This window comes from Chenopodium album, chromosome 4 (genome assembly GCF_948465745.1).
Source record: "Chenopodium album chromosome 4, dcCheAlbu1.1, whole genome shotgun sequence".
In the NCBI taxonomy this organism is placed as follows: domain Eukaryota; kingdom Viridiplantae; phylum Streptophyta; class Magnoliopsida; order Caryophyllales; family Amaranthaceae; genus Chenopodium; species Chenopodium album.
Genome location: NC_137837.1, coordinates 73121647 through 73193735, shown reverse-complemented (window position 1 = coordinate 73193735; position 72089 = coordinate 73121647). Strand labels below are relative to the sequence as shown.

The following is a 72089-nucleotide window of genomic DNA, read 5'->3' as shown; positions in this document are numbered from 1 at the left end:
CCCTTAATCGATTAGCGATAGCTTACCATACGTGATACGTATCTCAATATTAATAAAGGGATGAGAAAATGCAGGAGGGTGATTAACTGATTAAAAGCACCTAATTATCATTAAACAAATATTGGGAGCGAGTAGGTGAGAAAAGTAGTCAAAACTCAAAAGGCCTAATTGAGATAGTGAGATGAGAGAGTATGCGCTAGTGTGTTAGTAAGGTACAGCCAACAATAAAAGTAAATAATGGGTTGGCCCAATTTGCTTATAAATTACCCATTTGGTTATTTTTTATTTTATTTTTTTGGCATAATTGCTAAAATTTACCATGAATTCAGGAAATGTTATTATGATTTTGTCAAAATCTTTTGCGATACTATAGGATTGCCATATTTCATTCTTACTACGGGGTACTTCGGTACTTGCAATATTTATGGAAATCTTTTATTTAAAAGAAAAAAAAAGAAAATTGATTTTAACACACTACTCGTATTAATCTATTTTGACACACCACTATTAAGAGAGTATAAAAAAAAATTGGAAAATGTTATACCTAGCCCTTAGGGCTACATATAAGCATAAAATTTAAACTTGAAAATCGTAAAAAGTTAAGAAAGAGTTGTACCCAGTTAATTCCCCAGATAATTGTTTATCTAGGGGTATAATTGTCTTTTCAAGTATCAGTGGAAGGGTACATGCGTGTTTTTATGTACTAATTATGGGGTATAAGTGTAATTTCCTTACCAAACAGTAAAAGCAAGTTGCAAACAGTAATTGAACAGCTCACCAAAAGTACTGAATAAATAACCACGTTTTTTCAATATATTTACATAATAACAAAAATTCGTTTATCTGGCAAATAAACTTGTATTTTCCCGTTAGAAATCATCAAAATATAAACACTAATTACACTGATTTACGCGTTTTTTTTTTGTCATAAATGCCTAATTTTATACAATTTTTAAGAATATATTTAATACTTATATATAGCCTTAAACATTAGCCTAAAAAAAATTTGCCTAAATTTTTGACAAATACTTTCAGATTTGAAATTTGTTGCATCTTTGGAAATCTGCCAACTGTCTTGAAAATGAGGGAAGGATGAGACTTTGGTCTTATGTTTGGCACAATTTTTGAGTAATTTTACATTAAACCAATACGCCTTTTTTTTTTTGGTGCAAAAGAAGGGAAATCCTTAACAAAAGAAAAACAGAAAGAAAATAATCTATGAAATAAGAATAAAAAACAAAAAACTATCCTATCATAGTAGGAACCATCCTAGCCCGCGACACCCCACTAAGATCCTCCAATAAAACGGCCAAAAGATCCTTAGGGATCGCCTCAATCAAGATCATCTGTTGCTCCAACCGGACTCCATAGTTAGCAAGCCAATCAGCCGCCATATTAGCTTCTGTATAACAATGACTCAACCTGACCTCCCAACCTTGACGACTTAATAGAGCTTTGCATTTGCGGATTATATGAATAAAAGGGGAGTTGGGGGTGTAGGATTTGTCAGCATACGAAGAACCACTTCAGAGTCAGCCTCAACTTAAACCAATACGCTAGCTCTTCGTCTATTAATTATGAGACTGTATTTTTTTGGATCTTGATCTATTTTTGTTTTTTTTTTTACTTATGCCTTATAATATACTTATACCTATATGATGCATGGTTAGAATTAATCTTTCGTATGATTAATGTTCAGATCAGCTGCACTACATTGTACATGAAAATTAGATTTAGATATAAAAATAATTTACATTAAAAAAAAAAAAGATCAAACAGCAAACAACTTTGTTATGTGAAACTATAATCTAGGAGACACTTAAAGCATGTTCACTTCAGTTTAATTTCAGTTCATTTCAGCTCCAATCAGTTCAATTTAATTCAGTTCATTTCATTTCATTTCATCTCCTAATCTCCTTCTTTCATAAAATACTCATTTCAGTTTAGTTCATTTCAGCTCCAATCAGTAATCAGTTCAACTCAGTTTAGTAAATGTGAACATGCCCTCTTATGCATTGAAGTAGAAAATATAGATTAAAAATAATACTACCTCCGTTAACATTTACTTGTAACTTTGGAATATTTTATGTCTCTAAAATAATACCCTAAAGTTGCAAGTAAATGTTAATGGAGGTAGTAATAATAATAAATCATTAATAATGGATGATATCACACATAAAATTGAAGGGAAATTTTTAAATGTTAAAATGATATGTAGAATAGTGTTGGGACTCCCTCCTTAATTATGGGGTTCCCAAGATTTAAAAAAAAAAAAAAAAAAAAAAAAAAAAAAGGAGATGAATTTTTAGTCAATTGGAAGTGAAGACCTTAGAACTCACAAATGGTACTACTTCGTGAACAAGGAAGTTCATGTATGATCATGAACTTAGTATGTACCTTGAACTTGTCATGTTTTCTAGATTAAGAGAATGTGACTAGATTCATTTTTCTCCACATTTGTGTGGAAGATTCTAGGATGTCTTTGGACATCTATAAATAGGAGAACCTTGGAGGAGCCTGACATGCAAGTCATTCCACAATAAGCATTGTGAAGAAAACCTCTAAGAGAGTAAGAGAGAGCCACAAAGAAAAGTGAGAAGCTTGAGATCATCTTCATTTACAAGTTAGTGAGTGTTCCACAATTGTACTTTGTGAGAAAAATATTGTTATCCATCCAATTTGGGTGAAGTCATATTGTAATCCTACTATTATATTATAGTGGAAGTTTTGGACTATTAGTCTCGCGGTTTTTACCATTATTGGGTTTTCCGTGTTACCAAAAATCTCTTGTGTTATTTTGTTTCTTTTATTATTTTGTGATTCCCATCTTGAATTTATTATTTTGTGATTCCCATCTTGAATACACAAAGAGGGAAATACTATTTTTCCCAACAGTGGTATCCGAGCTTGGTTCAACGGCCTTATTTATTTTCTTGTGTCTTTCGTGATGGAGAATATTGTCACTCATGAAGGAGACATGTTGAAACTCACGGCAGAGAATTTTTCTTATTGGAAACCCATGATGGAGAATCACTTATATTGCAAAGATTTGTATGAACCAATCACTTTCGAGAATAAGCCGGAAGGAAAAAGTGACAAAGAATGGGTGCTCTTGAATCGAAAAGCAGTTGCCATGATCCGTAAGTACATTGATCGTAGTTTATTTGAGCATGTTTCTTCTTACACTAATGCATATAAATTGTGGACAAAACTTGAGTCCATGATTCAAAAGAAGACGCCTCGTAATAAAGCTAATTTGGTAAGACGTTTGGTGAAAATGGAGTACAAAGATGGTCAAGGCATGATTGAACACTTGAATAACTTCAAGGGCTTGGTGAATCAATTAACCAAGATCGAAATGAAAATTGATGATGAGTTGCAAGCCTTGTTACTTTTAAGCTCCTTACCTGAGAGTTGGGACACTTTAGTTGTCACACTCAGTAACTCAGCCCCAGAAGGAAAGCTCACCATGGATGTCGTTGCTGACAGCCTTCTAAATGAAGAAGCAAGAAGAAAAGAACGTGGGACATCAACACAATATGAGGCTAACATTGTGGAGAATCGAGGAAGAAGTGTTTTTCGTGGGAAGAATACAAGTAAAGGACGTGATAAGTCAAGAGGAAGGTCCAAGTCACGCTCTAGAGTCACTTGTTATTACTGTGGAAGGTCGGGTGTCGTAATCTTAAAAGAGATCAAAAGAACGGTACTGTCAAGCAAGACCAAGCTGACTCAAAGAAGAAAGAAGAGAAGAGCACAAGCGCTGTCAATGATGAAGAAGATGTATTTTTAATTGGAGAAGATAATTCTCTCAATCTTGCTTATGATGATAGCTTGTGGATAGTTGATTCAGGTGCTTCTTTTCACATAACTCCACATAGGGGGTTATTCTCATCTTATCAAAATGGTGATTTTGGTGTCGTGAAAATGGGGAATCAAGTCACAAGTAAGATTGTTGGCTTAGGAGATATTTCATTGATGACCAACACTGGAAGTAAGCTTGTTTTGAAGGATGTAAGGCATGTTTCAGATATGCGCCTTAATCTTATCTCTACTGGGAAGCTTGATGATGCTGGTTTTACAAATCATTTTGGTGCTGGCAAGTGGAAGCTCACTAGTGGAAACATGGTCATTGCCCGAGGCAAAAAGGAAGGCTCATTATATTTCACACATGGAAGCATATGCAACGATGAAGTAAATGTTGTCCATGACAACTCAATCTTGGAGCTTTGGCACAAACGACTAGGACACATGAGCGAAAAAGGATTACAAATTCTTGCTCAAAAGAACCTCTTACCAGAAGTGAAAGGTAAAACACTTGATCCTTGCACTCATTGTTTAGCTGGCAAGCAACACAAGGTCTCATTTAATAGGACTAACCGACCACATAGAAAGAAACATATTCTTGATTTGGTACTGATGTATGTTCTATGACAGAGAAGTCTCTTGGAGGAGCATTATATTTTGTTACTTTTATTGATGATCATTCAAGAAAAGTGTGGGTGTCTTTGTTGAAATCTAAAGACCAGGTACTTCAAGCATTCAAGGAGTTTCAAGTCATGGTAGAATGACAAATGGGAGTGAACTTGAAGTGTGTTCGAGCTGACAATGGTGGTGAATATCGTGGTCCATTTGAAGAATATTGCAAGTTACATGGCATCCGACTTGAGAAAACACCTCCAAAAACACCTCAACTCAATGGTGTTGCAGAGAGAATGAATAGAACCATTGAAGAAAGAGTTCGGTGTATGTTATCTCATGCTAAGCTCCTAATTCATTTTGGGGAGAAGCTGTGAAGACCGCTGTTGATATCATAAATATTTCACCATCAAGTCCTTTGAATGGAGAAATTCCCGAAGAAGTCTGGTCGGGAAAGAAGACCTCTTATGGTCATTTGAAGGTATTTGGCTGTCGAGCATTTGTTCACATCCCAACTGATGAAAGAGCCAAACTTGACTAAAAAACGAAGGAGTGCATTTATCTCAGCTCACCAAAAGATGAGTTTGGCTATCGATTATGGGATCCAATTAGAAAGAAGATTGTGAGAAGTCGAGATGTTGTTTTCTTTGAGACCAGAATATTCAAGACTCTCAAACTTCAACAAAGTCACAGTCAAGGATTGTAATACGATCTGATTTAACACCTGTGGTGCCAAATGAAGCGGCAGAAGCGGAAGAGTTTGATCACACCCATGAAACTCATGATGAAGATGAAAATATTGAGCAACCAATAGATGAAGAATCTACATATAATCAACAACCTAGGTCAAATGAAGAAGTAATAGAAGAAACAGAAACTCCTTAAGTTCGACGTTCTACTAGAGAGAGACGTCCCTCTACCAGGTACTTTCGAGATGAGTATGTGACTCTCATTAATGAGGGGGAGCCTCGACATTATGAAGAAGCCATTACTAGTGATTACAAAGATGAATGGAAGAAAGATATGGAAGAAGAGATGGAGTCTTTGCATAGTAATAGTACATATGATCTAGTAGAATTGCCTGAGGGAAAACGAGCCTTGAAGTGCAAGTGGGTGTACAAACTCAATGAGGAAAACAATCCTAAGCCAAAATACAAAGCTCGAATCGTTGTAAAAGGGTGCAATCAAAAGAAAGGCATTGACTTTGATGAAATATTTTCCCCCGTAGTGAAGATGTCTTCAATTCGAGCCGTAATGGGTCTAGCCGCTAGCCTAGACTTGGAAATCGAACAACTCGATGTCAAAACTGCATTTCTACATGGAGATTTGGAAGAAGAAATATATATGGAGCAGCCTGAGGGATTTGTAGTTCCCGGAGAAGAGCATCTTGTGTGTCGTCTTAAGAAGAGTCTTTATGGTCTAAAACAAGCACCACGCCAATGGTATAAGAAATTCGATTCCTTCATGTCTCAACATGAATTCAAAAAGACTCTCTCCGATCATTGTGTCTTCATTAAGAGGTATGCTAGTGGTGATTTTATCATACTTTTACTATATGTTGATGATATGTTGATTGTTGGTCAAGATAAAAGGAAAATTACAGCTCTTAAGAAAGCTTTAAGTAAGTCTTATGCTATGAAAGACTCGGGGCCGACAAAGCAAATTCTTGGGGTAAAAATAACTCGAGATCGATCAAAGAAATTATTGTGGCTATCCCAAGAGAGATACATTGAGAAGATTCTTGAAAGATTCAACATGCACAAGGCAAAGCCGGTCAGTGTACCACTTGCTGGACATTTCAAACTAAGTAAGAAGCAATGTCCAAAAAGTGAGAAAGACAAAGATGAAATGAAGAGTATTCCATATTCTCCTGCAGTCGGTAGTCTCATGTATGCCATGACATGTACGCGACCCGACATTGCCCATGCTGTCGGAACTGTGAGTAGGTATTTGTCAAATCCCGGTAAGGAACATTGGGCTGCAGTAAAATGGATATTTCGATACCTTCGGGGAACAACCAAGAGGTGTTTATGTTTCGGAAAAGGAAAGCCTATGTTAGAAGGATTCACAGATGCAGATATGGCAGGAGATGTTGACACCAGAAAATCTACATCTGGATATCTTACTACATTTGCAGGGGGAGCTATATGTATCTTGGCAATCTAAGCTTCAAAAATGTGTAGCTTTGTCTACAACCGAGGCAGAATACATTGCCGCCACCGAAGCCTGCAAGGAGATGTTGTGGTTGAAGAATTTATTGCTCGAATTGGGCCAAAAGCAAGAAAAATATATTCTCTTTTGCGACAATCAAAGTGCCATTCACTTGGCTAAAAATGCAGCATTTCATTCCCGAACGAAGCACATTGATGTTCGATATCATTGGATTCGGGATGTTTTAGATGAAAGGATGTTACAACTTGATAAAGTCCACACCGATGATAATTGGTCAGACATGATGACTAAGGCGACACCAACCAAGAAATTCAATGATTGCTGCAATGGTGCTGGTGAGGTGGAATTCCCTAATTAAGTCGGGAAGGGGGAGATTGTTGGGACTCCCTCCTTAATTATGGGGTTCCCAAGATTAAAAAAAAAAAAAAAATTAAGAAGGGGAGATGAATTTTTAGTCAATTGGAAGTGAAGACCTTGGAACTCACAAATGGTACTACTTCGTGAACAAGGAAGTTCATGTATGATCATGAACTTAGTATGTACCTTGAACTTGTCATGTTTTCTAGATTAAGAGAATGTGACTAGATTCATTTTTCTCCACATTTGTGTGGAAGATTCTAGGATGTCTTTGGACATCTATAAATAGGAGAACCTTGGAGGAGCCTGACATGCAAGTCATTCCACAATAAGCATTGTGAAGAAAACCTCTAAGAGAGTAAGAGAGAGCCACAAAGAAAAGTGAGAAGCTTGAGATCATCTTCATTTACAAGTTAGTGAGTGTTCCACAATTGTACTTTGTGAGAAAAATATTGTTATCCATCCAATTTGGGTGAAGTCATATTGTAATCCTACTATTATATTATAGTGAAAGTTTTGGACTATTAGTCCCGTGGTTTTTACCATTATTGGGTTTTCCGCGTTACCAAAAATCTCTTGTGTTATTTTGTTTCTTTTATTATTTTGTGATTCCCATCTTGAATACACAAAGAGGGAAATACTATTTTTCCCAACAAATAGTTTGAGTGTTGATGATGTTAGCAATGTTTTGTTTTAGTAATATTTATTTATTTTTATTTTTTTTACTTTGTATGTTCTATTTAATTGCAATATTTGGTATTTCACGCTCAATGTAAAAAGCCAAAAATTAAACCATTAACATCTTTAATTATATTTTAATAAATATCACAAATATAATTTTTTTTAAAATTATAAATCGAGAAAAATCTAACGAGATCTCACACGACTATATTTTCCTAACATAAAAATCATAAAAGATGGTTAATGAAATGTGTACGAATAATGAAAATAATGAAAAAAAGTCCTAACATACAATATGATTCAATCAAAAGAAAATGTAGGTAGTATTACAATTGCTTACCGACAAACAGGTCTAGACTATATCTGGATTATCTGCCACAAGTGTTCAATTTATAAGTCCAAAAGTGGTTCACTGAAAACCATATGACAATCTCCTTTGCTTTATAAAGGGGGTTATACATCCCAATATCTACTCTTACTTTTATACTCGATTAATGTAGTGGTACAATACTTTCAATCACATCTCATAAACCCTAGCCTCCATTGTTATTTTTTGAAGGGGCGTCTATCGATTTTAACTGGTGGAAAGCCCCAATCCTTGTTTCCTTAATTTTTAGGTTTATAATAATGCTTCCTCTTTTTGGGAGGAAGTTTTCTCCCTCAAAATAAAGGGCCACGGGTTTTCGATCTCCTTCAAAAGATACAGGGTTTTTCGACCTCCTTCGAGACACAAGGTCTATCTCATCTTTTTGGGGGAGAAATTTCTTAGGTTGAATCCATGATATTAGATATAATAGATTATTATTAAATTATTTAGTTGGTGAGAAATTATGCGAGATCGCAAGGGTTCTCAAGTTTTTGAATACAACCAGATAAATCAGAAAGAAAACTTCTTCATGGCTACGTACAAAGGATCGTTATATTATTCTCTCCAACAAGGCAGTATAATCCAACGATATAAGCGAGAGATGTTGCATGGTACAAAATCTACTCGAAGATCGTAATTTTTATAAAAGAAATTTTTATTTAATTCAATATCTTATGTATTTGTTGAAGTCTAATCACGTTTGTATATGTTATATGACAATTTATTAGTGAATTACTTTACTACTTTAGTATTAAAAAAAAAATACTTTCAATCACATATGGTTTGTTTGTGGGCTCAACACATACTAACATTAATTAATTAATTAATATCACCTATTGTTAATTGGGTATATTAGTTGCTGGTCTTTTTTCTAATCAATGGTTAATCTGAAAACCTACACCCTCAATTATGAAGCCCCTATATAGGGTGTGTTTGACATTAGTGATTTGACTAGGTCAAACCACTATTTAACAAAAAATTTGAATGTTTGGCAATGTAGTAGTTGGGGTAGCTTTAAGTGGTAAAGGTAGTTTTTATTAAAAGTTAGAAATATTAAATTTTGAAGTTAGAGCCTTAGAGGTAGCTCTTACATAAGAAATTATTTTTTATTATATGTAACAGCTAGTCAATTTTTACTCTACCGAATACACTTATACTTAAATTATCTATTTTCACAGCTAACAGCTTGTTGACATCTAACAGCTACCTTCACAGCTATGTTTTGTTCGATACACCCATGAAGAACTAAAGAGTACATAATAATGTTGTAGCCCATCCCCATAAATGCTTAATTCGTGGCCCATTGGACCAATCACCACATATATTTTCTTCCTGGTCACATCATAGCATTCATAGAACAACAAAATTTGGTTGACAACCAAAGAATTTAATAAGATAAAATAAAAAATGACAAAAATTAGAAAAAACAACGTTGCGTATAATAATTGATCATTTAAATAATACTCCTCTATTCGTCATGTCCCTAATCGTGTTATAAAAATAGAAAGTTCAAAAGGAAAATGCTAGAAAATAACCAAAAAGAAATTTATTTTAAAAAAAGAATGTTGCTACAAAAAACTCTGCTCTCTTTCTTCTTATTCTCTCTGGTTCTTCTTGTTCAAAGTAAACACAACCATGAAGTCGAAGAGGAAGAAGAAGTCGTAACAAGATCGATGTTTCCCGATGATTTTATATTTGGGGTTGCCACTTCTGCATACCAAGTATAGCATCATCCTTTCTATTATTATCTCATCTTTTCTAACAAAAAATGAGAAAAAAAAAAATATTGACTTATTAGTTGTGTTTTTTTGTGTGTGATCAGATAGAAGGAGCTTATCTTGAAGATGGAAAGAGCCTCAATAATTGGGATGTTTTCACTCATCATCCTGGTATGTAATAAATTTCTATACCTTTTTATAAGTTTCTTTCGATTTTAATACTGAATACTATATGATATAGTATATAAACTATTTTGGATTTCAATCATCGATTTAGTCTTTTACTTCATCCGTTAAATATTAATTAGAACAAAAGAATATTTTGTGTCTCACAAATAATACCCTTTTGTTGCAATTAATAATTAACTGATGAAGTAGTAGTTTAGATGGTCCATCATAAATAGAAGGAAATGAATTTAAATACTTCATAATTATTCGAGGAAACTAAAAAGTTTTGTAATAACATGTGCATTATACACTCATCTCCTTTGACTGTTATACAAGAAGGATATTGGTGTGGTGGTTTGCGTAAGAATTTTAAATTTCACAAGGCAAAGAGTCAACAAGCTAGTAAGTTACGAATAGATAAATCCAGCTGTTTACTAGTGTACCATAGGACCATAACCATCAAGTAGTTTGCGTTGTGTGCCACACGTTAGAATGGAATGACAATGTATATCAACATTAATGTTGTTATAGCAACCAAATACTTGGGCAATCACCACACAATGTCATTTCTTTTTTATATAAACACATTGTCTGTTAACCACACTTTTTTTTTTTTTTTTTGTTAAGAGAACCATAAGGGCGAGTGATGGGAATTGATCTAGGATCACCTGAAATCGAAAGAGAAATTTTAACCACTTAACTTATCTCTCACTTTTAATCACACATTATAAACATGAAGCAATTTTCTTACACAAATGCACCGCGAACACATATAGATTGATAGATATCATTTTGATAATATACTTCTTATAATTTTTTTTAATGAATTAGGAAATGCAGTCTGTAGGCTAAAAGAGAGAAAAAAAAAACAACAATATTCTCCCTATGTTTTTTTTTAGTGTTCTATTGCGACTTGACACATATGCTGTTGCATAACTTTATCAATAATATCTTTAATTATCAACTAGTTTTGTACCCGGGACCCGTGCGATGCCCGGGTTGTTTATTGAATTTTAAGATAAATTCTTAATCTATATGTCAAATTTTAAAACATATCATTGATACAAAATTACTTAGGAATTGATGTGTTTTTGTGGTGATTTAAACTATATAGTAGGCATGTAATGACTAATAATAATATTGGTGAAAAACATTTCTTGACCCGTAACCTAAAATATTGACCCTGTCCGAAATGACTCTAGATTGTAAAGTATATTGTTTTAATTGATTAGAATACATTATAAATAATGGATGTGGTGCATTTTGAACTAATTCCTTCGCTCCAAAAAAATACTATGATACAAAAAATAAATTTATATGATAATTTATGATTGTAATAATTTTTTTTTTATAAAATTATAACTTAATTTGTACATATGAAATATTGATACTTTATGAAAATAAAACTCTAAATTAACAATTTTATCCTAAAATTCTATCCAAATTTGATTGAAAATAGAATTCTAAATTAATTTTTTTATCATACAAATTGAATTCTATTTAACTCTATCCTACGTGGCGCGACACTTGGCGAAAATTTGGAGCGCCAAGTGTCGCTATCTTGTCGCCTGGCTAAAAGTTTAGCTTTATATATTAGTTATATGATATGTATAAATTATAACAACTGAATATTATTAATATATTCATTGAGACGATTTAAATGAGTATCCACAACTCCACAAAATAAGATGTTATCTTACATATATTTCACAAACATTGGTTAAAGTAGGTCAAGTTGATACTATACATAAAAAGTTCAAGCACTTCAAAAAACGGAGGAAGTACTCCCTCTGTCATTTTTTTTGCCACATTGCAAATAATTGAGCCAAACTGGTAAAACTTTTTCTATAAATTCTCATTAATCTATATGAGATAATATAATCCAGTGGGGTTTTGATGGATTTGTCTCGTTGTCTATTTTATTAATAGCAGTTTTTATTATTTTTATGCATATAAAATTGAAGTTATATACATTTTAAGATGCATTTTAGAAATCGTAAAGTTAAATGGGGCAAAAAAAAAAAAAAGACATATGAAATATTATTTACACCAATTTACACTATTTTTGTAATATTATTTTGAAATTTATAGCATTTAATAACCTTGGCATTACTTTATAATACTATTAGGTTAGGTCCCGTGCCAATGTGCCATGCACGGTTATTGACAAAAAAAAAATTATGTGCGTATATACTTATTAGTGATCATATATTGTAATATCTCGTTTTTAGTTATTAACTTTTGTCTATCTCAATTGTATCCTTGAAACAGATATTATGAAATTTATAGTAGAAGATCATATTCTTTAAAAATATTTACAAAGATTATATTTTGCTATTCTATTCTCCATATTAATTAGTTAATTGAATGTGAATATTTTAAAAAAAAAAAAAAAGGGTAAATATCATTTCTATTTATATAGTAATTAAATTTTACAAATAATTTCCTTAAATAAATTTTCTATTAAATATTTTTTTTTTAAAAAAATACTAAGGACACACCAGAAACTGACATGTGTCATTGATATGATGGTGTGTCTTTTAGTATACTAGTTTTATCCCCGTGCAAATGCACGGATTTATAATAATAAGACTTGAAAATAAAAATAAATAAATAAATGAATAAAATTCAATTAAAATGGAGTTAGTTTAAATGAAATGGCTTATATGTAACATTTTTTATTTTTGAATTTGAATTCATATCATGTCTATCCTTAAAATTCTCTTGTTAGATACATTATTTAAAATATTTTATAAATTATTGTAAGTTTTTTTTCATTAAATTTTTTTTATCATGTTATTTTTTAAGGGAAAAAAAGAAATTTAAAAAAAAAGCTAAAAAATATTTGGGCGGGAAAATTTTTGTTGTGAATGTGACATGTGTACTTAAGGGATAACTCTGGTGATTACTTTAGTATATAGTATATAGATAGTTATTGATTGATAATTTAGATTTCTTAATACGAGTATTAGAATAATTTCAAAATAGATTAGATAATATAGTCTTGTATATTATTATTAATTTATTTTTTTATGAGGGAAGTCTTGTACGTAGTATATTATTTCTTATGTCGTCATTTCATGCACCTAACCTTATAGTTCATGGTGTGGGCTGCACCTACGTACTTAAGGTCGTATTGTTGGCTGCACTCAAGCATGCCATAGCTGAAGCCAATTTTGTTTACAAAACAAAAAAAAAAAAAAAAAAAAAAAAAATTGGGGGTTGGGATGGCTATTAAAATATTTAGTTTAGGTCACAATTTTAGGAATTTGTACATACATTTTCAGGAATTATATTTAGTATTTTTTAATTGGTAAGGAGTACTCTAATCATACCTCAACCCTCACAACTTTTTTGGTGCAGTATTTGCAGACCAGACAGTTGGGATTAGAGGGAAGGGTATAGGAACCCCTACCCCTAAATACCCTCATTTGGTAGAGTTCAAACTTCAAACCTCTAAGATTATTTGAGGTAGGAACATTACCAATTGAGTTAACACTTTGTTGGTAGAAGTTATATTTAGTTGATGTTGCATCAAATTGATACATTATTGATCCTTGACATACTAATGTAAGTAATGTTGTACCAGCCATCAAGTATTTTATTAAATTAGATATTTAATATACCTTGGACTGCCATATGAAGACTTTTTTTTTTTAGATCTGATGACTTTTTTTTTTTTTTTTTTTTTTTTTTTTTTTTTTTTTGGCTAGTAGATCTGATGACTTATATTAACATTAATCTAAGGACTACGGAGAAGTAGTAATTAAACTAAGCATAGGTTATATGTAATCTATTTAAAATGATCTGATCTAATAAAATGTATAGGATGCTAGTTATTAATTCTGGATGAAAGGAGCACAATAAAGTTTAAATTACATTCAAATGCTTGATGCGTGCATGAGATTCAAACACCAAACAACAGACTCAGACATGATAAATACTACCATTGTTTCATATTTGTAATCACAATTTGTTTTTGAGTATTGAATGGAGAGAAAAAAAATAGCGTAACATGTGATATGGAGAGACCTAAGAAAAAATGACAACTTATATATGAAAGAAAATATTTTTTCGTACATAATGTGTAGCAATTATTTTTACTAAATACTGAACATAATAATAATAGACGGAGGTAGTCTACTCTGCATCAATTACATTGTTAACTTTTCGCTCCCTCCATATTGAGAATTGAGATACTTGCCACAATATGTTAAGGACAAGAAAAAATTATCATAAAAAAAATAAAAAATAAAAACTTATAATATTGATAAATACTCCGTATGTATTTTTAGAACATCAATTTTTATAATGTATATACATGAATACTTAATAAAGGATACCATCTTGCAGGGAACACTGGGAGAGGAGAAAACGGAGATATAGCCGATGATCATTACCATCGTTACATGGTTATTTTATTTTATTTATTTTTCCATTTCTCAAATTTGTGTTTTTACATCATTTTGTCTCTAAATGATATTCTAATTCAAATAATATTGTTAAAATAAAATTTAAAGAACTTTTTAAAAATCGGAGGGAGTATAAGATTTAATTCAAATAAATCTACTCCGTATTCCGTATTATACTTATATATGTTGCAAAATGTCGCATTTTGACAGGAAGATATTGATAAATTAGAGTATTTAGGAGTAAATGCTTATCGATTGTCAATCTCATGGACCAGAATCCTACCAAGTACGTAACACGATTTATAGATATGATCATATTTATACGAGTATTTTATTTAATTTATTGATTTTGTCGAATGATATATTAATTAGCTGTTTAATTTAAATTACGTATATATTTTAAATTGTTTGCAACTATTCTTATATCTAAAGACGACTTTTCACGTAATGCAGGGGGAAGGTTTGGTGAGATCAATCCAAGTGGGCTCATGTTCTACAACAATATTATTGACAATTTGCTGCTAAAAGGTATGACTTTTATTTTATTTATTTAACCTTATCTTTTAATAATTTTGTACAAGTAGTGCTTCTTTAGGGTGGCAATGTGGTATGTAGGGCTGTTAAAAAATTATTGTCCAAGCCGGTTCAAATCGAATCAGATTAGAAATATTTTAACTTAGGGCCTGCTCATATTTACTGAACTGAACTGAACTGAACTGATTGGAGCTGAACTGAACTGAACTGATTGGAACTGAACTGAACTGATTGGAACTGAACTGAACTGAACTGAACTAAACTGAAATGAATATTTTATGAGAGAGGGAAATTAAGAGCTGAACTGAACTGAACTGAACTGAACTGATTGGAGCTGAACTGAACTGAACTGATTGGACCTGAACTGAAATGAAAATAAGTAAAGGGCCTGTTCATATTTACTTATTTTCAGTTCAGTTCAGCTCAGCTCCAATCAGTTCAGTTCAGCTCAGCTCCAATCAGTTCAGTTCAGTTCAACTCTTAATTTCCCTCTTTCATAAAATATTCATTTCAGCTTAGTTCAGTTCAGTTCAGCTCTAATCAGTTCAGTTCAGCTCCAATCAGTTCAGTTTAGTTCAGTTCAGCTCAGTTCAGTAAATATGAACAGGCCCTTAGTCTATCATTAGCTCAAATTTGCATTCATTTCATCTTATTTTTGCTTAATTGAAATTAGTTTTATTGAACTAAAATTATTTTTGCCGGACTGAAATTATTTATCTAAAATTATACTCCAAAGTATTATATTTCTTCTAAATTTACTGTTTTTTACTGAACTGAAATTATTTTTGCTGAATATATTAAGGTGAAGTGAACAAGACCTTATATAATAATTTAAACTATATGACCATATTATATTTTAAGATTTTGTTCCCTTCACCTTGTTATATTTTTATTGTATGTATGACCACATACAACTATTGTACTGCATTACGTTTAAATATGTTGAGAAAAATTAAGTTTATATTAGTTTTAATAATGTAACTACACAAGCAAGATAAGTCAATTTTAAGTGAAGTGAAGGCACCTTAAATCGATATTGGCCCTGTTTGGTAGTAAGCTTATTGGGGGTATATTAGCTTATTTGACTAACTTTAGCTGATTGACTAGTCAAACAAGCTAATACAAGTGTTTGGTAGTAAGCTTATTGAAAGAGCTTATTCCACTAAATAAGCTCTTTTTGAAAAAGCTCACTTTAGGAGCTTTTTCAATTAGCTTATTCATTAATTATTGTGAAATGACATTTATAACCTCATTTAATTTAAAATCCTATCTAAACTACCTACCCCACAATTAGCTTATTGGTCATTTCACATACTCAATCACCTTTAAGCTATCAGCTATTTACCAAACACTTTTATATAATCAGTTAATACAATAAGTTAGTCAAATCAGTTAATAAAATCAGCTAGTCAAAATCAGCTAACTCAATCAGCTTCAGCTTTCAGCTTTCTCCCAAACAGGGCCATTATAACAGGCCTATGAGTGTCACATAGTGAACAATCATTATTATCTCTGTTTTATATTATTTACAACGATTTGATATAAAATAGAGAGAGAAAATGTCTAATCGTTGCAAATAATACGAAACGGAGATATTATTTTAAACTCCAAACTTATCCAAGCTTTATTTATTTTCATATTATTTTCTATTTCCAAATGCTAATATTGTTGCAGGCAAATAGAGGAAAAACCAAAAAGTGATAACTTTTAAGAACTGCATGAGTTGTTTAGTTGACATAAAATAATTGAGAAGAGAAGTTGATATAATCAAGAAAACATGGAAAGTGGCTTATCTACCTCTATTGTAATTATTATTTTTTTTTATTTATTTATTTAATTTTTTTTTTTGAAGGCACCTCTATTGGTAATTGTAAAGCATAATTCATTGAAAACAACTAACAAATCAACTACGTATTTATTTGAGAGGGTGTGCAAGGTGGGCCTTACCATAAGGCCCAAACTAAAAGGGTCTCAAGTTTTTTTTTTCAAAATAAATCTAGTGCATATAAATTAAAAAGCCAGGAATATGAATATATGATAGAAAGTGTAGTTGTTAAGCACTTTTTTAAAGTAACATTCTTGCAATTTGATTCCATGATCATATCAAACAAAGGATTCTAACTTCTAAGTAGAATAATTGATCATAGTCTTGGAGGGTGGTAAATATAATTTATCTTAGTTAAACCTCTTGCACCCTATCTTTGAATCCAGCAAGCAACCACAATTATATTAGGAAGAGAGTGAGGGATAGCTCAAGTGGTTAGATCTCTCCTCCTGGTTCTAGATGATTTTGGGATCGATTCTCATCACTCACCCTTGTGGCTCTTTAAAAAAAAAAAATAATAATAATAAAATTAGGAAATCACTATTCACTAAAGGATCAAAGATGATAATAATAAAAATTATTTCCACTTTGGCTATAAAGGTAATTTCAAGGTTGTTTAGTCATTAACATGTAATTTTTGTGCAGGAATCGAGCCATTTGTGACAATTCACCACTTTGATTTGCCACAAGAACTCGAGGATAGATATGGAGGCTGGCTAAGTCCTCACATGCAGTAAGTCACAATACTAATAAAGCTAGATTTCACCCTAAAATCCTGCTCTATTAGTTTATCTTTCAATATGTAGGACACATAATACTTACACACTTGCATTAAACACGTTTATTTTGGTTGTTCTTCAAAGAAGTAATTTGCTTTCATTTGCAAAAAATGTAACACATAATTTAAGTAATTATAACGGTTAAAGTCAAGAATATTGTAGAGAAAATGGCTTAAACTTTGCATTGATTACCATGACAATATATATACACAATACAAAAAAAAACCCTAACAAACCTAAAGCTCCTAATAAGATAAACTTAACATAAATACAATGCAACATTAACATATTTAACCAACCGACTTCTAATAATGACATACGTTGTGTAGGGAAGAATATGTTTATTTTGCAAAGCTATGTTTTGAGAAGTTCGGTGATAGAGTGAAGAATTGGATGACTATAAATGAGCCTAATGTATTCACTCAATTCGCTTATATGAGAGGAACATTTCCCCCAAGGCGTTGTTCACTTCCTTTTGGTAACTGTTCTGCTGGTAATTCAGATATCGAACCTCTAATTGCTGCTCACAACATGTTGATTGCACATGCTAAGGCCGTTAAACTATATCGAAACCATTTTCAGGTATGCTAAACCTTTATATATACCCCTCGATCTATTTTAGAATCTGTATCACTTATTGCCATACTTGCTAATGCACAACTATGACCTTTATATTTCGTATGTAAATTATTATCCGGCATACATAATAATAACTACGTACAGTATAAAACATATTGTTGGGCCTCAACAATTAGCTTAAGTTTTTGGTTGAGTTGGTCCTTTAACATGATATCAGAGCCAGCGTAACACAAAGATCACGGGTTCAAATCTCATCCACCCCTCACTTTCAAGTTGAATATTAAGCGTTGGGTATGAGGAGGACCCATGCTAACCATCAGCTTAAGCTTTTGGTTGACTTGGTCTTTTAACACGTACCATACCCTAATGTACTAGTACTTCAATTAAAACTATAACTAATGTCATTTTGACATGGCTTTCTTCTTGTAGCCTAAGCAAGGTGGAATTGTCGGTCTAACGGCGAATGCCTTCCATTATGAACCATACACAAATGATGAATTTAGCTACCAAGCTGTAGAAAGGTCTTACGCTTTCAATGTCGACTGGTATGTATGATATACATATATGAAATAATAAGCTTAGCTTGCTTGATTAACTTTAATTTGTTAATCAAATGCGTCCATGCTTATACACATTGATTTAATTTGTATGCAGGATATTTGATCCCTTAATATATGGAAATTATCCTGCCTTAATGCGCAAATATCTTGGAAAGGACTTACCAAAGTTTAGTAAAGAAGAAGTAGAGTTATTGAAAGGAAGTATTGATTTCATAGGCATAAATCATTACTCCACATTTTATGCACTTGACTGTTTCAATTCCAATGATTGTACCTCAACGGAAAATCGCGCTATTGGAGGATATACTGGCAGAGCGATAGCTCGAAATGGTATTCCGATCGGAGACGAGGTAATTTTTCTCGTCTGCTTTACGATTCAACTTTTCACTTTGTTTGGATAACAAAACAAAGAAATGAAGAAGAGTGAAATAATTTAAAGAAAACTAGAGGTGAATCCAAATAAAGGAATTTTGATTTTTCCCCTCTTTATTTTTTTCTTATCCAAACAAAGTGTTAATGCTACTCCGTACTATATTAAGTACGAGTAATTGTTTAGGAGAAATAAAGATGACCCTTTGCCTTTTTTTTAATCAAATAGAATATACACTTTTAAGACTTAGGCCGGGCCTGTTCTCATACGTTTATTTTCAATTCAGTTCAGCTCAGCTCAACTCAACTCTAATTAATAAGTTCAGTTTAGTTCAGTTCAGCTGAGTTCAGTCAATTAATGAGAACGGAACCTTAGTATAAATTAGTGATACCGGAATTTAACTGAACCCTACTAAATATACTTTCTAAATATGTTATCAGATGGGCGTTTTTGGGTTTCGCATAGTACCTTATGGAATGGAGAAGCTTCTAAATCGTTTGAGTTTGAGATATCCAAATGCCAGTATTTATATTACAGAAAATGGTAAGTAATTCACTACTATTATCAATTTTGATTTATCAAATTAAAGGTACTGTAATTTAAATGATCAAAATGTCATTCTAAAAATTGCACTTAACTTAGTGCCTATTTGTTTCATTTTATTCTTATTTATTTAATATTATTCTAGTATATATAAATAATTTTAGATAATGTTCCATATAAGTTTATATAAAAATTTCAGATGAAATAAGTTCGGACAAAATAAACTCAAAAAAATAAGTTCAAACAAAGTGAAATAAATTCAAGTACATTAAAATAAGCAAGATATATAATTTACATAAAATAATACTACTATAATAATTTCAATTCATGTTCTGTATTTAAAAAAAAAAAAGTTTATATAAAATAAATTCAGACAAAATTAGATAAGACAAATGCAAGAAAGATTAGGCAAAATCAAATTATAAGAAAACACAAATATAGATTTAATTATGATTCAATAACGAAGTTAATGAACCGTGCTAGCCATGCTAGCTATGATTAAATAAATCATAAGTGTATGACAAAAGTTGTATTGAAATATTAAGGCAAATATATTGGATTTTAACAATGTTAACTAGTTATTGACCCGGGCGATGCCCTGGATCATAATAAATTATATGTTTGATTTAATTAATTTAGAAGAGTTAATATTGAATAATATTAATAACTAAATGAAAATGTAATAAGAGGTCAATATGAAAAAAAAATTTAATTACATTAAACACTACTATATTATATAGCATTAAAGTTAGACCAATGAAAAGTTTTTGTTAAAGAGATTAAACATTAATACAATTCAATATGGTGAGAGAAGAGGGATGACACATAGCATAACATGCAGTGCATATGTTGATATGTGGCATATGAGTGACACATGTCGTGAGCATGTTGTCCCCATGAGTTTTAATAATATTATAGATTATAGATGTTTACAATGCTTTTGGTAATGTTAGAAATGAAAAGAACGTAAATAATATTTTAATTTATCCGGTGTAATATTCAGGGTACTGCCCACCGAATTACCAAGAAGGAACAGAGTTGCTACAAGATTTTACAAGGATTAAATTCCACCAAACGTATCTCGCATCTATGTCCAAGGCTATGAGGTCAGAACTCAACATTCTCTTGATATTATCATTAGATTAAACTACTAATGCATCATTATCTGTCTGATTTAATTAAGCTCTAGCTAATTAATTGGCCTAGGTCTTGTGGAACAACATGCTATCACTTTTTTTGAGTGAATGTATATACTACTTTCTTCGTTTCTATTTAATTGACATGTTTAATTTAGACACACAAATTAAGGAGAGGATAGAGAATGATAAAGCAAGTTGGATACACTAATAAATGTAAGTGATAAAAACTTATCAAAAAGAAAACGTGCCAACTAAAAATAAACTTCCAAAATGAAATACTTATCAACTAAAAAAACGGAGGTAGGTTAAAACCCTGATTCGCTACATTTAACGGCCGCAATATTGGCCACTAAAAGCACATCGGTAAATGAGCAAAATGTTGGTAGAGATGCAGTGAGAATAGGTTTATATGTGAGACTTTATACTTATATAAGAACTAATCTAAAATTTAGAACATACGAGTCAAGGGCCTGTTCTCTTACGTTGAAATTCAGTTCACTTCAATTCAGTTCAGCTCAGTTCAGTTCAGTTCAGTTCATCTCAGTTCAGTTTAGTTCAGTTCAACTCAGTTCAGTTCAGTTCAGCTCAGTTCAGTTCAGTTCAGTTCAGTTCAGTTCAGTTCAGTCAATGAGAACAGAACATGTGACTCAAATTAAATTTTGAACATATGAGTAATAATTTAGAACATTTCACTACAAAAATAAAAGCTTTTTAGCAACTAAGTTTGGCAACAGATTTTTAAAATGTTGCTAAATAGCAACGAAAAGCGACATTTTATGCTTTAGTTTTTAATAAACAATGGCTACATATTTTTGATTTGTTGCTTTTTAAAATAAATTGTCTTACTAGTTGTTACTAGACGGCATCATATATTTCTCTTGTTGCCAAATAGTAACAGACTATGACAACAAATATTTTATTTGTATTGATTTAGAAACAAACAAATACAATGAATTTTTGAATTGTTTTCATTAGAAACAAGTCTTCTAAATTATTGTTGCTAATTGATAACGCATTATTTTGTTTGTTGCCATTGGAAACGAGTTGTGTTACATATTGTTGTTAATTTATATGTAAGCCACTTTTTGCTGTAATGTATAAAATTATTTGTTGCTAAAATGACATCAAATAGAGACGGATTTCAATTTTGTCTCTAATTTAGAGACGGATTTTTGATTTTGTCCCTAATTTGGAGACAAATTTTTCAATTTCGTCTCTAATATTTTGTTCACTTATTATAAATTATAAGCATAGAAGTAAACAAATAGTACTTGGTATAGTTGGTAAGAGATTCACAATTTGACTTTGAGGTCGCAAGTTCGACTCCTACCAAATGCGATTCTTGAGACTAGGGATTCAAAGAGCCTTACATGCAAAGTCGAGCCGAGTTGACCTAACCTGAGTGAGATTTCAGATTGGTAAAGGCCGAGATCGGGTTGAACCGAATTGCTAATAGGGATTGGGTTTTTGTCTCGTAGTGTCGATAGCAACCAATATTAATGATTTGTAGCTATTTTTATGAATCAAATTTAATAATTTGTTGCTATTTTTAGGAACCAACATTAATAATTTGTTGCTATTTTAGGAACTAACATTAATAATTTGTTGCTAATTTTAGCAACAACCAATGGTAATCTGTTGCCAAAGTTGGCAACAAATGCACCAAAAACAGCAACAATCATGGAAACTATATTTAAATTAATGCAATATTGCAACAAAATTGCATTGCAAATGGTTTCCAAAATCCCATGGCAACAAGCCTTTTAGCAACAACAAATTTTTGTTTCCAACCCGTTGCTAAATAGAGTTGGCAACGGATTTTTGGTGAATTGCAACAAATTTTAGTTGATGCTATATTGATTTTTTTTTTTGGTAGTGATTTGTGTGAATAGTAATTTAGAACAATTGATTTAAAAATTAGAATAAGTGATTAAAACTTTAGAAAAAACTGCTTTATGAAATTTAGAACATACTGTATGAATAAAATTTAGAACATTTGATTTAAGATTATGAATATGTGAATAAAATTTTAGAACAACTGATATAAAATAAAATGTGAATAAAAATTTAGAACATACGAGCAAAAATTAGAACATGCGCTTTAAAATCTTGAACATATAATTAAAAATCTTAGAACACACCTTTAAAAATTTAGAACATATAAGTTCAAATTTTGGAATAAGTTATTTAAAATTTATACCATTAAACTTAACTAATTTATGGTTTAGAACATGTGAGTACTAAATTAGAACATTTTAAATTTAGAACACCTGAGGAAAAGTTTAGAACACTAGATTTAAAATTTAGAACATAAGAGTAAAAATTTAGAACATAAAGAGTGTTCTCACATATAGAAGGAGCTCTCACGAGAGTCTTCCCCTATATAAAATTCTTGTTATTGGCAAATGCAGTCAACTATCAGTATATAAGCTTAATAAGTTAAGAAAACAATGTTATAGTCCAAGTAACGTTACAATCACAGCTTTCATACGAGTATTATTTTTGTTACAATCATTATTGATTATATAGTAGTTAGTATTAACCTTCATTTTTTCTTGTAAAAGTCAATTCGATTTAAGGACTATATAAGAGCTTATGAGAGGTGATATCTAAAACATGAGATTTATATATTCGAAAAAAATAAATAAAGATAATTGAATAATTCAATTGTAGAACTATCTTGCTTCAAAGTTTATATGGACGCTATTGTACTAATTTGAGCACGCTTTTTGTTGGTACAAAATGGTAGGAAAGGAGCTAAAGTAAAAGGGTATTTTGTATGGAGTTTTATGGACAATTTTGAATGGATACAAGGCTATAACATCACCTTTGGGCTCTATTACGTGGATCGGAACACCATGAAACGAACGCCCAGACTCTCCGCCAAGTGGTTTAAAGATTTCATTGCAAATGGTGAAAAGTCATCAACTATTAGTACATTTTAGCACCCAATTATTGTTTGTTGCACATACCTAGGAAAATGATGTATGAGCAATTTTAATGATAACATGACTATAAGGTCTCTTTGGCAAATTCTGTTCAATTCAATTATGTTAATTGTTTATACATTTTTTTTGAATTGTATCCAATTCATTCCCCAAATAAACATATTTATACATTTTTTTTGAGTTGTACCCAGTTAATTCCCTAAATAAACAAAATTTGTTTATCCGGGAGTATAATTGTCTTTTCAGGTACCAGTGGAGGGGTACATGCGTATTTTCATGTACAAGTAGTTGAGGGGTACATGTGTAATTTTCTTACCGAACAATAAAAGCAAGTTGCAAACAGTAATTGGACAACTCACCAAAAATACTGAATAAATAACCACGCTTTTTCAATATATTTACATAAATATCACCAGATTAACAAATATTCGTTTTTTTGGCTTATAAACTTGTATTTACCCATTTGTTTTACAGCTTTGTTATGTTAATTATATACTAGGTATACATTAATAAACACACATTGTCTTGTTTTATGCATAAAGATCAAGAGTATAATTTATTTGGACAAAAGGATTCTATTTCAAATTAACGTGTCACCACTTATATATATTTTTTTTTTAAAACCAGTGTAGACGTGTAGTGCACTACTAGAGAAAAAAAGGCATTGTAAATTAAGATAAAATTGACCTCAACACCCTGAACTTTAAGTAGTAGCAGCCTAGCAAGTACACCACCAACTATTGATTATATTGAAGTCCAACGCATACCATTAATAATTTTTGGGCACTCAAAGTAAGACATTTTTTATAATTAAGAGGTTATATATGACACTTATTGCAGCTCAATCAATAATTAGTGGTGTGCCTGTTATTAATCAAAATTTGGGGTGTTGGGTGCACCCAAGCTATAATTTAGAGTGTTGAGACCAATTTTGCCTAAATTATATGAAATAAACAAATATTAGTATGAAAATATACTACAAGTAGTATTCCACCACTTAAAGAGTGACAGTTCATTGACAACATTAGACATTGACAACAGGAGACAAATGCCCGGGGTTCCAGAATTAGATGACTAGGATTGGAACATTATATGGAGCAGTAACACCTACCCAAAGATAAAGGTTTTCTTGTGGCAGCTAGTTTGGGATAGACTCCCTACTGCAGCAAACTTGCATCTCAGGAAAGTCACTCCATCATCCTTTTGTACCTTTTGCCTTCCTCATGGGGAGATGCTCAACACATATTCTTTTATTGCAACAGAGCCTCTGAATTTTGGAATCAAATTGGAACCCCTCCTTGTTTTCCAATAAAACACTAAGAGTCATACAAAATATGGCTCTTCAGAAACCTCAAAACAAAAATTTCTTCACACAATAACCTCCCTTGGAACATCATATTTTGCTTCTCTATCTAGCAAATTTGGAAAAGAAGAAACAACTGGTTATTCTCTAATGCTATGTTTGGATAACAAATTAGAAGGGAAATGAAAGGGAGGGAAATAGGAGGAAGGGGAAGGAAGGGAAAGTGGAGGAAATGATGAGCTCCATTTTCCCTCCAAATCTCTCCAATTTTGAAGGGATGGTCTTTATTAAAGGAGGAGGGAAAATGGATCCCTCCCTCCCCCTCCCCTTTCCTCCCCCAACATATTATCCAAACAAGGAACTTTGTCTCCCTCTCTTTCCCTTCCCTTCCTTTCCTTCCATTTTTTGTTATCCAAACATACCCTAAAGCAAATATCCCTATCAAAACCTCTACAACCCAATCAATGTATGTGGGCTGCTAGTGAATGGTTTTACTCCACAAAACATGACACTAGAACAAAGCCCACATCCCATCATTGGATTCCTCCCCCTCTCCTTTCTACAAAATAAATGTTGATGCTACTTTTCTTTTTGGTTCCAAAGAAGCTGAATGTGTTGGTGTGTGTAAAGACAACAAAGGGTCTTGGATAGAAGGGTTTCAATGGAGAGGCTATACTTCTTCGAGGAGGTAGCAATTCGAGCCATTTCTCTAGCCTTGACTTGGCTGAAGATCGGGGATGGCAAAAATGTCTAATTGAATCTGGCTGCAAATTTATAGTACAGGATATAAATGAAAGCACAGATTATTTTCTAACTCCAAAGTTGAACATATGCAGGCAGCAGTTACAGGAGCAACATAGGTGAAGCTATTCTATGGAGAGAGGGGCAAGAAAATCGTGGCTGACATTCTGGCAAAAAATGCAAGAGGAACTTTAAATTTTTTGAATCAGCTCTGTATTATATTTGTTCCTCCTAATATTTGTACTAAGGCTTTAGAACAAAACATTTCTAATATCAGTAGGACGGATGAACCACGGTCTGTACTTTTGGGCAAACCTTTGGAAAGCCAACAACTCTTTAACTTAATTTAAGCTTGCTCCTCTTTTCTCCAACAAAAAAAGAGTGACAATTCATTCAAAAATTCCATGAAATCGTCCACACTCAATTTCAAAAAACACCTAAATCAAACGGATCATTCATTGTTAATTAGAGCCCAAATTAAACTAGCTAGTGCATGACAGGGTAAAGTCATATCCCCAAATCAAAAGTAATTCCTAAATCCTCTAACTAATGTAGATAGGGAAGTAGGGTCGAATCCACAGAGAAATGGATCTTTCTATTCCTAATTAACTATTATAATCTAGATTATGAGGTAACCAATATTTATAATTGAATAATAAACTAAACTACGGAGATCCGGAATAAGGAGAAAATAATATATAAAAGGATTTAGGGCATAGGTTCACCAATAAATAATATTCCAGGGTAGAATATAATAATCATTCATCAATGCATACATTAATCAGATTACAAAGGGATTTCGCTACGTATTATAATCACTCAATTAATTTACCGGTATTAAATCTCATCTTTCGAATCTTGACCTAACCATTTATAAATTAACATGCCTATTGAAACTAGACCTAAACATCAATCCTCATCTGTCGAATCTCGAATCAATATTGTCAAACTCATGCATAAAAAATTAGGTCTAATCTAGTCACAGAGCATTAAATCAATCAATAGGAAATTAATCTAGCATTGATAATTAACAACAATAAATTACCCCTTCATATTACTTATGGATCCCCATAAACCCTAGAAAGAAAACTACTCACACATAATAGAAACTAAAGTAATCAAAACAATATAGCAAGACATGATTAAAGGAATAAAATAAACAACTAAGATTAAGAGAAGAGAAATCGTTACCAAAATAAATCTGAAATTAAGAGTAGATTAAGAACAAAGGTTTAAGAGAAAGAAGATCAAGAGAGTAAAGAAAGAGTAGAGTAGAGAGAGAGAGAGAGATATCCTAAAATCGTATTACGGAGGAGTATTTATACTCCGTACAAACCCTAAACTAAAACAAACTAAAACGACGCTAATCATCTCCTAATAATTACACGCGCCCGATCGGGCGCACCTTTTTGCTCTTCAGTACTAATCTTGCGCCCGGCCGGGCGCGTCACCGGGCGCCGACCTTAGCTTCCCCCGCCCGGCCGGGCGCGCCTCCGGGCGCCAGCCTCTTTGGCCGGGCGGCTCTCTTGGGCCACTATTTGGATTACGATTGGGCTCCAATTCTTCGGGCCAATCTGGGTTTCCTCTTCCGGTCTTGAATACTCAGTCCAAATGCCCCGGTATCACCTATATCGAGCCCTTAATCACCGGTTCGATGGCTCTAACCGGCCCTGGGCTATAAAATCCGGTCGTGCTTCTCCAATGCTCGTGATTGCTCAAAAATATCTCAGGAAAATACTCCAAAAGTGCAAATCCCTGCAAAAGTCAACCAAATCTACGAAAACACTAGAAAACACCAATTAGTAATAAAAGTGGCTCTAAAGAGCCAAAAACACTACTAATTATGACCAAGGGACGGGGGTAAAATACTATTTAAAATAGACACATCAGTGCATAATCAAAGAAAAACTTGAATTTGATGTAACCTATAATACAAAATGACATGTATTCTTGTTTAGTTGGTCTGGCCCAAATTCAACTTGACCTTTTTTTGACTTGATATAAATTCCAACTCGATATGTAATTTACTCAACATGAATTCAAATCAAAATCCTTGAATCTTACTTAAATTGTTACCGAGTTGAACGAAGAGAACCTTAAACCTTAACCTAACTTCATTACATATAAACAACTTTAAATTTTAGTCGTTTTAAATGAGTAGTTTAAATTATTCTTTGAATTCATGGTGATAATTAGTAAGTTCTATTGTATAACAAATGATGAACCATTTATATCTGATATCTACACACACTAATTAACAATTTAAGTTTATTAATCGACCAATTTTCATGCTTTCACTTTAGAATTTTAATTATTATAGAGTATTTTTTTCTTTGAGAAAAAAATAAAATAAAGGTAAGAATAATTAGCATGATGGATTGATGGTGTTTTATGTGTGATCCATTAAAGGGAAGTAGTGGAAGGACATTAACTTGCATTGTGAAACAAAAGCTTACACAAATCGTATAGACAAAAAGGATTTTTTTATATAGGTAAAGATAAAAAAAGTTAAATCCTAAACTTCTTCAATAGTGCAATCAAAAGACAATATAATGTGGTCACTTTTATTCATGTATAGAATAATAAAAAGAAAGACCAATAATAATCCATTATCAACTTTAATAACTTTTACATTTGTGTGAAAGAGATAATTTGGCCTTTTGCTAATGAGATGATGATGGTGGTTGGTATTCTATATCATAAAATCATCAATAATTTAATAATCAAGAATACTCTATAATAAAGTGAAGACAATAGGTAGAAAACAAATATAAAAAATGTCTTTTTTATTTACACCTAATTAATTAATTGATTAAATTAGTTGATTGATTAATTAATATTTAGTAATAATATTTGAGTGGAAAAAAGGTAGTATGGAGATCTCAGGCGCAGCTAAGTGCTGATATGTGGAGCCAGGAATGTTGCTGTACATTACAAAGACACAAAGGTGGTTGTTTGGTCATTTCATGATGACTAGGTACTAATAATAATAATTATATTTTGCTAAATACTGTTTGATATGAAGACCAAGTCATATAAAAATCCAGCTAATAAAACTAATAAACTTATTTGTCTAGTTACACATAATTAAGGTAGATCCACAAATATCTTCAAATTCATATATATGGTGAGTACTCAATTCTTATGAATTTCCTATTTTTATTGGTTTTATTAGTTTTAAGACCACGTGCATAATGTATTTTTGTAGAAGAAAATCACTAATTTGTTGGCCCCTAATTTGTTGGATGAAAGTTTGTGATTTTGGAAAAGTTGGTATGTTAATGAAAAAAAATATGAAATTGCATCTTTTCAGTGGGTAGATTTCTTCACGTCTAAGTTGCTTTGTTTATATAGGGCAAGGAGAATAATGTCTTGTTTGATTTATTAGGTGGAAATAAAAAAAATTATACGTATCATTTGATTTCAATTGAAGAGAGCGAAAAAACTTGTCCTTTTTAACCTCATACTGGGCAAAGGAAGAAAATAAATTTAATTACCCTTCGAGGCTAATATCACAACCCCGTCTCAAAAAACAAAAAAAAAAAAAAAAAAAAAAAAAAAAAAAAAAAAAAAAAAACAACTGAGAGGGTATTCAAGAAGGAAGTTTAAAGTCACTCTCTTAGTTTAAAAGAGCAAGATTTGAATCTAAGAGCATACATGCTCCCTATGTCCCCATTTTTTTGCTCAATTATTTGACTATGCATGCATGACCTCCAAGATACATCTCGATATTAAAACATGAAGAGTTTAATTTTATAGATATAAGCTAAAATATTATTACAAAAAATTGACATTGTATTTAAATTAGACATTAAAATGAATCTAATATAATAAAAAGATATGTTATACCCGCTTGACTGTCTATATTATCACTTATAAATTAGAGAGGATTAATTGTCAAAGTTTTAAAGTTCTGACCATGCCAAAAAATACCATGCATGGGGCAATAATATAGGGACAAAGTGAGTATAATATAAGAGAACCGAAAGAATAGATTTAGTACATAATTTTCTATTATCCTTTTGTGTGACACAATGGAACTTGATAATAATCCATATATTAATTACGTACCTTAACTCTTGATAGGGATGGTCGGATAGGGATTACTGACTTACTGTTGCTGAAAGAATGGATCAATGAAACCTTAATTATAATAGGATAGATGGAGAAAGTTGATCTTCTTCAACCTAAAGTTTGTATGCTGTACTTTGTCCAGTGATCCGTTAAATAAACATCATTATGATGCAAAATTAAATTAAAGGAACAACTCAACTGATTCAATGATGTTTTTTCACTGTCTCATTGTAACTTTAATTTGTAAGCTTTACAGTCGTCAATATCTTCTTAATGAAACTAGTATGCAAAACCGAATATGGCGATCATTATATTAGTTTAATTTTAGCATTTCTTATCCTAAGTAGTGCATAGAATATTGGACTTATTTGAATTTTGACCTAGGGCCAGTTTTTATTGACTGAACTGAACTTATTAGAACTGAACTAAACTGAACTAAACTTATTAAAGCTGAACTGAAATAAACTGAACTTATTAGAGCTAAACTGAACTGAAATGAATATTTTATAAGAGAAGGAAATTAGGAGCTGAACTAAACTGAAATGAATACTTGTATTTTATAAAAGAAGGAAATTAGGAGCTGAATAAACTGAACTTATTAAAGCTGAACTGGACTTATTAGAGCTGAACTAAACTAAAAATAATCGTATCAGAACAGGCCTCTGGTATATTATAAGTAACTTTAAGTTTTGGTTTGGGTTTGGGTTTGGGTTAAATTGAGTCTTCCTTAAGTGAGGAGGCTTTTGGTCATTTTAGGTCAGGTTATGATCATATTAATAAGGTAAAGAGATTTTCAGTTCGATCAGTTACATATATATGCATCAGATCAAGTTCTATCGATCTATAGAATTTGCATAAAAATTAGATCAATAATTTTAAGTTGGGTTCATTTAGGATGGGTCATCATCTTTAGTTCACATCATTTTATTTCGGATATCGTTTGGATTTTGGTTAAATTGATTTCATTTACAGCTCAATTTTAAATACGCCGTATGATTTGATTTAGATTGTCATTCATACAGAGTGATCGATTCAAGTAGTACTATACTTCTATAAACTAACAAGCTTAAATATACAACACACTTCCTCAAGATTGTGCTTTAAAAACTATTTGATCAAAAAGTCACAAATCATTAATACACTACAACCACCAAACGAAAGGATAACGTACGTTACTAGCTTAAAACGTACTAATTGTAAGGAAAAAGTGGAATAATCATGCGTATTTTCCCAAGTTAGTAAGATAAACGACAGGTACATTTTATGATTAGATATATAATGGATTCCAACTTCCAAGCCAAATTAATAAAGAGTTGGTCGAATATTTTAGGGCTATCTTAAACAAGATCATGTGAATCATGAAATTATATATGGGGCAAGCAAGTGATTTTAACTTTCGTGCTAAAAAGTGTTTTCACTACGGTATCACGGGGAATAGTGTGGTGATTGTAACTGCTTAGCTAAACCTAACTCCAATATATCAATTGGGTAAGCATCCAAGAGAAACATACACTACTTCAAGTGGTGACTTTATTTGCGATTATAATGATTTAATTTCAAATTGTGACTATGTCACTCCCTTGATTCACAACTATTTTACGTCAAAATTATAAATACAAATAAATTTAATGCCTTTTTTTTTAATTATGAAAAGTCCGAAGCTAGTACTATTTATAATTTAATAGAAAGTTACGAGTGTAAATAATATTGTTGATTGAGTGCTACTTCGTACATGCTATTATAATTACTGAACCTGTGTTACCGTTCCTTTAGCCGGATCATGAGAATGCATGCGGTATCAATTGTAATGTAAGATGATTATACAAAATTATCCATGAAATATTTGTATACTAGTATGTATAGAAATATTTTCTCCATATTTTAAAGAAAGTCAAATTCTACATAGAGTTCAAGAGGTGAAACCAATTCTATGCTCTTTAGTAAAGGAGTATGGGTGAATGACACTTCGATTACATCGTTGTTATGATGTTCTTGGTCTTGTAAGTAATTGTTTTGCACAAACTTTTAAATAAAACGGATGTTCAGTAATTACTGAACATCCGTTATAAAGTGACAATAAAATACGCAAAAGTTACACTAAAACGCATAAAAGTTACCCTGATATATATGAGTTATTTATGCTTCATTGATAAATTTGACAAAAGTGACACTAAATTTGACAAAAGTGACATTAAATCTGACAAAAGTGTACCCGATGTACAGTAAATTACTGAAAACCGGGTGTATACAAAAGTTTTCCATTGTTTTGACAGGATCAATTGTTGTTTATAATCTCTACTGATTATATATATAGAAGAATTCCTACATTTATTGTTATGATGTTCTTCATTCTGATGGCTTCAGAGCATGTTCACTTCAGCTTAATTTTAGTTTAGTTCAGTCCAGCTCCAATCAATTCAGTTCAGTTTCTAATTTTCTTCTCTTATTAAATATTCATTTCAGTTCAGTTCACTTCAGTTTAGTTCAGCTCAGTTTAGTGAGTCCATTCCTTAATAAATCCATCCAAAATTGGAAATTAATACGTACAACCAAAGTACTTATTATGGAAAATTAAAAAAGTTTAGAAGAAAATTAAAACAATCGCCCTTTTAAGAATATGGACCCTCGTTGGTATGCATCCAATGATCGATCCAAATAATGAATCTTAAAGTAGGAGTATGAACTTTGAAGTAGGCTAAAAATTACTCAAAAACGTCTCATATGAATTTCTGCACCCATGTGGTACATATTAATAGTCCCACATTCTCACATGTTTGAAGGTGGAAAATGATTTACATTCATCGGATATTCTTTCTATTGTTGTATTTTTTTTAAAAATAAATCTAAAATGATTGAATCAAACTAACATTGCTCGTCAACCATTGTAATTGTGATCTATGATAAAATCTGATTACCACCATAAGTTAGACTTTTAGAGTTTGATTATATCCCCCCCCCCCCCCCCCCATAAGTTAGACTTAATTATAAATCATTTGTAATTGACAAGATTAAGACTGCTCAATTCAATTAATTAAGCTTATATTTCCCAAATTAGTATTAGATGAGATAAAGATTAATATTGTTTACTTATCACTATCTTTAATTTCATAATTTTAAAATATGAAAAATTTCACTTCAATATATGTACTTCTTCATTAGTACCAACCGTATTGTTGGTATATGATTTGATCGAATTCTTTGTTACTTGTAATACATATTAAGTATAATATCATCTAGGCACAATAAAACGCTAACAAACATTATTAATTAGAGGCATCAATAACTCAAGCTAGAGATATAGAATTTCTCTAGCTTAACATTCAATAATGGACCAACCATTTCAATGAACTATCGATGTTAACTATAAATTAAATATTTCTGATACATGCATAGTCAATAACTAATACTTGAATGATTAATGCTGAATCTTGAATGGATAGTATAAAAATTGACAATTAAAACTTGAAATAATTTGAATGAACAAAACTACATAAAAAAAACTTATATATCCTCGATTGATTGAACTCAAAACCCAAACCAAACAAACAAGTAAAAAAGTAGTACAATCAAGTAATTGAATCATCTAACACCAACAATTAGTTAAATGCAATCAAATAGTAAGAGTTGTTTGTTAAACCATCATTGTATTAGTTCCTTATAAACAACAACAAGGTCATATAATAATAATAATAACATGATAAAGGAAATTAAAAAAAAAAAAAAAAGTAGAAAAACTATATATACATTTTACAAAGTATGTAAATTGTAAATAATGTAATAATGTGAGAGGTTGTCAAATTGTGAGATATATTCAACTTTAAAGGCACCTTTTTAGGCGTCATATTCTTTGCCCTTCTGCTCACTCTACCCCCCACACCCAACAACATCACTCTCCAGCTGACTACTAAGATAGAGTGGAAAGAAGGTCACCCTTCAATTTTTTTTTCCCTTCATATTCTCTTCAACTATAAGCCTCCCTTTAATTTTGATTAGATTAGTAATTAGTATTATTGTTGTTACTTAAAATCGATAAGACTTCTTAACTCACCTAATCCTTTCCATAATGTCATCATTAGTGTATTCTCACTACTCAATTTATCTTCTTTTGATTTTGATTGTCCACAAATGTAATTCTTTAATTTTGTCATACCACATATCATACAATCAATAATAAAAAAAAAATTACAAATAATAAAAATTTATATAAAGTATATGTATGGATTACTCTAGTTTTTATATGTTCCATGAAAAACTTGTACTCCGTACAAACTAACACCTCGTTTGGTTTGAAGAAAAATATTTTTATTGCAAAATTAGATTTCGTGGATACTTCCTCCGTATTTTTTTTAGTGTTACACTTTGACCGATACATAATTTTAGGCAATTTAATTGAGTTAAGTAAAATAAAAGGTAAGTAGGGTAGTTGGAGTATTAAAAAATTAAAAAAGAAAGATAGTGGGGTTAATAGTTTATTGAAAAGTAATGAATGTGAGAGGAGAGATATATATAATAATAAAAAAAAAGTAATAGTGGGTTTGAGTGCGTGGGACCATGAGAGTAGAGATATTATAATATTTTAATGTAGCTTTTTGTCAAAAAAAAGAAGTGTAACACTTATTAAAATACAGTCGGATTTGATAAGTGTAACACTTAAAAAACACACGGAGGGAGTAACATATTTTCAAGAGCAAACCATACTTCCAAATCAAATTTATTTTATTTGATTCCTTATACAAAAAGTTATAGAAAAATTAAAAATAGAAGTAAAAAAATGAGGATGGATGAGAGAAAAGTAAAAAGGAGACAAGGCTTGTTTGGTAAATGACTTTTCATTGGCTTTTTTATTGGCTTTTGGCTTTTTCATTTGGTTAAACATCCAAAATTTGTGTTTGGTAAATGGTTTTTTCAACCAGCTGAAAAGCTAGCTTTTAAGCCAAAATAAAAAAGTTTTTTGGCTACCTAAGTTACTAATAACATCTAACAACCAATTTTATCAAACATGTTTTTAGACTAATAAAAATTCAAACAACCAACAAAAAAGCCAATACAAACAATTAGTCAAATCAGCCAATCAAACCAACCGACAGCCAATAGCCAGCAGCCAATTGCCAAACAAGGCCAAGGAGGGAGGAAAACATGGTTTAATTCTTGTTCATTTGTATATTGAATTATGTTCATGTCTAACAATATGTCAAATTCGTATTTATAAATATTTTATTTGATTATTCAGTTTTTTTTTTTATTTATTTTTTATTTTTTATTTTTTTTTATTTTTATTAGCGTGTTTCAATTGTAACTAGCATTTTCTTTAAAAATTGATCTTTTAGAGGATAATGAAATAACAAAAGAAAAAGATGGTGATGTATATATTGAGGAAAAAAAATATACTTCGTATATATCAAGAAAAGCATAGGAACATTATAATAGTAGATGGGGTACAAGACTACAAGCATTATGAGGATGATTCCACGTACCTTTTATTTATACCAAATGTTCAACCTTAAAAGGCGTTGTTTATTTCGTAAGATACATGCATGATATGTACATTTTTTAAGTTTAAGATTTCATATGTACTCCTTTGTCCCATAATATAGCTCATTTTTTCCTATTTTAGAGATTCAAAATGTTATTCTGTTTTCATTTTTGGATAGTAAGTAAAGATCATTATACCCTCACTTGTTTTAACTTTATTCATTATAAATCCTAATATACTCTCGAGTCTTGAATTTTGCACGCATGTTGTTATTTTTTTTTTTTACTTTCACTATCTAACTTTTGTCTATGATTGTACTTTTCACTTTTATTACGAAGTAATATGCTTCATTTATTTTCTCCTGCTATTTCTTAAATACCGTGAAAAAATACAAACATGAACTATATTATAGGACGGAGGGAGTAGTTGATTACCCAAGAAATTTTAATTTCCCAACCAAACCTTACACAATTTTTTTTTCTAATAAAAACGAGAAAATATACTACTCCTTTCGTCCCTTAATTACATTCTCACTTCTCTTTAGAAATAAATGTTACTCCGTATAAATAGAAATCTAATAAAAGATCGGAAAGAGTAGCATATTAAATTTGTTCCTCTTGGAATCTATGTCATACAATTCAGTAAATTGACCTCATCCGTAAAATTGTAATAATTCGATACAACAACGGCACTTAACTACCGGGACGTAAGCCGGCTGTCGGCATTTATTTCCAAGTTACCAAGCTAAAAAACTCCGGCCCCACATTTTCTCGGTAATTTTATTTTTATTATTATTATTAAATAAATAAAATTCCCAGAAAAGAAATCTCTATCTTTTTGGAATACATCCATCCTTCTTCCCCCTCACTCCCATGTGCTCTTCTTCATCACCTCTTGCTGTCCATTTTCTCTCTCCTCCCTCCTCCTCTGTTCACTCCATGTGAACCTAAACTAATCAAAATTTATAATCAAACAATAAAAATTCTACCAATTTTACCTTAATACATTATCATTTATTTTTCTCTCTTCTCTGTACTTTCTCAAGAATGTCTCTGTTACACCATTAACCATCCTTCATCAATTCTTCACCTTCTTCTTCTCTATACTTTTATTCATCACAATACTTGTTCTTCCTCTAACTTCTTCATTCATCATCAATGGAGTCTACTACTCGTCTCGATTACGTCCTCTTCCAGCTCACTCCTACTCGTACCAGGTTTAAATCATATAATATATATATAAAAAAAAAGTTATAATCTAATGATTTATACTTTCTCCTTTTCATATTATTTGCAACGATTTGATATTTTATATTCACGCCGTTATATCAAATCGTTGCAAATAATTTGAATAATTTGAAACGGAGGTAGTATAATATGTAACAATTCGTCACTGATTTTATATATTTGACTTGATATAGGTGTGAATTGGTAATTTTTGCTGGGAAATCGAATGAGAAGCTAGCGTATGGATTACTTGCGCCGTTCATTGCGCATTTACGATCTGCTAAAGATCAGATTTCTAAAGGTGGTTATTCTGTTACACTTCGTCCGCCTTCTTCTTCAGTTAATTCTCACTGGTTTACTAAAGGAACTGTACTCAGGTACTCATCTATTAGTTGATTTTATCTATTATTACTATCTCGTTTCAAATTATTTGCAACGATTTGATATAAAATTTGAGTAGAAAAATGTCTGATCGTTGCAAATAATTTGAGACGGAGATAGTATTGAATTTAGAAATGTTGTGTAATTTCTAAGTTGGTTTAATTTGATGATTTTGGGTAATGATTTGATTTGGTTTAATTAGGTTTGTGAGATTTGTAAGTACGCCGGAGGTTCTAGAACGGTTTGTGACGATTGAGAGAGAGATTTCGCAGTTGGAGAATTCGATTAAATCATACGAGGCGTCGAATGCGGTTGTTGATGGTGGTGTTGTGACTGATAATGATGGTAATGAAGGGAGAATTGTTTTGTTCTTTGATTAGATTTATTGGATTATTGAATTGTTTTTTTGATTTGGTAATTATTTGGGTTGGAGATTAGTTTGACTGGATTTTGTTAATTTAGATTTATGATGCAATGAACTTTATTAAATCAATGTATTGGGTGAGGTGGGTAAAGTGGAGAGTAATCATCATTTCAATTAAATCATTAATTTTTATGTTAATGGAGTTTGATTGATTGTAATGATTTCCTTCTTTTGGTAATAGTATAGTAGTTATAGTATTATTTGTATGTTTTTGGGATCTTTTTCTTTTCTTGCTTTTGTCTACTTTGGTGTAATGTACTTATATTGTATATTTAACAACTATGAATGTCTGTAATTAATTATGTTGGAAATGGAAAATACGATGTTTGATTTGATCATTTCATAAACCCGGAAACCGAAATCCTTAATTTTAATTTCGTAAGCAGAAATTTAATGTTATCAATGTAAGACCAGAAATTTGTTAGTTGTTTGATGAATGTTTGAATCTGGATTTTGACAGGAAATGCTATTGCTTCAGGTGCTTCGTTTAAGGTAGGAATTCCTTCAAGCAAGATTAATCTGTTTGTCATTTTCATTGCAATGTTATTGATAGTTTCTTTGTTTAATTGCTGTTTCAGACAAAAGGGGAATTGGATGAAAGCAGTGATCTTGGACAGGAAGAAAATTCCAAGTAAGGAAATTGTCAAGTGTTGTCATATGAAACTTATGAAGTCAACAAATTCATTGATAGTAATTGGTTGTTTGCATTTCACTTTATAGGGCCCGTTTGCAGCGTGTGGTGGAAACTCGTAAAGCAGTACTCCGGAAAGAACAAGCTATGGTTTATGCTCGAGCTCTGGCGGCTGGCTTTGAAATAAATAATTTGCATGACCTCATTTTGTTTGCTGATGCTTTTGGAGCTTCACGCTTGAGGTACATACAAGTAAACCGTGGACTGCAAATAATGTTGCAACTTCCGTACCTCTAAAAAGCCGGACTTCAATTTTAGTCTCACAAACTTGGTATTCTATTTGGCTTGACTGAAGTCTGATATCTGCATTGTTATCACATTTAGGGAAGCTTGCATAAATTTCAAGGATCTGTGTAAGAAGAAAAATGAAGATAGGCTTTGGGTGGATGAGATTGCTGCAATGCAGGCTATGGTGCAACCCGAATTGGCATTCTTGGGAACTTCTGGAATTATTCTTGCTGGTGAAGAAAATGATCCTTCCCAAGGTCTCATGACTGCAGGGAAGCAGAACGGAAGTACAGATGTGTCACTGTCTGATTCTATGACTAGTCATGGAAGTTTGGATGCAACCCAAGGTGCGTATGAAATACTTTCCGATCTCCTACTAACGTTCCATGTTATATTCTCCGGTTTAAGATGCATAAATAGCACCCCACCTGATACTTGCATACCCAATGTAGCAAATTTCCACAAACACAGACAAAAGTACAGATGAGAATATATAAACTGTTGCTTGCATCAATCTCCGGGTTCACTTATCTTTCTTCTACAACCTTTATATGGTCTTAATATTCTGTAGTCTGTACCATTTTAATTAATGTGGTTTATGCTGCAAACTATATTATGGATATTAAAACTGGTTTTATATAGCTTATTCCCCATTCCCATCATGTTGCTTGACACATAGACCAGGTTAAAGATTTTCATACCATGTCAGTTTTCATTTTTATCAGTCTTCCATACTTGGTTTTATCCTTGGTCCATACCTTTGTATTGGATTGACCATAGACAAATCTGTCGATTTGCTTAGTTATCACTGTGAAAATGTAAACATCTTCTGGATTATTTCCTGAAATCTTTCTTATAATACAATGTAGATTCTCAGACTCAACCAACTGATGCAAAAGCACAAATGCCGTATCCATGGGCACAACAATTTCCGCCATACCTTCGTAACTTTCAGGGTCCCATGTATCAGCAGATGCCCCCCTATCAAGGCTATGGTTACTCAGGCATGCAGGTTCCCCCACAATATTACCCTGCAAATATGCCATGGCCTTCTGATGTTAATAATTCTGCTAATCATGAATCATATGATCGCCGTGATCGCAAATCATCATCCAGAAAGAAGGGAAAAGCCTCTAATGCACGGGGATCAGAGAAGGAAGATCGTGAGGAATACTCTGAGTCCAGTGGATCTGGTTCTGAGACAGACTCTTCGTCAGAGCATTCTCATAGGAAAAAGCATGGGAAAAAAGGTTCAAGAAAAGTTGTTATACGCAATATTAATTATATTACTAACAAAAGAGATGGAGAACAGGATGGGTCTTCTGAGACCAATTCATCTGATGAGGATGAATATATAAATGGTGATTCCCTCAAGCAGCAGCTGGAGGAAGCAGTTGGGTCCTTTGAGAAGCATAAGAAGTCAACCTCTCGCCATCACAAAAAACGAAATGGCTCCAAGCACCTTAGCTCTGTTAATGGTTCTGCTGGCCAGGATGATGAAGATGTTTCAGTGAAGAATGGGAAAAAAGGAAATGAAAATTGGGATGCTTTGCAGCAGCTGTTAATGAGGGAGGAGGAGTCAGATTCTAACAATCCTCAGCCACATTCGGAGTTGGTTGAAGAGAAATATTTTACCACAGATAGGTCCCATGAGCTAAATTCATCTGCATTCAAGCCAGAAGCAGAAGAGAGATCAAAGCAGAAACCAATTGCTACTGATGCTTTTCTAGTTACTGGAAAGGGTACAGGACATGATGATGACACAGGTAAAATCTCTGCTCAAGGCTTTGACCCCAGTGAGAGTACCCTCCCAATATTGAGAAGGGGTAGTGCACCTGAGGAATTCCTATTTTCGCAAAGAGGTGAACAGCCGGAAAGTTATGCACGAGTGCCACTGTCTGATGATATTTCCCATTCTTCCATAGTCAAAAGTCAAACTAGTGATGATTGGTTTGTTGGGAAACAATCAGATGTAGCATCATACCAGGGTGGAAACAACCATCAGAGGTTTATTGAAGGAGATTATGTGAGATCTTCAGCTGATCAGGATGAGAAGAAAAATAAAGATGTTATTGATGATTCTCTCATGATTCAGGGGCGACTAACCGATGACCACCGTGAATCCCAAGTGAAGACTGATATTAGCTTTGTTTCTGATATGGTTGAGGCCACTCTCTTTAAAAATGGAACAACAGCTCCTCAGCAAAAGTCTGAAACAAATAATTTCTATGAACCGGATGCTATTTACATGGTTCGTGATCATGATGTCGTGGTGGAACAAGTAAAACCATCTTGGAGTCCTGAACTTGATTTTGAAAATTACATGTCCGTGAATGATCCTGCTAAGAAATCAGATGTAGATGCGAGTGTAGACTCTTCTAATGATAAAGGACCTGACAACAAAAAGAGTGGGAAAGCTTCCACGAAGGACCCTAGATCAAGAACCTTGGGTGGATCAACCTTGGGTGGATCATTAAGGAAAACTAAATCTGATACTACACCAGGGCCTAAAAGGTCAACATTTGGCAGTAAAACATCTACTCCCAAGACCCAACTTGAGAAGGTATTTATCATTTCTAGAAGGATCTTTCATAGTAGGCAGCTTATAATGCTATTCAAGTACATTTTTGAAATCAAATTACAATGAACCTTCCAAAGCTCAAATATAATTCTTAATTTTATAATTTATATTTAACAGCTAAATTCTTTGTTTTGCTAAAAAGAGCATTGTTATTACCTGATACTTTTTTTTTGTTTTTTTTTTGGGGGGTTGGGGTGGGGTGGGGGAGGGGGGACTGCACTAGATTTACGGAAGAATACAGAACTAGGGTACCCACATATAAGCTATCTGTCAAGTCGTTTTATTTCCATTTGCATTTATTCATTTTCTCTATGATCACTATTGACAGGATGAAGAAAGAAGAAAGAGAATGGAAGAGTTAGTTATTCGAAGGCAAAAGCGAATTGCTGAAAGAACTGGTGGTAACCCGGCAACATCTAGAAAGCCTCAAACAGGAAGTAAAGCAGTTCCATCTACCGTTAGCTCTGATAAGTCAAAACCTAAGCCCATCCTCAGAAGTTCTACCATTGAACGACTCGCAGCTGCAAAGACATCTCCAATAGCCCCAAGTACTCAACCGAAGAAAGAAGCTACTAAGGTAAAAGGTGCTAATGTGAACATTGGATCACAGAAGACTGCCAGTGTAGATGCCAAGAAAGTGAATGCAGAAAAAAACAAGCCTTCGGAGAAAAAAGCTGTCATTAAAAATGTAAACGGGGTAAGTTCATCAGTTGCAGACAATAAGGAGGAAAAGGGTACTAAAAAGATTGGCGCCCCAACGTCAACAATGGAGTTGCCCTCTATGCAAGGAGTACAGACTGAGGATCCAAAAGACATTAAAGAGCTGCACGTTACTTCTTCAATCATCAATAAAGATGTTAAAGTAGTAGCACAGATCAATTCTTCAGATGAAAAGGTAGGCAACCTTGTTGAAGATCATCCCACAAATTTGGATTTACTTGAGGAAAAAAATGATAAAATATCTAAAGAATCTCTATCTTTTCCAAAAGAGGAAAAAGTTTCTGATGATCATTATAAATCTGGTCCAGAATTGAGCATCCACCCATTGCCAGAGTCGCCTCCCAAACAGCTGGGTTCTGCGTTGATCGAAGAGGAGCAAGCTACTAAAACCGGGAATAGTTTAGGCTTTACAGAAATTTCCGAGATAGAAGAATCAACTCCTCCACCAACTAATGAAGTGAGTGTAGATCCCATCCAGAGGAAGAAATGGGATGGTGCTGAAAACTCTCCAAAATCTGCTAAAGGTTTCAGGAAGCTTCTCATGTTTGATCGAAAGAAAGACTGAAAGCGTCACAATAAGTTGTAGAGAAAACACAGATAATTTTATACACCGGTTTTGATGGTTCTCTCATGTTTATACTGCAGATAATAAAGGAAGGGAGCGAGGGTCCCTTGCTGCACAAATTTTAACCACTACGATAAACATATGGCACAAGGATCACCAGTTCCACAAATCAACTTTTGATGCCTGCTGCTTAGTTTCAAGAGCATGTGAATTATATCTAGCTGTGAGTTATTCATTTTAAGTCCTTTAGGCTATAGTGTGTGCATATCATTCCTTGATCCAGTACATTATTCAACTTGATTTTTTATAGTTTTGTTTATGGCTTGTATTCTTTGGGTTGATATCTCTGTATGTACTTGGTTATATACCCCTGTAATGCAATTTTTTTGAATATACCTGGTCCTGTTTTTTCGCCCCCTACTTTTTTCCCCTTGCTATCTTTATGCTATTCTAGGCTACAAGAAAGCATTGCTTGGCTGAAATGAAAATTTTATCCACAAAATAGTGAAGTATATCTACATTAAGCCATAGATTAGTAAGAAAATCTCTATTTTGCTAATTAGTTTTACTACCGTTTCCTACTCCAGCTTCTGGGTGCTTGAACTTAGCTTCTAGCTCTTCATAGTGAGGAAGCTTGGGATGGACATGACCTAATAAAAAGTTGTTTCTATCTCCTCCCTCATTTTCAAAGAAACCATTTAATGTTCTTTTCTTGCTTTGTTGCATATCTTGTTTCATCCTACCATCATAGCTTTGGCGTAAATTGCCTGATGCTTCAGTTCGTACTCTTGTTTTGTTATCATCTCCTGCAAACTTCTTGAGGTTATGCTTGTTGCTTTCCTTCTTTGAGGGTTCCTGAGGAAGTGGCTGATAAGCATTTGTGTCACAGCAAAGTAGTGTTCTTTTTCCTACACCATTTGAATTCGGAGATAGATTAGTAGCTTCATAGTCGTAATAACTCCGAGGCAGTGTCTTTTCTTTCATATCATCCAAATAGACAATGTCTTTCTCTTGGATTTGGGGTGTACTCTCTAATAGTTTCCGGGAGGATGCATCGTCAATGTAATTTATTTCATGGCTTCCATTGCTGGCTTTCTTTGATATATAGCCAGGATTAGGCTTCTTTGGGAATTTTGACAACCCCTTTTCATATTTCAGACCTTGTTCTTGATAACCTTCATACTGTTCTTCATGGATAACATAAATCTGGAACAAAATTAAAAATAAAAATAAAAATGGTATGATATGGAATTTCTATGGCATCTAACGAGGTAGAAATAGTTCTTTCATTTCTTCCTTTTTCTGGGTATTAAGGATGGTTAAGGAGCGATATGCAGGAAAAAACTAACATCTTTGTCGTTGAGATAGAGTGTCTGAAGTGCAGAATCCCTGCCGCTTTCACTTAACTGGTCGAGATTTAAAGAATCTAGAATCATCCTATCTGGTAAACTTTGCATGCTTTCAGTATGCTTGGGCTTCTCTGGTGATGATTTTCCTTTATTCGGAGCTTGATTATCCTTAAAGTAGTGTTTTTTATCATCAACATCACAAACCTGTAACAACAGGAAACAGAATAAGAAATGAAAGGGAACAACAGATTGATTAAACTTAGTGTCAGTTCGGTCTCACCTGCTGACAGTTCATCGAACGACAATCAGCATAGTCTTTGATAATTTCTTTGACTAGTTCAAGCTTCACTTCATTAGATATTGAACCAGAGGACAAAGCACTCTTCAGCTCTAACTTCACAAAGTTTGTTGGCCGAAAATTTACGTTATTATCATCAAACTCATTGCTGTACCAATTTTGGAATAGGCTTCTCAGTTTGATAAGCTCTGGCAGTTCACCACATCTTGAGGCAGCGAAAATCAGACAAGAAACAGCTTCTTTTACATCCACTGTCATGTCCCTGACGAATGAAAACAAGAGAGCGAGTGAGTGAGGCTGTGAGAAGAGGGGGAGGGGGGGGGGGGGAGGGGTGGAGAGGGAGAGACAGCGATGAGTGCAAAAACATCACAAGTCACAACCAAGAAAATACAAAGTACTTAAAAACAGAGGTAATGCCTGTTTCTGGTAATGCTGCTGAGGTTGTGGAAGATGCATTCGCCGGCTTCAGTGATCAGTATGTAAGCAGTGGCTCTGCATTTTTCCCTGTATAGTTCTTCAACCTATATAACACAAATCACGTTGATAATTAAGTTGGTCTAAGCTTAACCTTCCATTCGGAATTAATTGGACTGCAACCTGCTATTTCACATCATTAGGGATTTATCATGATTTTACGGTTTAATATAGTTGTCTTGTATATTCCACCATTAATTTTGAAATGGTTGATCCATGTTAGACATCTATGAAGCTTATATTACATATAAGTATATCTTTGGAGTTATACCAAGTTGGAAGCTCGTTGAAAGTCACCAATTTGAAGGAGCTTAGCCATATCTTCACATGTTTGGGCGATAATTGTACTTTTCCTTGCTTGCAGGAACTTGAGGCGATATAGAAGTTGTTCAATGGGCTTCTTGCTGATTTAAGAAAAAATATAACAAGTATAATAATTAAAAATATATCAAGTATAAAACATCTTGCTTTTAAGCTTCAAATTATTAATTTTCCTTAAATTAAAATACAAAGTACTTCATATGTATTTTTTTTTTAGTGTTTAGAGAGCCACAAGTGCGGGTGATGAGAATCGATCCCAAGATCTCATGAAATCGTGAAATGTTCAAATGTGTACATTTTGAACAATACAAAATACAAAATACAAATGTAAACAATTTTTGTATGAGTAAATTCCATTACAAAACTATTTCATAATTGACCATTAATGATTTATGTCCTTATACTATAATGTCTAGATTTCGAAAGTTATTTTAACTCACATTTACATCACAACGTATTGTGACTTATTAACCAAAAAAACTCTATATAGTGTAAACAATTAATGCGACTATGCATAAGTCACCTTTTTTAATTAAAAAAAATAAATTGTATAAGTCTTGTATAACCTTGTTAATTTGTTATTACAGGGAAAATACAGAGATCAATTTATTTATCTCTCATGACCCTTTCATAAATAAATTAATAATTTTCATTAAATATAGGCTTCACATATGATGATGAATTTAAGATTAATAAAATATTAAATTATATATGAAAATATCATGTGATAATTTTTTTTTTTTTTTTATTTTTTTTTTTTGTTTGTTTATCTCTTAGATAAATTACTTGAGGCAATGTTTTCAAAAAAAATTACTTGAGGCAAACTCTAAAAGCAACACGAAAAAATCATTAAAACCTCTACTACTAATCGTATTGTAGCTATCAACTTTTACAGGAGAAAAAGTAAAAAAATAAAAAATAAAAAAAACAAAAAATTTGATTACCATTTAGAAGCTTTGCTTCTGGATTCATAGCTTTGGAAAGGCATGCAAAAATTAAAAAAACCCATTATTAAGTTCCTCGTTCTTTAGCGTACTTGCTTTTAAGGAGATAAATCGAAAAGTATGACCTAGATATTTTGAAAGAGAAATTATTAATATACTCGTATTAACATTATTCTGTGCTGATTTTTTTAGCCCCTTAAACGTGTATTAAACGTAGATAAAACATATAATCTTGGTTATAATATTTAATTTCCATTTTTTAAAATGATTTTCTAGAGATCTCCATGGAAACAAAAAGTGTAAGTATGTAAAGATTTTTTTAAGGCAAAGTAATTATAGTAAGATTGTGGATATGTGACTATGTGTACATGAAAAAGAAAAGAAAAAACATTCAAAATGTGATCACTTGACTAATATATACTCCATACTTCTATTTATTCTTGGCTCACTTAAAATGCGTAGCAAGATATTTAGGGGTTAATTGTAAGGATTACTTATTCAAGGATTATTTGTAGAGTTACTTACTCAGCTGGTTAGTGCGTTTTGTGTGTGAGAGTAACCCCACCCCGCCTGACCGACCGACTAACTCTTGAATAAGTAACCTTTAAATAAGTAATCCCTATAATTTACCCCTTACCAAACTAGTAACCTTCAAATAAATAAGTAATACATAACCAAAAGATATGAATAAATAACCCCAGAATAAGTAACCCTAGAATAAATAACCCCTTATAAATAACCCTATCCATACGGTGTGGCCAACCACATACAAAAAATTGTGTTACAAAAATAATTACTTGCCATACGTATCCAGTTTTGTACTTACATATGAAAGATTTAGGGTCTGTTCACATTAATTGGGCCGAGCTGAACTGAACTGAATTGGATTGAAATGAACTGAACTAATTGGAGTTGAACTGAACTAAACTGAGTTGAAATGAATATTTTATGAGAGAGGGATATTAGGAGCTGAATTGAACTGAACTGAACTGAACTGATTGCAAGTGAACTGAACTAAACTGAACTGAAATGATTGGAGCTGAACTGAACTGGAATTAAGTAAATGTGAACAGACCCTTATAATTGATTGTATTTATCGAAGGTTAGAAAAATTTTATTTTAAATATATTCATGTGATCTTAGTATTAATATCTTTAAATCAATAATTTTAAAGTCAAATTTGTTTAGATGAAAAAAAATAAAATAACAATTACACCTATATTTGGAAAGCTTATTTGAAATCAAAATTAATATCTTGGAAAATATATATGAAATTTATAGTAACAACTTGAATTGATCCAATTTCCTCCATTTCTCTCTGACTTTTTAATGATATACTCCAAATTGCTTAATAAATTAAATGAATTTTCGAAATAAAGAAATCTTAAAAGTGCATGTGGTACTTATTATGAGATCTGGTCCATCTAGCACTGTCAAAACGGTTTGACAGTTCGGTTTCGGTTCGGTTTGAAATCGGTTCGGTATTTAATCGGGTCGGTTTGGAATCGGTTTAATTGTCTCACGGGTCGGTTTTGGTTCGGTTTAAATAGTTTTCGGTTCGATTCGGTTTCGGTTTATTCTTAAGCGGTTTTAATTCGGTTCGGGTTGTAAACAGTCCGGGTAGTAAACGGTTCGGTGCAGACGGGTTGCGGTTTGTTAACGGTGCGGTGTAAACGGTTTTTATCCCGGTTCAAACAGTTTGGGTTGGAAACGGTTTCGGGTTAGAAACAGTTCAGTTCTTTTTTTGTTCAGTTTATAACTGGTTCGGTTCTTTTTCGGTTCAGTTTTTAACTGGTTCGGTTCTTTTTCGGTTCAATTTATAACTGGTTCGGTTCTTCGATTGTTTAACCACTTTAACGTTATTCATATCGGTTCCATTTCAAGTTTACTAAATTACGGTTCGGGTCGGTTTTCGGTTTCAAAAAACAAATTGTTTATCGAGTTGTTTGGATTCAGGCAGTTAAATGGTTTTGGTTTGAAATTTGATAGTACTTGCTAACCTTTTGCGTTCACAAGTTTTATATAAAGTCGCGAATCATTTCATATTTAGGCATCATATTATAAACAAATCCTCATTGATTTTATAAATACATATTATGTTCTGTTTCAAGTTTAGTCATACTGATCTTACTAGTTTATTACGAAGTAGATTATAAGAGTTAGTGTATTAAACTATTAATGTATTATTGTTTTACAATTAGGTTATTATTTGCTTAATAATTTATATACTATGCATAGTATCATAATCATGATTTGATGAGTTCTTGTGAAATGGAAATTTGCAATTTGGTAATTCGATACTTGATTAGTCAACAAGACTGATAATTATGACTCGTTTATCATTATATATTTTCATGAAATTATGAAGATATTACAAAGTGCTTTGATTTGTATAATGAAAGAAAACACTAATGACTGATTAACAAAGTAATATTGATTAGTTTGGTTTTTAAATGGTTTGGTGCAAACGGGTAGCAGTTTGCTAACGGTTCGGTGTAAGCGGTTTTTTTGCCAGTTTAAACGGTTTCGGGTTGGAATCGGTTTCGGGTTAGATACGGTTCAGTTCTTTTTCGGTTCGGTTTTCTTTCACTTCGGTTTATATTCGGTTTGGTTTGTTAACGGGTTCGGTTCTTATACAGTTTAACATTATTCGGGTCGATTCGGTTTCGGGTTTACTAAAATACGGTTCGGGTCGGTTTTCGGTTTCAAAAAAATCGGTTTTTAATCGGTTCGGTTCTCATTTGGGTCGGTCGGTTTCGGGCAGTTAAACGGTTTCGGTTTGAAATTTGACAGCACTAGGTCCATCTGAAAGACAAAGAAAGATGACCGACAAATCAAACAATGGCGTTTTGTTCGTGTTCAACCGTTTTATGTTAAGACTTGGACCTCACCGACACACTACTAATTGTATAATATTTACATTTGAGGTATATTTTTTGCCTAAAATTTGAACATATTGTAATACTATAGATTACTAGATTTATCTATGTACTAGCCTGCTATCCTGGGTTGGGAGAGCTTGTGAGAGGTCTTGATCCGGTGTTTCAGTACAGTCTTTCTCCTTACCAACCAAAAAAAAAAAAAAAAAAAAAAAAGTAAAAGACATCTTTAATACCAAGAAATATCAAAAGCGATCTTCTTTATTTTCCCTAAACTGTCAACTTTTTTTCAAGTAGTACTTGATCTAGTGGTAAAATTGTCATCTCACTACATCCAAAATTTTGCCCATGCATCCGGGGATAGTTGGCATTTGAGATGCTCTGGTCCAATAGTGCACCTTCACCTTACCTATTAAAGCAAATAAAAACTAAGCAAATAAAAACGTATGAATGTGTACCATTGTTGATGAGAAGAGAAATAGAAATAGAAAGAGCATATAGAGTTGCAACAACATTTAGGACAAAAAGGTGATAATGTATGCATGTCTAACTTAATTTGTCCGCCTAGTTAAACACAGATGCTTAGCTAGACTCGCGCAACACAAATGAACATTTAATAGAAAAAAATGAACATTTATTTCTGAACATTTTAATATATAAAAATGAACATTTACAATACGGAGTATAATATAAGAGTTAAATAAAAAGACTATAAAACTGAAAAAAAATAAATAAATTATACATCTAATATTATATAACTGAAAAGTTCAGTTGTAAATAAAAATGAACATTTAATGTTATTGCTTATTCATCAACCAGGTGGTAAAAAACAATTTTTAATTTTGGTGCTTATTCATCTAATGTTATTGCTTATTCATCAATAATTTATAAATCAAAAAACAAATAATTTTAGCCGTCAAATTTAAAAATTTTGGTAGTCAAAAGTCATACTCAAACTAAATTAAAGTTGGTACTATCCCATTTTCATTTAAAAACATCTACTACTATTCATTCCGTTCCTAAATTATATTTCTTACTTCTAGCACTTATTCTTCACATAATAGAAAGAAGTAGGAATGTAATTTAGGGATGGGGGGAGTAGTATTTTAAGCATATCGGATTAATTTTTCTAGAAATTTAGAGACACTGCGGGCCTGTTCACTTCAGCTTATTTTCAGTTTAATTCAGTTCAGTTCTTATCTTAATTTCCTTCTCTCATAAAATATTCAGTTCAGTTCAGCTACAATAAGTTCAGTTCAGTTCAGTTATTATCTTAATTTTCTTCTCTCACAAAATATTCAGTTCAGTTTAGTTTAGCTCAGCTCCAATTAGTGCAGTTCACTTCAGTTCAACTCAGGGCCTAATCTAATAGACTGAAATCAGCTGAACTGGACTGAACTGAATATTTTATAAGAGAAGGAAATTAAGAGCTAAACTGAACTAAATTGAGATGAGCTGAACTGAACTGAAGTGAACTAAACTGAAAATAAACGTATGAGAACAGACCCTTAGTTCAGTCAATCGAACAAGCCATACATTTTACAGTAAATTACAACAATTTACACATAAAATAAAAAGAAGTCGAAATTAAAGAAAGAAATATGCCAGCTTTAACTAAGCTGGTATGAAGTCGTATTCATTTCTGAGTTCCAGCGGTTACATTAGATGCTTCCACTTCACTACTTCACCTTCCACACCTTTTTTTTTTCTGTCTTAATTCTTAAGTACCACCTACTCTTAAAGTTCACATATAAACTAAATTATACCACATTTCTTCTCTTTTATCAACTACAAAAATTAATTTTGAGAGAAAAAAAAAAACCCAGATCTTGTAAACTTGTGAAAAATTATGGCTTCAAAACTTGTTATTATTGCCATTATTGTTCTTGATGTCATTGCTTTTGGTCTTGCTGTTGCTGCTGAACAAAGACGAAGCACAGTAAGTTTTTTTTCTCTTTGTATGTGATTGTTTAGATGATATTTTTTTAGGGACGGAATTAATAGTCATGTTGATAGTGTAAATTGTAATGGTAATGTGACGACTAAATTTGGACGGTACGAGTGTAGTTTAGCTGATGGGTTGTTTGATTTGAAGGGTGATTGTGTTTATTTTGATTGGTTTATTTAATTTTTATGATTAGTTCTGCTTGATCTGACAGCATTAGTCAATTATGCAATATTTTTTATTTATTTGCTCTCATAAAACAGAGCTAACTCAGAGGGATTTTATTAATTTTTAATAATTTTTATGATCAATTAATTTTTAATCCATTGAAGTTTGTTGATCCAATGATATGCTGAATAATAATTGAGTTAAATTGTAGTATAATTTATGTTATATAACTGGAAAAATCTTGACCTTGAGAGACCATTTTAGCTGTGGATCCATGTGGGTGTTGATATTAGTCATATCTAATTGAATTTAGCAAATAATTGGAGCCTCTACCACTCATATAGTCCATAACTTATATTGTAATTTCGATATTAAAGACGAATCTATTGTAAATCGTTGTTGTTTTGCTGTTCAATTGCTATGAAGCTTGGATTTTTTAGCTGTGATTCTGTTTTTATGAATTTTTTAAGTTATGAAATGATCTACTTTGCCTAATTGTATGAGAAGTAACAAATTTGTCAATAAGGTCTTAAGCAGTTAGGCTGAATTTAGGCTGTGTATGCCTTTTGTGTTACGATTTGAGCTCGTGTTTTTTCGCTTCTTGTGAAAGGAGAGAAAGGGTGTCAAATTTCATATGTTTAAAGAACTTTAAACAGAAGTAACAACAAAATGAACACAGCTAAGATCTTCGGGTTATTCCGACTGCAGCTGATATTTGATAGCTCAGATTGCTTCTGTTAGTTATGCTTTCTTTGTAATGCTTGAATTCAAACAGAATAATGCCACTGGTTTGATGACTTTAGAATAGGAAGCAAGAACCATGAACTAGCTGATAGAATTGTTACAATATTACAGTATTGACTTCTGAAAGACGAAACTATTGAATATATGAATCTCAGCATTTTGTTTAGACATGTAGCTGACAGACTTGTCTATGAACAGGCCCATATCGTATCTGATCCGGACGCAAACTACAAGTACTGTCAGTATAATTCAGACATTGCCACAGGATATGGAATTGGTGCATTTTTCTGCCTTCTGGCTGGCCAAGCGATTGCCATGGCAGCAACCAAATGCTTCTGCTGCGGTCAGGCTCTCGGTCCAGGAGGAGCAAGGGCTTGTGCTATCATGCTTTTCATCGTCTGCTGGTATGTCCTTTATATATCTGTTGCTTAACTTGTAACTGTATTTGTCATAGTTTTGAAGTCATAGAACTTCATATTTCCTGAATTATCATAGTAATTTAACCAGAGCAAATCAAATTTATCCTGAACCAAACTGAAAAAGCTTTTTTATTATTCTTTTTATAAACTGCTGAATTCAAGATAAGAAATCTATGCCCCAGCCCAAATACTTTCTTGAATAATTTTGAAGTCATAGGAAAATGTTAAAATTCAATTTTAGTTGTCCTTTTACTGGGAATTTTGTACTTGCTGTCTTCGCTTCATAGTTCAGAACCTTTTAACTTTCACCTTGTTAATTTTACGAAATTTTCATTCATGTCAGGTTGACATTCTTCATTGCGGAGATATGCTTATTGGCGGGTTCTGCAAGAAATGCCTACCACACTAAATACAGGTCCTTCTATGAAGACCGAGCCCCATCATGTGAAACATTAAGAAAAGGAGTCTTTGCAGCCGGAGCTGCATTCACTTTCTTCACCGCTATTGTCTCTAATTTCTACTATGTTTTCTACTCAAAAGCAAAGGACACCTTCAGACCATGAGGCACAGTACATAGATCAGTATAGTCCTTAAATTCCAAGAAGAACTCACTATATATGATGTTTCGGGGTCTTCATTGATGTGCTTACAAGAACTACTTTTTGGCCATTAATCTTGATTTTAGAAATTCTTACAAGTAGCAGTGTCACATATTCAATGTTTGTGTGTTGGTTGTGTATTTTTCCGGTTGTTTTGTTAGATTCTTGCTGATTTGTGAGAGAGAAACATATAATAGATGGTTCCTGTCATTGTAATGTCCTGATTCTTTGGTTAGTGTGACTTGAATATGAATAATTGCTATATTTTTTGGTAACATCCATGGCTTTCGGTGTTTATGGTATCAGTTTTTCAAATTCTAAACTTAAGAAATTTTACTGATAAGAGTGGTATCAGTTGTATGAACTCTGGCAAGTGAATTTTGATCAAGTGTGTTGCATTCAAATGTACAAAGGAATACCCTGACTTTACAATATGATCCAACCGGAATCAATCATCCACGATAACATCATAGTCATCCTAGAAGAGAGAACCTGGAGTCTCTGGGGAAATCCCAAAGATTTTGTACCTTCCACCAGTCCGAGTCATACAGATTTATCTACAGATCAGTCTGGATGAAGAGACTGATAAGTCGTTCTGAGAGTAGCATCATCTCTATTCTCTAGCATTGAACATTCATAATGTCGCTTCTCGTATACATTATGTAAATCTGGTAGAAATCTCAGTACTTTGAACTTCTGAAGTCTTAACCCAAAGGGGAGTGTCAGATAGTTTGCAATTTGTTATCATCTAATGCTTGAGGATGAAGTGTTGGAATGTTGGAGACTTTGAAATACAATTATCTCCTCCAACTCCACACATTTCGTCACTTGAAATAAATCTTCCGACTTTGCAAGTAGCTGCAAAAGCACCACTGCTGCTGCTGCTGTCGCCGAAGCATCCTGAACTAAATCACGACTTTTTAGTTTTGGCCGCTCTCCAATGCATAGTGCAAGGAAGGGTATTTAGGGACTGAAAATAACCAATACATAATGTGATGTAGGCCATGTAGCCTTTAGTTCGGTTGGTCGGTCCACATGTAGCCTGCAATTTACTTCATAATTTAAACAACACTAAATAATTATGAGTACATAAAATATCAAAACCAGAAAATCAAGTCAACAAAATCTTACCTTTGATAAAGTTAATTAATCTTACTCTTTCTTGAAGAAAAACTTTGGGTTATATAATTATCGTTGACTTTATTAATGGAGGAAAATAAATCATGTGCATCAGTGCCAGAAAAACTTAAGCATGAATGAAAGTGTCAAAGCATTTATAAAATATTCAAGCAGATCAGATGCCATTGCCAGCATTTATAAAGCTGTTAAACTCATATCTATCTTTTCTTGAGAGTAAGAGATAAACAGAAGGAGAAATTACATATCTGAAGAACTTTTTGGAAGTTGCAAGCTTAATTACCAAATCATGGCTTCAAAGGTTGTTATAATTTTGATTTTGATCCTGGATATCATCGCTTTTGGGCTTGCTGTCAATGCTGAAAAGAGACGGAGTACTGTAAGTTTATCGCTCTATATCTCATAATTCAAGTTTAGTTTTTGACCTGTTTGTGTTAGATGTTACTGTCTCCGTTTTCGTGCAGCATAGATTAGAACTTCTCTGATGCAATGATGGTTGTGTCAATGGTGATTGTGCGTAATTTGATTTGATTTAGTAGAAAATTTTTAATTTTATGTATACTGGATCTGGTAGATTTCCCAGTACTCTTACAGAAACAGAGAAAAAACAGAACTTTTAGAATTTAATTGATTTCCTGATTTAGCAGTCTTCTAACTAGTTTCATTGATCTTCTGATCTGCTCAGTTTTGAGGTTTGAGTTTAAAATTGTGTAATGTGACAGTTTTTCGTAAAAAATTAAGCTAATCAAGGCTGAATTGCTAGACATTAAGCTACATACTTTTCAACCTTTCCTAATACTCTACTATCATACACTTTGTGTATGTTCTTGCTGTCATACATAATTACATATAGTCATATAGGCTCAAATCATGAGAAGTCTTTTATGTTTGGTAAAAAGTTTCTTATATCTCAGCTAAATTGCAAAACACTTGGCGATGAGAGTTGAAAAAAATACAGTTTCATGATCATTGCTCGTGTTTTTTATGAGTAAACATCAAGGCAAAACTTTGAACCAAAAACTACTGAACTTTCAGATTTTGCAGATGATTTGTATCTTCCAAACTCATAATGTATAAGATAAAAGCAGGATTTGTAACGGCTTCTTAAGATAAAAAAATTTCCCATCACTTGGCCTTCTTTGTAATCCCTACACTGTCAAGTAAAAAGCAAAAAAAGTATCCTTTTTGTTTATCATCTTGGATCAGAGGCCAGAAACACCAACTACTGCTAAAAATTAGAGGCTTTCAGCTTATCCGACTGGACCACCCAGCTTCCAAAGATGAAGATTGTTTCATAAAAGCAGTACTATATAGAATTATTAAGGAAATGATTTAAGTGATTGATTTTGAATGACAGGCCCAAATAATTTCAGACCGAGACTTGAACTACCAATACTGTCGGTATAATACAGACACTGTCGCAACAGGATATGGGCTAGGAGCATTTTTCTGTCTTTTGGCTAGCCAAGTAATTCTTATGGCGGCTAGCCGTTGTTTATGCTGTGGAAAGGGTCTAAGGCCGGGAGGATCAAGGGCTTGTGCCACCACTCTTTTCATCTTTTGCTGGTATAATTTTTTTTACCTGACTCATAACAATACATAATTTAAGTAAGCTTTTAAAACAGATATTCAGCAATATTTTTCTCCTTGAATAACTGAATCTTCTATATCAGGCTGACTTTCATCGTTGCTGAGGTCTGCTTATTGGCGGCTTCTGTAAGGAATGGATACCACACAAAATACAGGGTCTTCATTGGAGAGAACCCACCATCATGTGAGGCTCTAAGGAAAGGAGTCTTTGCAGCTGGAGCTGCTTTCACCTTCTTTACTGCCATTTTCTCGGAATTTTACTACATTTCCTACTCAAAGGCGAGAGGCTGACCCTCATCGCTAGCATAAACATTGTGTCATGATGCCAAGGGAAAAAACACAACACAACAAAATGATTCTTCAGGGTTATTAACTTGTTACTCACCTGATCTCATAACTTTATTGACCTTACTAAAAATCTTGGTTGTAGGAATTATGTGCAGGATTTATCTTGTATCTACTTTTTGGTGCTTAGTATTTTTTTTTTTTTTTTGGGTAAGCTAGATTCAATAGCGGCCTATTTATGTTATCGTGTTTAGTGTTATAAGTTCTTTTGGTACTTAATATGTTTATTGGTAACAATTTTCTTTGCTCTGATGCTTTGACTGAAACAAGTTTCGCAACAGCTGCTGCCCAAACCAAGCAGCTTCAGAAATTTTATCTTAATATTATTTGTATGAAAAAGTCACATCAAGTGCCTAAACCAGTGCAGTCAGGTGGATGAAACAAGAAAACTAAGCTCAATTTCAGACAATTCTGCTACTCATACTTTCTTAACATCTTTACCTTTAAAGATAAGCCACAAAATAATTTATTTGACACGACAAATCTCAAAGAGAATTCATCAGAACAAAAGCTTCATTATGCTATAAAAATTAAGCAAATTATATATGAGATTATGCAATATATTCAAGGAGAAATGGCATAAACCAGAATCAGACCAAAATGAGAAAGCAAATAAGTTTATTTAGTAAGAATGATGAAGGTTTTCTGGGTCGTCTCAAATCACATGAAGTTCTTACTAATAAAATTTTAATACGAAATATAAAAAACTCTTACTTGAGTAGCCTCTTCAATGGAGGAAAGAAAGCTCACAAGCACCCCCACCCACCCCCTACACTTCAACGGAAGATCTGAGTACTATAAGTAAGAAAAATTGCTATAATCTACCAATTGTTATTTATATTTTGTTCAAATGTCAATTTCTGATTTGAGTAAGTGTTGAAATGTCATCCCTTCACCAAACTATAAATAACTAAATCAAACAAGATGTTTATTGCTCTCCCATAAGTCCTCAACCTCATTGATGATATTCGGCCTTAATGTAAAAAATATTCGGCCTTCTCAAACGTCACCTATAAGGCAATAACATCATTTATGTTTCTCTACAATCTACACATACAAAAGATACGAAGCATGATTTACATATATGACATCTCCTTTTATAAAATTGAAGGAGACTCCTGGAATTCAAAACAAACTGAATGAATGTAGAGTGCCTACCTATGTCTTTATATGTATAATTTGTAGTATGAATATACAAATCAATAGAAGAATCATGTTTTATACAACTTCATTTACGCAGTAGGTGTTGCACCACATATAATAATAATAATAATAAATAAAAATAAACACAGAAAAATGTCAGGATAATGACAGGGATGCACCCCAAGCACTTATCTGATTTTGTTCATCTTCAGTAAGGACTAACCGCGGTAAAAGAAGTTGATCGGCAAGCCAATTATTCTTATCTTCATCTGCAGCAGGAAGAAGGGAGGCTGGGAGTGAAACTTGATCGATACAATCTGTAAAATCACGAGTTTTGCCTTCAAGGTCGCTCCTTTTTCTTTTCAGCTTCAACTGGTTCTGATTATGTTCTTCAATTTTAACATGATATTGTACAAAATCAGATAGGAGACGTGCATCTTCAGAGTATTTGCTCTGTAAGAGCTCCCACAACTCCGGGTTGTGGGACTCCGAGGGGAGTGAAAGTAAACTGGGCGGTGAGTCATCACATATCAGGTGGTCAGACAACGGTACCTTTTTCAGCTTGAAGCAACCTTCTACGGAAAAGTTATCTAGAGAAGTGCAGAGGAGTAGCCCTTTATGTATGCTGCTCAGATACTGTAGCCTCAGCAATTTAAGCTTCCTTAAACCAGGCAGAGCAAGTATGGGTTCGGGTGCTTCAAAAATTCGCTCTATCTTCGGACAATCCATCACTGCAAGCTCTTTCAGCGAAGTACAGAGGTGCAAGTCTTTATAGATGTTTTCCAACTTCCGCAAACAATTCAAGTTTATAATCTTCAATTTGGGGAGAGCAGAGACGGGATTTGGTTTGTGTGGAATGCAAGCACTCATGGGATCAACCACTAGTATCTCTGCCCCACCCTGTAAAGTTGAAGATGATGAACCATTGCTGCCACCACCGTCAAATATCTCTTCAAGCTCATTGCAGTAGGTTACATCAAGCTTTTCCAGCGAAGTACAGAGATGCGGGTTCATGTAAACTCTTCGTAACTTTGGTAGAGAATATAAGTATACAGTAACCAAGTTAGGAAGAGCAACAGCGGAGTTGGTATGATTACCATTGTTTGATTCAAATATCTCCTCCAACTCAGCACAATTGGACACCCAAAGAGATTTTAGATTTGGAAGGGAAAGTTGCTTATCCGGTAGGGGAAAAATCACCTTTATTTTTGGACAATTTCTTATTTGTAAATAGCGAAGGTGGGAAAAACTGCATCTACCGAATTCTATTATCCCTCTTAAATCAGGCAGATCATAAAGATATATGTTCTCAATGAAAGATACTTGTGGCCCTGACGATGACGATGACGCTGATGATATGTATTTTAACCCATTGCAGCGATATATATGCATCCTCTTTAAGTCTGTTGCGAAACCCAAGGTGGGAAAAACATCTCCCAGGTTTCTTCTATTCACATCACATTTATATATATCCAGCATTTCAATTGTTGCCGGGAGCATATAAGTGGTTTCGTCATCTCCTATTTCTCCCCCTGCTACCCACACTTCATTCTCAAATTCCCTATCAAACATATTGTAGCCGTCTCCTATTTTTACCCACACTTCTTTAATTGTATAAAACAATTTCGGGTCATGAAGCCAAAATTTGTAGTAACTTATTGACGATGGTAAAGATTGAATGAGCTTATTGAAGCCAGTGCTGTCAGATACATCCCAGGGCAAATAGGTTACTTTTTCTAGACACTTTAAATTTTCAATCCCGTCTGGAGCCTTTTCAAGCATCTCAGCATAATCAAGATCTAGCACCCTCAAATTTGAAAGCTTTGCTAGTGACGGCACATACTTTAGCTTATAACATTCTGCAAGTAAGAGCGCCCTTAAATTTTCCAAATCAGAAACACTCTCTGGTAACCTCACAATAGAAGTATAAGATAAATCAAGAACTGTGAGGGCTCGCATGTTCATAAAGAATGATTCTGGGATCCTTGTTAGAGGATTATTATTGAGCATCAGCACAGTAAGTTCTGGGGTCAAAGGTGCCATACCATTTGGAATCTCCATGATTTTGTTATGACTCAATGACACCTTTACCAGACCTTTGCTCCATTGCTCCTCTTCAGGCACTTCCTCCTGTTGATCACCAGATTTTGCCAGGAAACGGGGATCATTTTGGGTGATAATAATTGCCATGTCTCTAACCAAATCGTGCATTTGCACACTATCTTCAAAATATGTTAATTCCCCACTTTCCAGTAAGCATGAGCTCAACAGTCTATTCAAGATAGCATGTCCTCTACTTACTTTGTCTTGCGGACTTGGTACCTCGTCAAACAGCCCAGCATCAATCCAAAGATCTACCAAATATTTTTTATCTATTATTTCATCTTCTGGAAATAACGCACAACATAGGAAACAATTTTGTATCTTTTGGTCTTTCAAGCTGTCAAAACTGAATTTTAAAACTCGGAAAACCTCTTCTTCCATAACCTCTTGCCTACTAACAGGCCTTCTCAGTTCATATAGAGCATTTTCCCAATCATGAATAGTATCATATGTTCTTGCACAACATCCCATAGTAATCAATGCAAGTGGCAACCCTCCACATTCTCTAACAATCTCTTCTGCTAATTGATTAAAATGACTTGGTATTTCCTCCAAGTGTTTAGCAAACAATTTCCAAGCATCATTTTTACAAAGGGGCTCAATTTTGATGATTTTTTGGCAGCTCATTCTACAACACACCTCCTTCAAGCGGGTAGTCATTACAATCTTGCAACCGCTCGAATCAAGGGGAACACCAACATGCTCTAGAAGATAATGCTTCCATAAGTCATCTAGGATGATCACGGATTTTTTCATCCCAGACAATCTATGAAATAATAAAGCCTTCTTCCTCTCTTTATCTTTCTCTGATAGATCCAGACCTACAACCTTCCCGATTTCATTTTGCAACTTTTCAAGGCTACAATCTTGTGAGACAGTCACCCAATAAACTGCAGTGCCAGAGTCTTCCAGGAGCCTGTTGTGGATTTGTTTCATTAAGGTTGTCTTTCCGACGCCACCCATTCCATATACACCAATTGCAAACACAGAATCCTCTTTCAACAACTTTAAGATCGAATCAACATTCTCAGTAAAACTTTGGCCTACCAACGTTGTTGCTACCATTGGTATTCTCGTGCTTTCATGATCATCCAGTACAACTCCTGTAGGAAACTTCCCCTGCTGAGTGAGTTCTTCAACTTCTTTGGTTTCTTTATCGATGCGGCTCTTCAGATTTCTGCTTGGGCCCTTCTCTCTAAATTCAGTTTCAATCCGTTGATGTTCCGATTTCTTTTCTTTGACATTTGCAAACCACAACTCAACTTCACTTTTTTGCCTTTTTCCAGGCTGTATCTCTGCATTCTTCAAGACTGTGAGGTTATCTGATTCAACAGCAGTGAGACAGTCTATTTTTCTCCTATAAGTCTTCAACTCGTCATCTAAGTTAATAGCCAATATTTTGCACAAGACTCCTTTCATTGCAATTCCTGAAAAAGGATAAAATATCTGTTAGGTAACATATATTGTAGGTATGCCTTGAAAGTTTGTATTCTATTTCCTTGCTGCATATTTCAACATCAAATAAATGTATAATATTCAACTAAAAGAGCTTTGCTGAAAATGTGGTATATCTAATTGGCAAAAAATTTAGGAAAAGCATGACAAATAAAAGAATGGCAATGCTTGAACTTGACCGATTAGTAGTTGTTATCCTGTTCTGGTAACAGAACATTGGATACTGATTGGAGAAAAAATTAATAATGCCAATGAGAACTTAAGCAATAGTCAATATAAACGACTAAATGATAAACAAAGAGAGAGTAACTAGAAGAATAAGAACAATCCAAAATGCAAGAGATTGCAAAATAAAAATATTTAAAAAAAAAAAAAAAAAAAAAGGTCTTTATGCTTCTTCCATTCCAAATTAGATGGCACGTTTGACTTTTGACACTATTCATAAATTCTGCTTTGACGAACTTTTGTGATTTATAAATTAGAAAAAAAATATATAGTCATGTGAGAACTTGATAGAATCCTCTTAATTTGTATTAATATATAGTCATGTGAGAACTTTTGTGATAGAACTTGTTAGGTAACATATATTGTAAATTTGTAGGTATACCTTAAAATTTTGTATTCTATTTCCTTGTTGCATATCTCCAACATCAATAAATGTATAATATTCAACTAAAAGAGCTTAATGAAAACGTGGTATATCTAATAGGAAAAAAGTTTAGGAAAAGCATGACAAATTAAAAAATGGCAATGCTCGAACTTGATAATAGTTGTTATCCTGTTCTGGTACTGATTGGAGAAAAAATTAATAATGCCAAAATGAGAATTTAAGCAATAGTCAATATAAACGACTAAATGATGAACAAAGAGAGAGTAACTAGAAGAATAAGAACAATTTTCCTCCAAAGAAAAAAAAATAAAAGAAGAAGAATAAGAACAATCTAAAATGCAAGAGATTGCAAAATAAAAATATTAACCAAAAAAAAAAAAAAAAAAAAATCGTCTTTATACTTCTTCCATTCCAAATTAGATGGCACGTTTGACTAACTTTTGTGATTTATAGATTAGAAATAAAAAATATAGTCATATGAGAACTTGATAGAATAATCTTAATTTGTATTAATATCAATTTTTTTTTATAAATTTGAATTATTCATAATTAGAGATGATTACGGTTAAATTTATGCATTGACAAACATTAAATGTCATTTAATTTGGAATGAAAAAAGCATAATAAAAATAATGATGTAGTAGAAAAAAAAAATCAAGTATGGTGATAACTTTCAAAAATATGTATCCGGCTTTAAACATCAGTAACTACTTTTTACTTTTTAGGCACAAACAAATAAACAATGCCCTAGGTTACTACAAAGTGTATATCTTCACTTGGTACTAAATTACTTTAAGACACTGTTCACCTCACTTTATCTAAATAATGTTTTGGAAAAATAATTTTATTTTGTTAAAATTATATTCAACAAACATAATTATTTTAGTTCAAAATTTATATCTAAGCAACTTTATATAATTCATTATAAGGTCACCCTTACACGTGTAAGAAAATCATCATTAGAAGAATTAGTGAGGAAATGTTGGAGATTTTGTTTTATGAAAAATTATGAAAAATGTCATTATTAATATAAAGAGTTACACACACCAGAATGTCTTTTTTTTTTTTTTTTTTTTTTTATGTAGCTTTATGGCTTGTGAGAAATTGAGAATCATGTTAATTTTTAATGAAAATTGTTAAATTATCACCCAAAAATGTATCCATTTTCAAAATAGCCACCCATTTCATATTTTTTTTTTTAAAAATTATCACCCCTTAAATTAACAAATCACTCAAATTATCACCCATTTCAAAATTCCGGTGGATTTTGCGTTTGTGGGCCCGCCTACCTTATTTCCCTCCTTTTTGTTTATTTATCCCGATTCCATTCTCTCTATGCTATTGAACTCAACAAAACTCCTTCCTCATTCAATTTCTTCATTAATTTTCTAAACAATCTCCTTTCTTCATAAATTATCAACAACTCTTTAAATTAGTAAACTAAAACCCTAATTTTTTGTTTGTTTTGCAAAGGAGTAACTTGTGGATAATTGATTGCAAAGGAATCACTTTCTTTCTCCTCCTTCTTACCGGAAGGAGCCGCACTCATCGGAAACACTTCAAGCAAAGGGGAAAGAGGAAGGAACCCTAATTTCATAACAACCTCAATTTATTTGAAGTAGGAACCCTAATTTCAAAAAACCCCCCCATTCAATTAAAAGATGAACCCTAATATAAGAAAACCCCTAATCAATTAAAGCATGAACCCTAATTTCATAAAACCCCCTATTCTACCTATTTACCCCAATTATGGTGGAATTTGGTGAAGAAAATGCGAATTGAAGTTAAAAGAGTTATTTAAAAGAGAAAAAGCGAGAAAATTCAGTCAAAAGGGTCAAAATAAATATTAAACAGGCCCAAAGACGGAAAATCCACCGGAATTTTGAAATGGATGGTAATCTTGAGTGATTATTTAATTTAAGGGGTGGTAATTTAAAAAAAGAAATATTATACGGGTGGTTATTTTGAAAATTGATACTCCCTTTTTGGGTGGTAATTTAAAAATTTTGATTTGGGATACTTTTTCTAATCTTATTTCTATTAAAGTTTTATAAATAAATACAACTATAATTATTGGGACGTCTACTAATTATTTAAAACATATGAAGTACTAGCTAGAGCCTAAAGGTGGTACTCGTTTGAGTTCAAATTCAGGTAGGGTTGGATGTTGGTTCAGGTTTGAAGGCTTTTAATTCAGGTACGAGATATATTGGGTCCAATGAAAGTGGATCATCTTATTAATTGTGGGGTGGCTAAAGGATTAAAAAAAAAAAAAAAAATTATTGTAAATGACCCTTAATAATGTTAATGAGAACTTAAGCAATAGTCATTATAAACGACTAAATGATAAACAAAGAAACAGTAGCTAGAAGAATAAGAACAATCCAAAATGCAAGTGTGTACAATAAAAAATAATAAAATAAAATAAATTAAAATAAAAATTGTCTTTATACTTCTTCCATGGTTGCAGTTCATTACACATATTACTATAATACTACTCCCTCCGTTTCATAATGTTAGTCCCATATGGAATCAATCGCATAAAATAAGAAAACAAATATATTTGGAATCTAACATTAAAGTATAACAGATTTCATGATTAGTTTACCTTATTTAACTTTTTTTATTTTTTATTAGGAAAGCACAAGTCATAATTGCATAATTTAAGGTAAAAATTTTCTTACTTAGAGTCATGTCATCAATCTACAAGCAATTAATTTCAAAAAAAAAATCAAGTCATAAATGAAATATATTCAATATGGGTAGAACTTTTTGAAACACCCAAAATAGTATATGAGACTAACATTATGAAACGGAGGGAGTAGTATAAATCAAGGTTCTCAATTTATCGCCTTTTAAAGCTAGATCAACAAGTACATTGAGTTGTAGGCCAGATTATGATTTATGAATGCACATGAGGAAATAATGAAATCAAAATTTCCTCACCTTATTGGTTTGTCCCAGCAAAATTCACTACTCCCTTTGCTAAAAACGTAGCTACGAAAATCAAACGATTTGGCTTTTGAAAACTGCAATAACACAAAACGAAAGTCAAAAAACAAATTAGAAGCAATTAGATTTCAGAATTTTGTTTGAATCCTAATGACGAAAGAAATAATGATTATTAAGAATAGGGAATAGCGACGAAAACAAATTGAGTTATAAGAAGATAAGGCATAACCACAATCTAATTGTAGGAGGTTAATGAGCAAAGAAACTAAGATTAGTGGGAAAAATACAACTAAATCAATGATGACTTAATGGTGATTAAAGTAGAAGTACTCCATTTCATAAAATGTGTCTTTGTATGAAAATGCTTATTTGTACGCGTATATGTAAAATCACTCTAGCATCAAAGATGACCAACAGTGGCGGATCCAGGATTCCAGATTAGGGGTAGCACTAAATGCTAGAAGAAGAAGGAAAAAAAAAAACAAACAAACAAATATACACCTACTAACTTGAAAGTTGAAACTCAAATTAAATTATTTAAACTGGTAATTACACATCAAATTACTTTTTTGCATAATATATTGTAATTCTGTATTATAAAAAAAGTTGTCATCAAATTTTAAACATCTATAGATTTTGCAATGAGCTGTTATCATGGATAAAATTATGTAGATCATACTAGTTATTAAAATACTATTATAAGTATTATTGTTGTCAACCATTTTTTTTTTATGAGAGTTATTTTTATCTAATGTTTGAACATAAAGTCAAGAAAGTGAAAAGTTATTTGGGGAAGAATCAATTTTCGATGGAAACCATTTGTATCTAATCTATTTGAATATAATGTCAAGAAAGAGGAAATTAATTTCGGGGAAAAAATAATAAATCATTGATATTTTTTAGGAAAAAAAATATATCAAAACAAAAAAAAAACAAAGACTTAGAAATGAACTAAAAATTCCTCAAAAAAGAAAAAAAAATGAACTAAAAAGTAGGTGTATTGTCTACATGAAGAGAATCGAACAACTGACCATTGGGCATTGGGTACAAAAAGAAAACTTTATGCCCCTACTTTGATACCACTGAAGCAACCTTAGTTATGCTGAATAATATGCATTGTGTAATTTTTATATTGTGTTTCATAGGAGGATTTTTTGTAAACAATTTTTTTTTTTTTTTTTTTTGGGAGGGGTAGCACGTGTCCCCCCGGGTCACTACGTAGATCCGCCTCTGGTGACCAATGTGGTACATAATTACCTATGATGTGCTAACAAATGATTTGGTTTATTTCAAGAATGACACAAAAGAACATTAAGGCTAATAAATGACAAAATTGGCTGTAGTTTACCAGTGTTGTATCAATCTTTGTCAAAATTGATGTTTATGGGGGAAGGGAGTCATGTAAAAGGAGAGAAGAAGTCATTTAAGAGTATGCTTGAACTTGGAGAGGAAGAGAAAAGAATAAGTCTTTTTTTTAAAAGGAAGAATAAGAAATTTTTCTATCATTCTGTTATAAATTGAAAAAAAGTACAAGCTTAGAGCATTTAATAATATAAAAGCTAATGCTAATTATTAAACATAAACTCACTAAATCTATGTTGACTAAATGATAAACTCCAACACCCCCCCTTAAAAAAAAAAAAAAAAAAAAAAAAAAAAAAAAAAAAATCAACGGCCCACACTTCATATAATCATATATACTAGCACAGCCAACAGAACACTTCACAATCACCATATACTCACCAATCATTCTTGCACAAGAAACACCCAACTCAATTAAATAAGGAGATGATTGATTTCAGGGAGAGAACTTGGCCATCCCTTTGACCTTTAAAACTGATGAATTCATAAGAGCACCATGCACTAACAGCCAAACCAATCTCCAACAGCTCAACTTTCAGTTGAAAACACCATCAACAGTGCATATTCTCCAAAAAAATTAACAATTAAACGAACCGCTAATCACATAGTAATACATTATAATTCCAATGTAAATAAGAAAACAAGAGGAGAATGAATGTGGAAGAAAAAATGTGTTTGGGAGTCAAAAGAAATGTGAGGAATGGTTTATTGGAGAATAAGATAAGAATATGGATCATCAACAAATTATCACTATGGATCTCGAGAAATGGCCTCTATGGGAATAAATGGACCGGTATAGCCGTATAGTCATCAAATTTGATCTCTATGGATCATCAACAAAGACCTCTAATGGGTCACAACAGAGATCACTATGTATCACAATGAAAAGCCTCTCAGGCACAACAACTTGACCACATATTGGATCTAAAAATTGACTATCTATTGGGTCGCAAAATCGATCTCCATGGATCATTCAACCGAAAGTAAACCTCTATGGTTTCAGCAAATAACAATCACTATGACCTATGGGTTTCAACAAATTTGACCTCAATGAGTCTTGTGAAAGAGACTTCTACGAGTCAAAAACTGATCACAAAAGATGATCAAAGAAAGCCTCAAAGGACCCCAAAAGACCTTTGTTGGGTCACAAAACTGATCTTAGAAGATCTCATAAGTTTATATCAATTTAAACAGATGAAATTGATCACAGAAAAGAAAAGGGAAAAAAAAAACAAAAAAAGGATATCAATCAAACCCTCTGAAAATTTAACCTAAGTAATTTGATTCACACTCCAAGAAAAAACACAAGGATTTGAGGAAGAAGAAGATAAGTTGTGTTTAAGAAAGAAGAATGAGACGGGGGAAAAAAAGATTGATATCGCCTAAAACTCTAAGTTTTCAACCAAAGAATGACAAACAATTATTGATATCACTAAAGATCCATAACAACACATCATACTACTTCGAAATAATACCAAATTGATGTAACCAAGCCAACATTCAACATTGAATATCCGACATTATCCAACAACACAAATCACACTTCAATTCAATTTTCAATCAAGAACTAACCAAATCAAATCATTAACCAGAATCTCGATTCAGAACAACATTTTTTATACCAAAACCACCACTTAAGTATGAAAAAAAAAAAAAAAATCATTTAAATGACAGTTTACAACAGCCAACATCTTAGAACATCAACACAAACACCAAATTACAAGAAATTGAAAGCAAGCAATTTAAAGCATGTGACGAATCCTAGATATTTGACAACACTCAAATAATGCAAGTTTTTTTTTTTTTTTTTTTTTTTTTTTTTTTTTTTTTTTTTCATACTTCCCCTTATGTTAAAAACGAATCACTCAAGTAATGTGAAAGCAACTAAAACATACAACAAAAAAAGGAATAACTCGTTAGTGATGTACCTCTAGTTGTCCGATTTTTTTCTAAATTTCAATCAAATCGTAGTAAACTCCCGTGGAAGAATGGGCTCAATTCAGATTGAAGATGTGCCTCATAAACAGCTTCCACAAAATATTGTAGAATACAGAACTGGATGAATAACCTAGCAGAAGAAAAAAACCCAAAATATATATGAGAATACAGCAACTACATATTTCCATTGTTCAACTTTCAACCAAATATATAAAAGATAACCAAATTCTCAGCCACTTTGGGCATGAAAAGGAAGAAAGTGGAAACATAAATATTGATCTTTTACTAGACAAAGTAGGAAGATTGTAATTAAGTAAAAGGTATTGCTTTACTATTTAGACCTTACAATGATGAACAAAAAGTTCCAAATTAGACTTCAGAAGTTCAGATCGGTGAAATAATCTCCCCTGCCTTATATTATCTTCTGAATGTACTAATTCTCTTTGTTAAATTCAACATAAATGATCCCTGAAATAGGAAAAGTGGCCAATAATCAGGTCCATGGAATTAAGCAAAGTATGAATGAGATTATGCAACACATTCAAGACAGAGGAAATCTGAGAAAGCAGAAGGATAGCGATTTACCTATGCTGTGATGTCGTTTTTCCACCGGTGTTTATGAGTTTATCAGAATGAAAGTGTGGTGGTGAAATTTTGTGTATGAAAGATGAAACCAAAATACAAGTGAGTGTTTAATGGTTGTAGTTGCTCTACTCCTTTGATCATGTACCTTATTTATGTGGTTGTAGGTTGGTCAAAAAGTGTGTATGACACTTTCTAAGGACATGGCGCGAAATTTGTCAGGAAATAGGTGACTAGGTGTGTTCCTTCTCAACTATTGAAGAGAAACTACACTTTACATACACTGTCCTTCTAGGTTGCACTGATACTGATACAGGGACAAAAACGGGTACAGATACGGATACGGGATACGACAAAATCAAAATTTCAAAAAACGGGTACGGCTCAGATACGGCAAAAAAATCAACAAAATATTAAATTCACAAAAAAGTTTTTCATATAACTGCATAATATTTTCATAGAACAACATAATAAATTGTAATTATAGTAAAGAAATTAAAAATCACTTACAAAGTTACTCTAATAAAGTAGGCAATGAAGATTTTAATCAGTGAAAAAATTAAAAGTATCTTCTACGGAATAGTAAACCATAAAGGGAAGTAGGTGAGAATTAAAAAAATAAAAATAAAAAATATAAGCTATCACGTGATTTCTATAGTACTAGTCCAAAGGAAAAGAGAGAAATTGTGAATCAACTGGTCAAAAGTAGAAAAAAAAATTAAAAAAAAAAATATACTGTAAAAATATAAATAAATCACCAAGTATTTGCCAACTATCACACACTACCATCTTCACCCTCACCTACCCCACTCACCCATTCTTATCATTCTACCCCTTTCTTTCTCTGTCTTTTGATGATACAATTGCAGCAAGCTACAACAATGGTGTTTGACTCGCGAATTCAAGCAATTTCACGGCCATTTCAGATGTATCAGCCAATATGGCCTGAGAATGCGGACGATACGGCCGAAATTATATTCTATGGTTGGAGGAACAAAATCAAAGTTTGAAAGTTTTAGGATTGTTGAGAATTAGGGGAAATCAACAATCAGGTAAGTATTCTATTGATTTGGGGTTTTTTAAAAAAAAAAATTGGGCTGGGCTTCATAGGAAACGTCAGAAATTGGCCTTTTCCGTACCCGATACGTTTCCGATCAAGATGCTAAACGTCCCCAAATTGCCTTAGCGTACCACTTTTGAAGGGGACGGTTTGGGGACGTATCCTAGGCGTACCCGTACCGTACCCGTCCCCGACACGTTTCGGGTACGGGAGACGGCACTCCAGCGGCGTACCCGTGCATCATTGCTGTCCTTCATCAGCTATTTATGTTTTACACTTTCTTCCTTGGAGCTGCTCATCCAGCTTCAAATTTAATTAAATAATCATCATTATTGAATATGATAATTTTATTGAATAGAATGAATTTTAGTTGCTCAACAAATATGAGTTAATTATCAAATCTAATGATCACCCATTCACCCAATGTATACTTGAGCTAGTAGCCTAATACTATCATTAATTGAAACCCATACGACATCTACAATAAGCATTATAGAAAACTGAAATACAATCTAAATTAATCAAGTAAAACTCCTCTTTAAAGAAACTATGATGATGAGAAACTAGATCTGACGGCGAAGCACGGTCCTCAGTTGTTCGTTGAATTATGCAGCCTTTTGTGAGGGAGTCCTTCTTGTTGACATAGCTTTGGGAAGAAAAATCATTACTTTACCATATTGATCCCATCCTCAATTCCAACGTCAATTGCAAAATTGTACGACTAATAACCCATGAATCCAATCTTTCAGATAAAACCCTAATAATAAATTTATTTCCAATCTTCCAGGGAAGAGAAGAAAGACAAACCCCAAATTTTGACAAAAGGAGAGAAGAAACCCAAATATTGGGAAGAAAACTCTCATAAAGAGATAACAAGGAGGATTATTAAATTATTAATAACTAAAACACAAAAACAAAGGAAATAAAGAAAGAATCGGGGCTTACTATCATCAAAAAGATGATGATGGTAGCCCTTTGTGGCTGCTAAAGATTTTAGGGTTTTTTTTAAAGGAATGGTGTCCTTCGAACAAGTGTATTATTTTGATAGCGGGTTCAGAATTATTAGAAAGCTAATATATTCAGTAAGGTCAAGTGATCGGAATGCCTGGGTGGAGGCCGCTTCCGATCATAATATTAATATAATTAATATTACTGCTTAATCTTGACTGAACCCTTCGGGTCACACCCAAGCAAAATATACGAACCGACTCGACGAATTAATTCGGAAGAAATTAATTTGTTGCCCGAGTGTTAAATATTTAGACGTCAGTAATTCGAGCTTGGAGCGTCGAAACCGATCGTCGGAAGTCGAGTCAAAAATAATAAAAAGACGAGACGCGCAAAATAATAATAAATCGACCATATTCCCAAAATACCCCTAGCATCGGAATGCCCCCGAGCATCCAAATGCTAGGGGCAAAAATGTCCAAGAATAGGTGGCTAGCAAGCGCACCAAGCCGAGCCTAGCATGGCTGGCTAGGTGCGTGCTAGCAGCCACGCACAGCAGCAGCTAGGAGCCGCGTGCACGTGGTGCATGCAGCAGCTAGCTGCCGCAAGCTAGGCGTGCCAGCAGCGCACACACTAGCAGCCACGCACAGCAGCAAGCCCGCACCAAGTGCGTGGCTTGCGCGCATCGCAGCAGCCCGCATCTTGGTGCGGGGCTGGGCTCGGGCTAGGCTCGTGGCTGGGCCATAGGGCCGGTCACTATGGGGAAGCTTGAGGGATATGGGAGTAAGTGGGTAAGGACATGTGGCACAAGGAGAGTATTGAGTGGGGAGCAAGTATGGTCCCCTACTCTCCATGTGGTCCTCACCAACCCATTTCACGTGGTAATGCTACTTGTAGATTTATTATTAGTTTGCAATTTTAATTTAATTATTTAATTTAGCTTTAAATTAATTTGTGGAATTTCATGATCCCACATTGATGGGATAGAAATTCCCACTCATACTTTCCTCTATAAATACCAACCTTGGGATTTGGAGTAAAGTGCTTGAGTGGGAGTTAGAAAGAGCATTCTATATTTTGGGAAAAACTCTTAAACTCCATTAACACTTGGGTTTTGGTCGGACCTTGCTAACTCCAAGGTAGCGGACCTAAAAAGTCGTGTTCGTCCTTTGTGGGTGGATACCGTTGGAGGCACGACATTTGCGGTGCTCAAGGCTTTCAAGTAAGAGCCTGTTTTGAGAGGGCGAAGCTCGCTTCAAGGGTATGATTCATTCTTCCTTTTCTTGTGTTTATTTATTTATGCTTTATGGTTTTATTAATTACGAGTGGTTCCTTGGGTCGGGGTTGTTTCAACGGTGAGTCGGACTCACCAAACCCCAACATTTTTTAGGGAGGGTGAGAGGAAGAGGCAAGTTAGGGGAAGGGAAAATTAAAGGTAAAGAGAAAAGGTTGAGTGCATAAGAATTGAGGATTAAGGTTTTGGAGAAACCTCATTAACTTACTCTACAATTCTATTATAGATTACGCGATATAGATATTATTTCGTTCATCCCTTGCACTTAAAGGTGTCAAAACCGAATCGACTCAAAAAAAATTATCCATTTCGAACTGTAACTGTTTCGATTTGATCCAAGAAAATCAAGACCCAAACCTGATCTGTAACCGAACTGAACTCGACCCGAATCCGAATTTGACCCGATCTGAACTTAATCCGACACCGATTTGATTCAAACTGAACACAACCCGAATCCGATTAGACCCAACCTGAACATAAATAGAATCGATTTGACCCAACCCGAAAAATAACCGATCTAATCCGATCTGTTTTGACCCGAACTGGTATCAACCCGACCCGATTTTAACTCGATTTCATTTTTACCCGATTCAAATTTAACCCGACTATTATTAATTATCGACATTTTTATTCCAGTTCTTATACTACTATATTCACTTATTATTAACAAGTTAACTTATTTTACTACAAATAAATAATCCGAAATAACAAGTTTACTTCATGAACATACAAATTATATAAAATTACTTTCTAATTAAGCTTTATATTCGTCTCATCTAAAAGATGACATTGAAGATTGTACAATTGAAGATTTATAATCTAATATTTATATATATAAAGGGGAGTTTTTTTCCGAGGTTTTAGAGAGCCACATAGGATTTAATTTTCTTAGCGCGCCATGTAAGATAGTAAATTTTAGTTGTAGCCAATTAGATAAGAGATTATTAATTTCTGTTAGAATTAATTAATTCATATGCCACGCAAGAAAATTTAGCGAATGATATTTTAAGTTTAAATTAATTAAATATAAAATATTATCTTTTGATATTAGGAATTTTATATAAATATGTAACAAAGTTTAGCACATAAATACAAAAAATAAATATTTTACAAAATTCAAACAAACTGTGCATCGCACGGGCTTCATCTAGTAACCTTAAAAATATGACATTCTTATTTGTATATACCACCATATGTAACTATCATTTGTCAATATATCACTAGCTCATTATTTATCGTTTCACTTACATAGGGATGAAAAGTCATCGATAATTATTCAATTTCAATTTGCTTGCCTCAAAGATAAAAAGTACACATAACTTGATCAAATGAGAAAACTAAAACTTCGTAATTCGTAATTAATAATCAAATGATAAAAATATATGATACGACTTGATATTAACCCAATAATAAGGTAAAAACTCAACAATAACTCTAGTTTAAAAATAACCTTAT

At 32.8% G+C, this 72089-nt stretch overlaps 5 protein-coding genes across 9 annotated transcripts; 4 read left to right on the top strand and 1 right to left on the bottom strand.

Moving 5' to 3' along the window:
* Window positions 1-9401: 9401 nt before the first annotated feature.
* LOC145629296 (beta-glucosidase 18-like) lies at window positions 9402-23738 on the top strand. Its single transcript, XM_081681856.1, has 12 exons — window positions 9402-9714; window positions 9816-9882; window positions 14233-14291; window positions 14502-14577; window positions 14745-14819; window positions 17296-17383; window positions 17759-18011; window positions 18438-18553; window positions 18663-18918; window positions 19379-19481; window positions 20485-20587; window positions 23370-23738. Exons 1-12 carry the CDS (start codon window positions 9514-9516, stop codon window positions 23563-23565), a joined length of 1593 nt encoding a protein of 530 aa, XP_081537982.1. The 5' UTR covers window positions 9402-9513; the 3' UTR covers window positions 23566-23738.
* Window positions 23739-36013: 12275 nt separating this feature from the next.
* On the top strand, window positions 36014-42390 carry LOC145629295 (COP1-interacting protein 7-like). Of its 3 annotated transcripts, none has more exons than XM_081681854.1 (10): window positions 36014-36375; window positions 36580-36762; window positions 36969-37111; window positions 37651-37682; window positions 37769-37821; window positions 37911-38063; window positions 38206-38456; window positions 38979-40672; window positions 41019-41585; window positions 42056-42390. In XM_081681854.1, the coding sequence occupies exons 1-10, from the start codon at window positions 36317-36319 to the stop codon at window positions 42098-42100; spliced, it is 3180 nt and encodes a 1059-aa protein (XP_081537980.1). In that variant the 5' UTR covers window positions 36014-36316; the 3' UTR covers window positions 42101-42390. The 3 variants fall into 3 exon arrangements, with proteins under 3 accessions (XP_081537980.1, XP_081537981.1, XP_081537979.1); XM_081681855.1 differs by lacking the exon at window positions 42056-42390 and adding an exon at window positions 41719-41856; XM_081681853.1 differs by having other exon boundaries at window positions 41019-42390.
* A 7416-nt stretch (window positions 42391-49806) lies between these two features.
* LOC145627240 (uncharacterized) lies at window positions 49807-52394 on the top strand. Its single transcript, XM_081679630.1, has 3 exons — window positions 49807-50179; window positions 51296-51501; window positions 51860-52394. Exons 1-3 carry the CDS (start codon window positions 50090-50092, stop codon window positions 52077-52079), a joined length of 516 nt encoding a protein of 171 aa, XP_081535756.1. The 5' UTR covers window positions 49807-50089; the 3' UTR covers window positions 52080-52394.
* Window positions 52395-53360: 966 nt separating this feature from the next.
* Window positions 53361-55457, top strand: LOC145627239 (uncharacterized). Its single transcript, XM_081679628.1, has 3 exons — window positions 53361-53631; window positions 54610-54818; window positions 54926-55457. Exons 1-3 carry the CDS (start codon window positions 53542-53544, stop codon window positions 55131-55133), a joined length of 507 nt encoding a protein of 168 aa, XP_081535754.1. The 5' UTR covers window positions 53361-53541; the 3' UTR covers window positions 55134-55457.
* Window positions 55458-56323: 866 nt separating this feature from the next.
* Window positions 56324-68582, bottom strand: LOC145629294 (putative disease resistance protein At4g27220). Of its 3 annotated transcripts, none has more exons than XM_081681852.1 (5): window positions 67336-68582; window positions 67092-67218; window positions 66741-66880; window positions 63445-63527; window positions 56324-59860 (listed from the first exon to the last, which is right to left on the bottom strand). In XM_081681852.1, exon 5 carries the CDS (start codon window positions 59850-59852, stop codon window positions 56487-56489), a length of 3366 nt encoding a protein of 1121 aa, XP_081537978.1. In that variant the 5' UTR covers window positions 59853-59860; window positions 63445-63527; window positions 66741-66880; window positions 67092-67218; window positions 67336-68582; the 3' UTR covers window positions 56324-56486. The 3 variants fall into 3 exon arrangements, with proteins under 3 accessions (XP_081537978.1, XP_081537976.1, XP_081537977.1); XM_081681850.1 differs by having other exon boundaries at window positions 67097-67218; XM_081681851.1 differs by having other exon boundaries at window positions 67097-67174.
* Window positions 68583-72089: the final 3507 nt, after the last annotated feature.

Excerpts from the sequence above, each read along its gene's own strand:
- LOC145629296 (XM_081681856.1), top strand. The coding sequence starts at position 9,514 with ATGCTAGAAAATAACCAAAAAGAAATTTATTTTAAAAAAAGAATGTTG. Across the intron at positions 9,715-9,815 it reads TTGCCACTTCTGCATACCAA|ATAGAAGGAGCTTATCTTGA; the intron begins GTATAGCATCAT and ends GTGTGTGATCAG. Across the intron at positions 18,919-19,378 it reads GTATTCCGATCGGAGACGAG|ATGGGCGTTTTTGGGTTTCG; the intron begins GTAATTTTTCTC and ends ATATGTTATCAG.
- LOC145629295 (XM_081681853.1), top strand. The coding sequence starts at position 36,317 with ATGGAGTCTACTACTCGTCTCGATTACGTCCTCTTCCAGCTCACTCCT. Across the intron at positions 38,064-38,205 it reads TTTGGAGCTTCACGCTTGAG|GGAAGCTTGCATAAATTTCA; the intron begins GTACATACAAGT and ends TATCACATTTAG. Across the intron at positions 40,673-41,018 it reads CCAAGACCCAACTTGAGAAG|GATGAAGAAAGAAGAAAGAG; the intron begins GTATTTATCATT and ends CACTATTGACAG.
- LOC145627240 (XM_081679630.1), top strand. The coding sequence starts at position 50,090 with ATGGCTTCAAAACTTGTTATTATTGCCATTATTGTTCTTGATGTCATT. Across the intron at positions 50,180-51,295 it reads CTGAACAAAGACGAAGCACA|GCCCATATCGTATCTGATCC; the intron begins GTAAGTTTTTTT and ends GTCTATGAACAG. Across the intron at positions 51,502-51,859 it reads ATGCTTTTCATCGTCTGCTG|GTTGACATTCTTCATTGCGG; the intron begins GTATGTCCTTTA and ends CATTCATGTCAG.
- LOC145627239 (XM_081679628.1), top strand. The coding sequence starts at position 53,542 with ATGGCTTCAAAGGTTGTTATAATTTTGATTTTGATCCTGGATATCATC. Across the intron at positions 53,632-54,609 it reads CTGAAAAGAGACGGAGTACT|GCCCAAATAATTTCAGACCG; the intron begins GTAAGTTTATCG and ends TTTGAATGACAG. Across the intron at positions 54,819-54,925 it reads ACTCTTTTCATCTTTTGCTG|GCTGACTTTCATCGTTGCTG; the intron begins GTATAATTTTTT and ends CTTCTATATCAG.
- LOC145629294 (XM_081681852.1), bottom strand. The coding sequence starts at position 59,852 with ATGAAAGGAGTCTTGTGCAAAATATTGGCTATTAACTTAGATGACGAG.